The sequence below is a fragment of the Vicia villosa genome, linkage group LG1 (genome assembly GCF_029867415.1).
Source record: "Vicia villosa cultivar HV-30 ecotype Madison, WI linkage group LG1, Vvil1.0, whole genome shotgun sequence".
NCBI lineage: Eukaryota > Viridiplantae > Streptophyta > Magnoliopsida > Fabales > Fabaceae > Vicia > Vicia villosa.
Window position 1 is genome coordinate 151,301,135 of NC_081180.1, and position 72,089 is coordinate 151,373,223.

Here is a 72,089-nt window from a genome sequence, read left to right on the forward strand (position 1 = left end):
TGTATCTGGTTTGCATAAACTAGTGGGGGCGATTCAAAACCTAAAACTTAATGTGTCCAGATACGCATTAAAATTTATGCGTAATTATCATCGTGTCATATTCATCATTATGTTAAGTAATACACTATTAGTACTAGTACATATTGAGTGGGTTAATATATGCTCAAGACAGTAAATTAATAATTGAATCTAAGAGATATGCAGAGAGTCAATGCAGGGAATAAAGCTAGAGCATTGTCGGGGACCATACCCTGTCTTACTGTGGTATATGGATATATACTAATCATCTAATCTGTGAAGAGTGAATGAAGCGGTCATGTACGCCGCGTCCTGCATATGATGTGTACCAAATTAAGATTCCATAGCCATGCATTGCATCAACCGACAACTAACAAGAGAGAAAAGAATTAGTACGTTCATTATTTAACCACAAACTTATGCAGAGAACTTCCTTTAAAAAATTAATTTTTCTTTGATTCGACATACTTAGGACATTTCTCATTTTCTGCAGTACTTTTTAACACTAAAACCATCGGACTAGGATCCTCTCCCATGAAAAATTCACCGGAGGTCCAGTTTACATATCTATCCTTCAACTACATTTGAGTTTGATTGCCTATGTATCCACAGCATGTTTTTTAACATGTGAACCTAAAATCCATGAGTTGATGGAATAGAAAATTGTGTTATAGCTTTAGTTGTAAATTATGTTCTAATTACAATTGTGTTTGCCATATAAAGTTTAAGACTATCTGTAACTGCATTTGCAGCCTCATCCTTTGCATTTATCTGCATTTGCTGTAATAATATCAGTATACTCGCAACTACAAAATATAATTATGTTTTGATGTCCATGTGCGATTCATGTCAAAAGTTCTAAAGTATCTTAAAAAGAATTTATCAATTTATCTGTTTGCATTCAATTTGCATAAACTAGTGGGGGCGATTCAAACCTAAAATTTGACGTGTCTACATACGCATTAAAAATTATATGCAATTATCATGTGTCATATTCATCTTCTTCTTATTTAAGTATTTACAGCATTCCAACACAATATGTCATACTAACTTAAAAGGGAAAAGAAATTTTAGTAAAATAGATGCATATCGAAACATAGACGTCTTGCTTATGAAGTGCAATTTCAATAATAAGAATTTGAACATACAATTTTAGGAGTAAAATTTTAAATCTTAACAGAAATTTCAAGTCTATTATGTGCATGTAAGATAATATTGTATTATACAGAAATTTATTTTTTATCATTGGATCACTAAGTTCCACCATGTCTTACTTGAACTGATGATGAGATTTACTAATCCAATAGTAAAAACGAATTTGTAGAGGTGAGACTATGGTTGCCTTTATAAATAAATTATGGATAGAATTATATCAAGAAATAATATATTATTAGTACTAGTACATATTTAGTGGGTTAATATATGCTCAAGGCAGTAAATAAACTAATAATAATTGAATCCAAGAGATATGCAGAGAGTCGAAAACGAGAAGAGAACTAGATAATTGTAGGGGACCATTCTTTAGACTGCATACAAGATTCCACATATAAGAATCGCAACAAATATTCATTCTGTCTCTGTGTGGTAATATGGATATATACTAATCATCTACTAGTGAAGAGTGAATGAAGCGGCCACATACGCTGCGTCTCACATATGATGTGTATCATATTAGGACTCCATAGCCATGCATGCTGAACAGTGTCACACATTCTGTCACACGTGTTCCTCTCTCACCCTTTCCATCTTCCTATAAATCACCAAACCACAGCTACTCCACTTCACCACTTCACTCATTAATCTCTCATTAGTAGTTTATGATCACAATCACAATGTCCAAACCTGTTCTATCTTTGTTTTCACTTTCCTTGCTACTCTTTGCAAGTGCATGTTTTGCAACTCGCTCTGAGTTTGACAGACTCAACCAATGCCAGTTAGACAACATCAATGCATTGGAACCAGACCACCGTGTTGAGTCAGAAGCGGGTCTCACTGAGACATGGAATCCAAATCACCCTGAGCTAAGATGTGCCGGTGTGACTCTTATCAGACGCACCATCGACCCTAATGGACTCCACTTGCCATCTTTCTCACCCTCTCCACAGTTGATTTTCATCATCCAAGGAAAGGGTGTTCTTGGACTCACAGTTCCTGGTTGTCCTGAGACTTATGAACAGCCACGTTCATCACAATCTAGACAAGAATCCAGGAAGCAACAACGTGACAGTCACCAGAAGATTCGTCGCTTCAGCAAAGGTGATATCATTGCCATTCCATCGGGAATTCCTTATTGGACATATAACAACGGTGATGAACCTCTTGTTGCCATTAGTCTTCTCGACACTTCCAACATTGCAAACCAACTCGATTCAACCCCAAGAGTAAGTAATAGGGTAACTATACATTATATTGCCTGTTATAATTTGTTCTTACGGTATGCTCTTGTGATTAGAATTTTAAAATTTTCTGATGTATAATATGTTATACTCAATCAATATGTAAATATGTGTTTTTCAGGTATTTTACCTCGGCGGGAACCCAGAGGAGGAGTTCCCTGAAACAAAGGAACAACAAAAGGTACAACACATTTTACCTGTAGGACGTAGGGCTGGACAGCACCAAGAAGAAGAAAATGAAGGCAACAGCGTGCTGAGTGGCTTCAGCTCAGAGTTTTTAGCACAAACGTTCAACACTGAAGAGGATACAGCTAGGAGACTTCGATCTCCACGAGACAAAAGGAGTCAAATTGTGAGAGTTGAGGGTGGCCTCCGCATTATTAATCCCGAGGGACAGGAAGAAGACGAAAAAGAACAAAGTCACTCTCACAGAGAGGAGGAAGAAGAAGAAGAGGAGGAGAAACAAAGAAGGGAGGCAAGTAAGAATGGTTTGGAAGAAACTATCTGTAGTGCCAAACTTCGCGAGAACATTGCTCACCCTGCACGTGCCGACCTCTATAACCCACGCGCCGGTCGTATCCGCACTGCAAACAGTTTAACTCTCCCAATCCTCCGCTATTTACGCCTCAGTGCTGAATATGTTCGTCTCTACAGGGTATGCATAGTACTAACTAATTAATCAATGTGTATATTTCCAAGAGAAGATTATTGAAATTTAATGAACTAATGAATAACATGTATGTATATGCAGAATGGTATATATGCTCCACACTGGAACATAAATGCAAACAGTCTGCTCTACGTGATAAGAGGAGAAGGAAGAGTTAGGATTGTGAACTCCCAAGGAAACGCGGTGTTCGACAACAAGGTGAGAAAGGGACAGTTGGTGGTGGTACCACAAAACTATGTGGTGGCGGAACAAGCTGGAGAGGAAGAAGGATTAGAGTATGTGGTGTTCAAGACAAATGACAGAGCTGCTGTTAGCCACGTACAACAGGTGTTTAGGGCCACTCCTGCAGAGGTTCTTGCAAATGCTTTTGGCCTTCGTCAGCGAGAGGTGACCGAATTAAAGCGCAGTGGAAACCGCAGCCCTTTGGTTCAGCCTCAGTCTGAATCTCAATCTCATTGAGATCATGCTATGCATATTGCATAATGTAATGCAATAATGAGACTATGAGAGGGTCATCTAGTCTTTAATAATAATTTTGAATGTACTATAATGAAGAACTTCAGTTCTGATAATAAAATAATAAAGTATGGCCTTATTATCCCGATCTTAATCTAAATAACCGTTAATGACACCTAATTTTATTCACATTGCAAATGCCATAATAAAATGCATACACTGATATACTTTCTACCATTACTCATAGGTTTGTTAGAATCATATAAAACACACCTCTAGAAATCTGTATTTTTCCTTTGGATATTGATTAAATATCCACAGGAAACCGATTTCATGAAGAAAATCCTGATGTTTTTCATTTCCAGCAAATACCTTCAATGAGCCGAGTTGAAAAACTCCAAGTGGGACAACTGCTACAAGCCTACAACAGTCTGCAATGCAAACCTCTTTTCATAAAAAATATGGTTACAAAGAACATATATAATAATAATTTAATGTATCTTAAAAGAAATTTTTTCTTATAAATAGAACCATATGACTTACAAGAAGAATTCCAAATTGATGGCATCCTATAGCAGTTCATGACAGAACAGTTTAAGATTCGAACGAACCTCCCATTTGCACCTTCTTTGCTTTCTTTTGCATGGTAAAATCAACTACCAGTAGGAAATAGCATGTAGGTTTTTTAAGCCAAAATGAAATTTGATGATTCATCCACAATGTCTATACATTAATTCCCAAATAGTTACATATTAACATTCTTTAGCCATGCCTTCTTAACACTTGCTTGAGATTTCATGTATATTGATCTAAAACAATATTCATGAAAAAACAGAACAGAACCATTGTGAAATTCTTTTTCATTGATGCCTTCAATTTGTTTGTTCAAATTTCTCAACTAAGCGTCATTTGCATTGAGCAGACAAGAAGCATAATTTTATACTCTCCAATAGTTTCTATCTAGACGAGGATTACATTTTCCACTTTAGGGATTCTATTGATGCTTACATGGAATGGATGGGGAGCACCGGAGCACAGATCATGAGAGAAACTGGTGGAGAGGATCCAGATTCATGTTATATAAATTATCATAACCATTTCTAAATTTGGTTACGAAAAAATAAAAAATCAATTTTTTTAAGAATACAAAAAAAATTTAATTTTTTTTTTCGAAATAGTAAATATCAATATTTTTTTGGAAATATGAAAAGTCGATTTTTTTGGAAATACCGAAAATTTATTTTTATCGAAAAAATTGAGTTTTTTTGAAAATATGAAAAAAATCATTTTTTTAAAAATAAGATAAGTCGATATTTTTTGGAAATATGAAAAAAATCTGTTTTATTTCTAAATTCGTAAAAAAACTAGTACTTTTGGATATACGGAAAAATTGAATTTTTAAATAAATACGAAAATCGCATTTTATCGGAATAAACAAAATCAATTTTTTTCGAAAATCGAGTGTGTTTTGAAAAAAATGGAAAATCAATTGTTTTTCTTCAAAAAAAAAAACAATTTTTTTTTTCAAAATTTGAAAAATCATTTTTTTTTTAAAATAACCGTAAAAAATAATATTCAAATATAAAAAATTTATTTTGATGTTCAAAACCAGTTTTAAATTAAAATTTGGTTCTAAATTTTAGAACCGGTTATAAAATACGGTTATGAATAAACCTGTTTTATAATCGGTTATGTAAAAATATAACCATTTATATGGATTGGTTTATAAATACGGTTACAGTAAATGGTTATTAATTGCATATGGACTGGTTATATGAATTATCTGTCCATGAGCACCCCTAGCTGGGAGTAAGGATGTTTCTAGTATGATGTCTTACCTTAAGTCAAGTTACAAGAACAATCATTATTGAAGATTAAAGATAAACAAAATTAAAAGATAATACACACGACCAATCTTTGTTAAAGCAACTATAGTTTCGCCAATAATGTATACTTCTACGTCTATAGAACAATTATAGTTCCCTTTCTATATGTCTTATGAATTAGGATTTTAGTGTTACGAATCATATATATATATATATATATATATATATATATATATATATATATATATATATACACTAGGATTCAATTTGACTAAACTCTAATCCCTAGTTATCCATAATTATCTCAACAATACTCATAATAATCTCTACAATATGAATCATATTCAACAATTTCTTGGCAAATATCAAACTCTTATGAAGACTTCCTGCATGACAACTCATCTTGACAATTAGGGAGGTACACCTCGTGCTTAACACTGAGAAACATGTAACAATTCTAAGTAATGTCTGAACTTGTCACTGATGACTTACTTGGACGACATATCAGCTGCATTTTCTCAAGTATGAACCTTTTTAAATAATATCTATCCAGATGCAAGTAACTCTCTGGTCTTTTGAAATCTCACATCAATATGTTTGGTCCTGACATGATACACCTTATTGTCTGTCAAATAAATGAAACTCTGACTATCATAATGCAACCGAACTCCACCCTGCTCAACACCCAATTCTCTCACCAATCTTGTAAGTCATAAGGCTTCTTTAAGTTGCCTCCATGCACTATGCTTATGTTGTCAACATGGGCGCTACGGATTGAACCGATGATTTTCAACAAATAGGTTATTCTACTAAAGTAAAGACATATCTCGTTGTAGACCTATTATCATCCATATCACTAACATAATTTGAATCAACATATTCTACAAACAAAGGATCACCATGTTCACGGCTAAACATTGTCACAAATTCGAGCTTGATACCTTTCTCTGTTGCATTCTATACTATATATAATAGTATAAGTAATTACACGTAATTACAAATTATAATGATAAAATCAATTCCTAATTAACAAACATGATATCATAATTCATAGAATCCTTACCTGAAAATCCACTTGACTAATTCCATGAGGCATTCTTGATTTGGACATTATTAAGAGTTATATTATAATATTATACTACTATGGTTTAATATTAAGTATATGAACTTGATCTATTTTGTCTTTCTTTTATTACTCTTGTAACCTATTAATATAAATATGGGGGTTGCTATACATTTTAGTGTATCTAATTGATTATTCATATTCTTTCTTCTTTCTACATGATATATAAAGCCTACTAGGGTTCTTTGTAGTAAAAAGTTAAACAAATAATCGAACCGTACCAGCAACTTCAAAGAAGGGAGATTTAGCATGTTGTAGCAATGAAAAAAAATTGATGGCCGAATCATGGAAAAGTTTACAAATTAACAAAATCGTTGTTTTTAAACATTTTTTTGTGTGCAATATAAAACATTTTTTTTCAGCATAAGGGTTATAGTTTTGGGACAGACTGGATGTTTTTTGAGAGTTCATAGAAGATTGGTGGATTCAGAAACTGTTTGTGGCATTTTGGTGGTGTTCTACATTAATTTTGTGTATTTTTGTGAGCTTTTAAGTCGAAATCGTATGTGATGTTGTGTTGTTGGATAAACAATGTCGACGGAAATTAAAAATAACGTCGAAGGCTGTGACAAAATTGTAGGATTTTTTAAATTTATTTTTGGTAAATTTGATAATATGATTCACATTTATGCTCTTCTACAAGAGATTTTTTGCCCCCAACAGGATAAGCGTAAATTGATGGATTACTTTTTGGAGTTTAAGAAATATACTGAGGAGTTAATTCCTCTTTTAGTATGCACATTTGTCGAAGAGATATTAACTTAATAAAAGAAACTTTTTGCATTGAGTTGGCTTTCTGGTCATGATTCAGAGTATGAGTTGATTCAATCATTCCATTGTTAATTTTGTCCAATAAGCAAGTTGATAACCTTACTCATGTTTTCTCTCAGGTTACGCAGTCATCCTTTATGGAATCACGCCCTACTACTATAGACATAGATTTCTCTGACTGATCAACTTTAGCTGTGCAATCTGGAGGTCACGTTGGTTTTCATAATGAAGGTAGAGGTGGTCGTGGTGGCCGTGGTCGTCTAAGTGATTGTTGTTGATAATTCTAGCAAGTTGATGGACAATTTACTTGGAAGTGTACTAGCTTTGTTGTCGAAGTAATAAAAATAAATTCGTCTCCACATGAATTGCAAATTTAGAACAAGGTACGTTGGGCGATGTTAATAAAAACAGTAAACATAAGGGTTTTTAGGTTGTTTGGCCAAAAACGTAAGAGATAAGTTTTTATAACAATGATGATAAAGGTGGTCAAGTCTTATTGTAAGAATCCTCTATTTCTACTTGATTGATGAAACACGCGTTAATAGGCATGCAATAACTATAGAGTTACACAACAAACTAACTCTACCACTACACCAATCCCTTGGTGTGCAGCTCACTAGTCTAAGCGTCAATTCCCCGATCCCTTGGGCCAATTGTACCTCAAATCTAGGCAACAAGGTGCGTTAGTCCCAAAGTCACAATTTCTAATTATGATATCCCTAATCAATTAGTGAATTCAACAGTTAAATTCGTTCATATAAATAACTTGAAGAAAAGTATATGGGTGATAATTTTCTATTATATTATTATAAAGAAAAGAGTGCTCCTTTCATAAGAGAGAAAAATAAAAAATCAACTCCTTTATTTGAGGAATAATATAATGACTCATAATGACTCTTAAACAAGAAAATGAATAATATTAAATAAGAAATATTTCAACACCTCCCTCAAGTTGGTGCGTAGATGTCAATCATGCCCAACTTGCTGATCAAGTATTCAAATGTTGTTCTTCCCAAGCTTTTGGTCAATATATTAGCGGTCTGTTGATTGGAAGGGATAAATGGCAAGCAGAGAGTACCAAAGTCTATCTTTTCTTTGATGAAATGACGATTGATCTCAATATGTTTTGTACGATCATATTGAACCGGATTATGAGCTATGCTTTTAGCTGCCTTGTTGTCACAATACAATTTCAATGGAAGTTCTACCTCTATCTTCAGTTCTTTTAGGACTTTGAGAATCCACATACCTTCATAATTTCCTTGGGCCATTGCTCCAAACTACTCTTCAACACTACTTCTTGCAACTACTCCTTGTCTTTTGCTTCTCCAAGTCACTAGGTTCCCCCACACATATGTGCAATAACCTGAAGTTGATTTTCTATCAATAATGGACCCTGCCCAATGTGCATAAGTGAATATTTCTACATTTTTATCATTGGTCTTCTTGAAGAATAACCCTTTTCCAGGAGTTTCTTTTAAGTATCTCAAGATTTTGTGCACTGCTTCAAGGTGTTCTTCATATGGTGCATGCATGAATTGACTCACAACACTAACAGAGAAAGCAATGTCAGGACGAGTATGAGCCAAATATATTGATTTTCCAACCAACCTCTAATATCTTCCAGTGTCAACAGGTGTGTCCCCTTTTTCCCAAAGTTTGGCTCTTTGGTCCATCGGTGTGTCAACAGGCTTACAACCACTCATAACGGTCTGCTGTAGGAGATTAAGAACATATTTTCTCTGTGAAACAACAATTACTTTTTTTGACCTTGCTACTTCCATGCCAAGGAAATACTTGAGGGGACCCAAGTCTTTGATTTCAAAAAATGATGCTAAGTTTCTTTTTAATCTCTCCATTTCTATCTCATCATTACCTGTAAGAATAATATCATCAACATAGACTATCAAAACAATTATCATTCCATTTTGACTCAAATTTGTGAATAAAGTATGATCTGCTTGTCCTTGAGTATAATCCTGTTTCTTCACAGACTGAGTAAACTTTTCAAACCAAGCTCTCAAAGATTGTTTCAACCTGTACAAGGACTTCTTTAGTTTACACACCTGTGACCCAAAGGTTTCTTCGGAACCTGGAGGACAATCCATATATACTTCTTCTTCTAAATCACCATTGAGAAATGCATTTTTGACATCTAGCTGACGGAGAGGCCAGTCTAAATTAGCAGCAAGAGATAAGAGTATTCTGATTGTGTTAAGCTTTGCAACAGAAGCAAAGGTCTCTGAGTAATCTATGCCATAAATCTGAGTGAATCCTTTTGCAACCAATCGAGCTTTGTACCTTCCGATTAATCCATCAGAATTTTACTTTATTGTGAACACCCACTTACATCCCATAGTTATTTTACCTGCCGGCATAGTTGTGGCACTCCAAGTTTTATTCTTTTAAAGAGCTTTCATCTCCTCACTTTGGAATTTCTAGAGCCTTCTGTAAATTATTAGGAATTTTGACACTAGATAGATTAGAAGTAAATGCAACAAAAGAGGGAGACAAACTTGAATAAGATACAAAGTTAGACAAGAGGTTCCTAGTACATGGCCTAACTGGCTTCCTAAGGGCTATGTAAACATTAAGATCAGTATATTGTTTCCTAAGTTCTATGGGGACATCAAGGCCAGTATATAGAGAATTAGGATCAAGGAGAGATTTACCTGTCTGAGTCGGTTGACTTTCACCCAGTTCAGATTCTTGGCTAAGCTGAGGAATATGGTCTTCTACTACTTGATCATTGTTTCTTCTGGCATAAATTTTTCCTTTCCAAATTGGATTTCCTTCCTCAAATCTTTTCCTTGTTTTATTATAAGGATCTTTATCTGGTGCATTTTCATTAATTTCAGAAGAAACATTTGTTTGATCTTTGTTTTGATTTGTTGCCTCGGATTCTGATTTACCCTTACTCATGGAAGGAGTAGGTTCATCTAATTTTTTCAAGGAATTTTCTTTAGGTGCAGATGTACATGGAGCAGAATTATGTGATATATACACATCTTCTGAGATAATTAAGTTTTCAAATAATTCAGGAGAATCTTCATTTGTTTCCCCCCTGAAGATGATCATTACCAAAAAAAGTTTATTTTCAAAAAAAGTAACATTTGTTGTTACAAAAATTTTCTTTGTATTAGGATCAAAACATTTATAACCTTTTTGAGAAGATGAATACCCAATAAAAACATATTTGATTGCACGGGGTTCAAGTTTACCCAGATGCTTGTGTTCGTGAACAAAAGTTGTGCATCCAAATATTTTAAGTGGTAAATCAGATAGAACTGAAGCAATTGGAAAATATTTCAAGAAACTTTACAAGGAGTTTGAAATTTCAAAACACGGGATGACATACGGTTTATTAAATGTGCAGCTGTCAAGACAACTTCACCCCATAAATATTTAGGGACATTGGTAGAGAAAAGTAGTGTTCGGGCAACTTCAAGAAGGTGCCAATTTTTCCTCTTTGCAATCCCATTTTGTTGAGGTGAGTTAACACATGAACTTTGATGCACAACTCCATTTTCAAGAAAAAATTTCCAACAATTTTATTAAAAAAATCAGTAGCATTGTCAGTTCTAAACACTTGTATTTGGGTGTTATATTGTGTCTGCACTAATTCACAATTTTTTTGAATTATTTGACCTACCTCAAACCTTTCTTTCAACAAGTATACCCAACAAAGTCTAGTATGATCATCTGTGAAAGTGATAAACCATTTTTTGTTGGATAAAGTAGTTGTTCGATTAGGCCCCCAAACATCACTATGAATCATTGAAAAAGGTTTTGAAGGTTTATAAGATTGAATTAGAAAAGAACTTCGATGATGTTTAACAAACTCACAAACCTCACATTGAAGGGTGGAAATGTCTTGTTCAACAAAAAGTTTAGGAAACAATGAACTTAAATACTTAAAACTAGGGTGGCCTAACCTTAAATGCCACAATATAATTTCATCCTTATTATTTGAAACAAAAAAGATTTAACAGAAGAAATACTTATTGGTCCAAGTTGATGTATGGTTTTTGGTTCATCTTCCAAGTAGTAGAGTCCACCATTTTCCTTAGCAGTGTGAATCATCCTCCCTGAGATCAAATCCTGAAATACACAATGAGTCTCAAAGAACTAAGCTTGACAATTTTTATTTGTGGTTAGCTTACTGACAAATAATAAGTTGCAATACAAATTTGGGACATGTAACACATCTTGGATGGTTAGTAAGGGAGACAAAACAATAGAACCTTTTCATGCCACGGCTGAAAGAGAGCCATCAGCTATTTTAATTTTGGAATTTCCTGCACATGGTTTATATGAAGAAAATAAACTGGATTCATCGGTCACATGATTGATGGTTCCATAATCAATAATCCATGTCCGATTAGGAATGACACTAAGATGGGATGATTTTGGGAAGTTACCTTTCTGGGCTATGGAGCACGAAGGTGTTTGAGACTCGAGGAGTTTGTACATTTGGTTTAGCTGTTCCTTAGTGAATGGAAATGCATTTGAGGAGGACTCTGGCTCTTGATTAGAAGTTGCTTGAAGTGCACGACCCCTACCCTTCTTTTTCCAATTAGGAGGCCTTCCATAACCCAATCCACCGTTAAAATTGTTTTTTGTCATGAAACTAGACATTTATGGGATGGTAAATCCACTTCCTCTACTGGAATTGTTGTTGGTGTTGCTGGAATTGACATTGGCACCGCCGCGGCCAAAATTATTGTTGCCGCCGCCGCAACCTCCGGGAGGAGGTGGTGTTTGGATATGGTCCACCATAGTTTGGATCGGTCGGGTCGGATAAAAAATGGGTCGTCAGAGAAAGCTTTACAGTATCACCCTAGCCCTAGCAGAGCTCATGATACCATGAAGAAAAGTATATGGGTGATAATTTTCTGTTATATTATTATAAAGAAAAGAGTGCTCCTTTTATAGGAGAGAAAATACAAAATCAACTCCTTTATTTTAGGAGTAATATAATGACTCATAATGACTCTTAAACAAAAATAAATAAATAATATTAAATAAGAAATATTTCAACATAACCCTAGGGTCAGTAGTCACTATTTATCAAAATCAAATCGAGTGTTGTAACAAACAATATATAATGAGCACAACCAATAACTAAATAATAAGAAAGAGTAAAGACAATTACATTAACATCATCCGATCATATATCTCAATCAAATAAAAATAGGTTCATCTTCAAATACGACCTAACCTATACTCATGTTTGAATAAATCAATACCATAAGTCTAGATTCGAAGATCATAAAGAATCACTAAAGAAAAAGCTCTCCAATATATCTAATGGCCTCCAAAAGTAAATTATCACATAAGTAAATTGAGTAATGTTATTCTTACACCATATTTATACACCAATACTTACACCAAACACTGTTCATTGTATTTATACGATGAACAGTGTTTTTCAAAATAAAATAATAATATTTATAAAAAATATTCTTTATTTTTAAAATTACGGACTGTAACACCCTTCTAAACCCCACGGCAAATTAAATAAATATATCAGAGTAAAAACATAAACACAAGGGTGCCACAATTATTTAAAATAAATAAACCAACCACGGTCAAAGTCATGCTTCATTAGGAAACGGTTCACCAAAACATAATCATGTTTATCACAGCGAAATAAGAAACATCATCAAATACAACCAAATGGAAACACAATTCATCACCAAATAAAATAGAATAATCTCATAAAACTCTAAAACTATCGTTCCCCAGTGTTACAAGATCAGAGCATGACTTACACGACCCAACATAAACGGATAAACTCTACGAGTCATCCTCACCGAGCACTAATGCCGCTACTCCTCAATCTGAAAATGACAACATGTAAGGGTGAGTCTCATTCTCAATTAGTAAATATTATGCAATTCATAAGCAACAAGCATCATAATATACCGTTCACCCAATTATACATATTCAGATTCACATCTATTATTCATCAATTCGTACAATAATAGATTACAACACATAACACAGAAATCCATACAATCATGTTATGACAAAATGCATATGACACAACTGACACTATGCATGTGGTACCAATAAACCGTGGAATCAATCCACCTGAACGGTCTACGCCTCATCGAGATACGGCCCACCGACACAAATTCCGCACAATGGGAATTATGTCCACCATCGATCCAAACATCACTGGAATCCATCACCAAATGCATATGAATGAATGAAACACACATAACATACTTAAAAACATCACCGAATCACGATGAACAACTCATATCAACACCACGTCACCGAATAAGTATGTACATGTTTTCAATATCATTCAAATAGTCATGCATTCATCACAATCATAATAATAATCACAACCAATTCATCACCACATCAAATACATTGTCACACCTATCTCATATGCACACAATGTTCAATTCTCATCAAGTAATTAAATCGAGTTTTAAATAAATAAAGTCGTCCACTGCCCATATTCATCATTCATCATATAAAACATTTAATTACTCGCACAACGCCCAAAACGACACTAAGAAAGGATTCACGAATCAAAAGATACACCATTTTAAAGTTTTAGAAAAATCCCTGCACAACAAGGTTCGCTTAGCGACGCGAGGCAGAAGCGAATTCCTCCCGACCTCCACTCAGCAGACCTCTAGCGACGTTAGACAGAAGCTAACCAGGTCGGGTCCTCCGCTCAGCGGACCCCCCTCCGATTTTACCAATTCTCAGGTCTGCGGCAGATCCTGGGATTCTACCTATTTTCAGTCCAAAATCGAGTTTAAACAACATATACAGGCATACAATCATCATACATTCAATCATACACCACCAAACATCATTCAAACTCATTATTATCTAATAGATCACACAAATTGCATCAATTCAATCCAAACTATAACACCCTAACCTAACAATCCCAATATCTAATCGGACCAAACCATACATCAATCTACCTATCCCTTAAGACCGCATAAGAGATACTAAAAGGAAGAGTCCCCCCTTACTTCGATGGATGTTCTTGAAGGTTCCCTTCTTCCTCTTCTTCTTCTTCTTCTTCTCTCCTTTGCTCTTTCACGTGTTCTTCCTTTTTCTCTCCAAATGGCTCTTTTCTTATTTTATGAAAAATAAAATAAAATGAACTCAACTTAGTAAAAGGCTTAACCAAATAGCACCCTTCTTTTACTAACATTACGCCATAAGCCCAATAGCTCTTATTCCATAATTTTCTAGTTAAATCCAAATTAAAATACTAAAATTCCAATTATTTAATTTAAATCCAAATTAAATTAATAAACGGAAAATATGGGGTGTTACACGGACAACACTGTTCTAAAGAAGTGTTTAATTTTAAAGAAGTGTTGGCACATTCTAAAGGAGGATTTTATGAATTTCATTAATTACTTCTACACCGGAGGAAGAATTTCCAAAGCTATTGTCTCCTCGTTTTTGACTTTGGTGCCGAAATCTCAAAATCCGACCTCTTTGGATGATTATAGACCTATTTGCTTAGTGGGGTGTATGTATAAAGTTGTCTCGAAGATTTTAGCGGGAAGATTGAAATTTTACTTCACTCGATTATCTCTACTTGTCAAAGTGCTTTTGTTCCGGATCGTCACCTTCTTGATGGGTTGTTGGTGGCAAATGAGTTGGTGGATTTTGCTAAGAAAGAGGGACGTAGTTGTCTCTTTTTTAAAGTGGATTTCGAAAAGGCCTATGATAATGTTTCTTGGAATTTCCTAAGATACATGCTAAATAGGATGGGGTTCGGTCCAAAGTGGAAAAGGTGGATGGAAATGTTGATCTTTCAAAGTAGTATTTCGGTGTTAGTAAATGGAAGTCCGACAAAGGAGTTTGAGGTGGAGAAAGGTCTTAGACAAGGAGATCCTTTATCGCCTTTCCTCTTTGTTATTGTTGCCGAAGGTTTGGCGGGTCTTGTGAGGAAATCTAGTGAGATTGGTGAATTTAGTGGGATGGGTATTAATGGTAGTAGTACGGTGGATATTCTCCAATTCGCGGATGACACTTTAATGGCGGGGGAAGGCTCTTAGAGGCAAGTGTGGGCTATCAAAGTGGTTTTAAAAGCTTTTGAGTTGGCTTCGGGCTTAGGGATTAATTATCATAAGAGCAAATTGATTGGAATTAATATGACTAATAATTTTCTCGATGCCGCATCGTATGTTCTTTCAGGTAGAGTGGAAGAAAGTAAATTCTTGTTTCTTGGTATTGTTAATGGTTGTAATCCTAGGAGTTTCTCATCTTGGACTCATCTCTTGGCTAAGATGAAGAAACGACTATCGGGTTGGAAGAATCGCTTTCTCTCGTTGGGAGGAAGGATCACTCTTTTGAAATCCATTCTTGGTTCGCTTTCCATCTTTACTATGTCTTTTCACAAAATGTCGGTTTGTGTTGCAAAGGAATTTACTAGAATGCAAAGTAATTTTCTTTGGGGAGGAGTGATGGATGACAACAAAAGGAGGATTCATTGGGTTAGTTGGAAGGACGTGTGTCTACCTCTCGACAAGGGAGGGCTCGGTATTAAAAATATTTTGACGTTCAATTCGGCTCTTCTTAATAAGTGGAGGTGGAGGATCTTAGAAGGCCGAAATTCGGTGTGGTACAATATTTTGAAAGCTCGATATGGTGACATCTCTTTGAAGAGTTTTGGTGGAGGTATGTTTCCTTGTTTTTTACCATCTTCTTCTTCTTCTTCATCTTATTCTATTTGGTGGAAGGATCTTATGTCGTTAGGGAAGGAAGACTACACCGATCCTTTTGTGTCTTTTTGTCGTTTCAAGATTGGTAATGGCTTTTCAACACCGTTTTGGGAAGCGAGATGGTGCGATGAGGTCTCTTTGAAAGAAAAATTTTCGGTGTTATATTCGGTTTCTAGTTTGAAGATGGTGTCGGTGGCGAGTATGGGTGGTTGGGTTAACGGTTGTTGGAAGTGGGGTAATTGTGGAATAAATTCTCTTCATCTTTCCGAACCTTCTCTTAGTGTGGTTTTTGATTCTTTTCGTAATCACATTGAGGGTTTTGAAGTGGATTTAGAGAGGAAGGATGAGATTGGTTGGGATTTAACCGCGGATGGATCTTTTTCGGTGGCATCTTGTTATAATTTTTATGCGGAAAATTTTATTCCGTTGGGACCGCCTAATAGATTCGATAATGCTTTAGCCTTAATTTGGAAGATGGAGGTCCCTTACAAAATTAAGGCTTTTGGTTGGAGGCTTTTTCTTAATAGGCTCCCAACAAAGGATCAATTAGTTCATAGGAACATTGCTTTGTCTTTGGATAATACTTTTTGTGTTTTTTGTGGTATTAATCCGGAAAATAGAGAACATTCTTTTTTTGGTTGTAATTCGGTGGAGATAGTGTGGAGGGAGGTGGCGGTTTGGATTGGAAAGGAGGTGGGAGAGTTGGATGAAGATTGTTTTTCATGTTTCTCGGATTGGTCCCTTTTTTGTAAAAAAAAAAAAGGTGAAAGGAGGAAAAATAGGTGTAGTTTGGTTAGCAACCGTTTGGTTCCTTTGGCTAATTAGGAATGGTATTTGTTTTAGAAATGAAGTTTGGAATGTGAATAATACGGTATGAGGTATTAAATCTTTGGCTTGGAAGTGGAGCTTTATAGGGGATATTACTCATTCCATTTGTAGTTTTTACGAATTTAACAAAGATCCTTTGTTTTATCTTTCGTAATTCTAATTGATTTGTAATTTCCCCTTTTTTACGGATCTTGTCCGTTCTTGTGTAAAAAGGCTTTGAGAACCCTTAGTTCTCTTTATTAATATATCCTTGCTTACAAAAAAAAAACACTGTTCATGTACGGACGTGCATTATCCAACTTCATTACTGCATTAACCAAATGTTTACACTGCATTAACCAAGTTTGATGAAAGCTAAAAAATATTTTTAGTACCTGGATGTCGCATTAGCCAACTTCATTACCACATTACCCAAGTTTTTACCCTGCATTAACCAAGTTTGGTTGAACAGTACTTTACACTTTACAGTAGTCACCAAATTTGGTTAATGCAGTGTAAAAACCTGGTCAATGCAGTAATGAAGTTGGTTAATGCAACATCCAGGTGTTAAAAATAATTTTTAGCAGTTATCAAACTTGGCTAATGCAGTGTAAAAACTTGGTTAATGCAGTAATAAAGTTGGTTAATGCACGTTCGTACATGAACAGTGTTGTCCGTAATTTTAAAAATAAAAAATATTTTTTATAAATATTATTATTTTACTGTTCACCGTATAAATACGGTGAACAGTGTTTGCTGTAAGTATTGGTGTATAAATATGGTGTAAGAATAAATTACTCAAGTAAATTATCTCATTCAATAATCTTATATAGAATATTAAAGTTTATAAGAAAAACAACTTATTAATCACAACACACGATTCTTTTCTTTTTGCACCATTTACTAGAAAATTGATGTTACATAATTGAATTTGCCAAAAAAAATGGAACTTCATTTTTGCTATTATGAATGTTTTGACATACCATCTAAGAAACCAGCGGCAAAGCACGAGCCTGTATGCTATTAAAATGCAATGAAAAATGCTTGTAAGAAATCTCCATTAGCTGAAAGATGCATGCAGAAAAAGGTACTCCTAATTCTAATTCTAAAGAGAAGTTAAAGCCCCTCTAAAAATATTTTATTCTCTCATTTGTACCAATTTCTCAAATCAATACCCACCAACTATACAAAAGCTTATTTTCCTGAAAAATACATTCTCCTCACAGTCACACCCTAACTATACACTACATATTCATCAGTATCGAGTGATTGATGCTATGTGAAACATAAGTGTCTAGATGTGAAATTTAATATTCAGTTTACCTTTAAAAGTTATTTAGGTATAAACTCGTGCATGATACAGTTATTAATTCAAGAGAAAGTGACATCAGTAAATAAGTTATTTTTCAAGAAAAAGAGAATAATAAAAAGAATGACAAGTCTTTCTAAACCATATTAACAAGTAATACACAGTTCTGTTATTGCAGTAAAAAAATAGTATGGAGTGGATTAATATATGCTCAGGACAGTAAATTAATAATTGAATTATAGTGAGAGATATGCAGAGAAGAGAACTAGATAATTGTATGGGACCATCCCCTGCTACATTTATTTTGTCTCATTTCATTTTACTGCATACACGTCTCCACGTATAAGAATAGCAACAAATATACATTCTGTCTTACTGTGGTATTTGGATATATACTAATTATCTATCTCTGAAGAATGATTGAAGCGGTCACCTACGCCGCGTCCTTCATATGATGTGTACCTTATTAGGATTCCATAGCCATGCATGCTGAACAATGTCACACACTTTTTGTCACACGTGTTCCTCTCTTACTCTCTCCCTCTTCCTATAAATCACCACACCACAGCTTCTCCACTTCACCACTTCACTACTTCACTCACAAATCTTTCATTAGTAGTTTATGATCACAGTCACAATGTCCAAACCTTTTCTATCTTTGTTTTCATTTTCCTTGCTACTCTTTGCAAGCGCATGTTTTGCAACTCGCTCTGAGTTTGACAGGCTCAACCAATGCCAGCTAGATAGTATCAATGCATTGGAACCAGACCACCGTGTTGAGTCCGAAGCTGGTCTCACTGAGACATGGAATCCAAATCACCCTGAGCTAAGATGTGCCGGTGTGACTCTTATCAGACGCACCATCGACCCTAATGGACTCCACTTGCCGTCCTTCTCACCCTCTCCACAGATGATTTTCATCATCCAAGGAAAGGGTGTTATTGGACTTACAATTCCTGGTTGTCCCGAGACTTATGAAGAACCACGTTCATCACAAACTAGACAAGAATCTAGACAGCAACAACGAGACAGTCACCAGAAGATTCGCCGATTCAGAAAAGGTGACATCATTGCCATTCCATCAGGAATTCCTTATTGGACATATAACCATGGCGATGAACCTCTTGTTGCCGTTAGTCTTCTCGACACTTCCAACATTGCAAACCAGCTCGATTCAACCCCCAGAGTAAGTAATACTGTAACTATACATTATATTGTCTGTTATAAAGTGTCCTTATGGTATGCTCTTGTGATTAGAACTTTAAATTTTTATGATGTATAATATGTTACACTCAATCAACTCCCATGTAAATATGTGTTTTTCAGGTATTTTACCTCGGTGGGAACCCAGAGGTAGAGTTCCCTGAATCACAGGAAGAACAACAAGAGAGACAACAACAAAGACCCGGTTTACCAGTTGGACGTAGGGCTGGAAAACACCAACAAGAAGAAAATGAAGGTAACAGCGTGCTGAGTGGCTTCAGCTCCGAGTTTTTAGCACAAACATTCAACACCGAGGAGGATACAGCTAAGAGACTTCGATCTCCAAGAGACAAAAGGAGTCAAATTGTGAGAGTTGAGGGAGGTCTCCGCATTATTAACCCTGAGGGGCAGGAAGAAGATGAAGAAAGAGAACAAAGTCATTCTCACAGAGAGGAGGAAGAAGAATATGAATCCCCTAGTCGAGAAGAAGAACAAGAATCAAGACGACACAAACATAGTAAAGAAGAAGGGGAGGAAGAAGATGAATCCCGCAGTCATGAGAGTCGTAGATGGTGGAGAAAAGAGAGTAAAGAAGAGAAACACGGATCACATGAACAAAGAGAAGATGAACAAGAAGAGGAGAAGGAGGAGATACGAAGAAGTGAGGGTGGAAAGAATGGTTTGGAAGAAACTATCTGTAGTGTCAAAATTCGCGAGAACATTGCTCACCCTGCCCGTGCTGACCTCTATAACCCACGTGCCGGCCGTATCAGCACTGCGAACAGTTTGACCCTTCCAATCCTCCGCAATTTACGCCTCAGTGCTGAATATGTCCGTCTTTACAGGGTATGTATAGCGCTAACTATTTAACTATGTGTATATTTCCATAAGAAGATTATTGAAATAAATGAAATATTATGAACTAATCACTAACATGTATGTATGTATATGCAGAATGGTATATATGCTCCACACTGGAACATAAACGCGAACAGTCTGCTATACGTGATAAGGGGAGAAGGAAGAGTTAGGATTGTGAACTCCCAAGGAAACGCGGTGTTCGACAACAAGGTGAGAAAGGGACAGTTGGTAGTGGTACCACAAAACTTTGTGGTGGCGGAACAAGCTGGGGAGGATGAAGGACTTGAGTATGTTGTGTTCAAGACAAATGACAGAGCTGCTGTTAACCACGTTCAACAGGTGTTTAGGGCCACTCCTGCAGAGGTTCTTGCAAATGCTTTTGGTCTTCGTCAACGCCAAGTCACCGAGTTAAAGCTCAGTGGAAACCGTAGCCCTCTGGTTCACCCTCAGTCGGAATCTCAATCTCATTAAGATGATGCTATGCATAATGCAATGCAAAAATGAGAGGGTCGCCATGTCTTTAATAATAATGATAAAATAAGTTTTGAATGTACTGTAATGAAGAACTTCAGTTCCGATAATAAAATAATAAAGTATGGCCTTATTATCCATAATAAAATGCATACACTTTTTTACTATTGCTTATATGTTTGTTTGAATCATGTGAGATATTGGATCGAACTCTAGTATTGTCGAAGGGTAGCTTCTTGGTTCGACAGTTCGACAGAGTTAAGCATGAAGTCGAAGGATTGTTCACATGCTGGTGTCGAAGTGTGCATGCTGTAGTCAAAGATGGGTTTAGCATGCAGATGTCGAAGATGCTAGGGTTGTTAGCATGTTAAATTAGGTTTTAGTGTTTAAACCCTAATTTGTTAAGTTAGCTTGTTTATTAAGTTGGCTTGTGTAATGGGCCTTGCTGAAAAAGCCAATTAGTTAGTATGTTAGGTTTTATTATAAATAGCATACTAGTCTCTCATCATTGCTAAGCTGCAAATCCTAATTTAGGGTGAGAGAGGTTATTTGTTATTCTTGTAAACTTGTAATCTTGTTTTAAGAGAAAGTAAAAGAATAGCAGTTATAACCAATTTTTGTGTTCCTCTTCTTCCTTGTTTTATACTTTGTTCTTGGCATTGAATTCACAACAAATTGGTGCTGTGAGCGTGGAGAAGATGCCTTCAACAAAGTATGAGATTGAAAAGTTCACCGGAGTGAATGATTTCGGTCTGTGGCGCTTGAAGATGAAAGCCCTACTGGTTCAGCAGGGTTGTTTGGAAGCGTTGAAGGGAGAGACAGCCATGAATGCAGAATTGACGGCAGCGGAGAAGACGAATATGATCGAGAAAGCACACAGCGCAATTTTGTTGAGCCTTGGTGATAAGGTTCTCCGGCAGGTATCAAAGGAGACAACGGCATCAGGGTTATGGGTGAAACTTGAAAGTTTGTATATGACCAAATCGCTGGTAAATCGACTCTACCTGAAGCAAGCTTTGTATTCATTCAAGATGATTGAAGACAAAGTATTGGCTGAGCAGTTGGATATGTTCAACAAGCTGATTCTTGATCTTGAAAATATTGATGTGAAGATCGATGATGAAGATCAAGCGCTGTTACTATTGTGTTCTTTGCCTCGATCACATGCTCACTTCAAAGAAACTCTCTTGTATGGAAGGGAGTCCCTGACGTTTGAAGAAGTTCAATCAGCCTTGTACTCTAAGGACTTGAATGAACGAAAGGAGCATAAACCTTCGACTGTTGGCGAAGGTTTGGCCGTTAAAGGAAAACTCTTACGAAAGGATGGTAAGTTCGACAAGAAGAAAGGCAAAAGCCAGTCGAAGACTTACAGTGGCGAAGCATCTGGCATTCGATGCTACCATTGTAAGAAGGAGGGTCACACAAGAAAGGCGTGCCCTGAACGCTTGAAATATCATGGAGGTAAGGATAATGGCAACGCTGCCATTGTTCAAGATGATTTCGAATCATCTGATGTTCTTGTGGTTTCAAGCAGTGACTCTAAGAAGGAGTGGATTATGGATTCAGGTTGCACTTGGCACATGACTCCAAACAAAGACTTGTTCGAGGAATTATGTGATCAAGATGGTGGATCAGTATTGCTGGGAAACAACAAGGCTTGCAAAATTGCAGGTGTTGGATCTGTGAGATTCAAGCTCCATGATGAGTCAATAAGGTTGTTGACTGAAGTCAGGTATGTTCCTGATTTGAAGAGAAATCTGCTTTCTCTTGGTGAATTCGACAAGAAAGGATATGTTTTCCAAGGAGAGAAAAGTATCCTAAGAGTCATGAAGGGTTCGAAGGAAGTCTTGAGAGGCGTGAAGAAACAAGGCTTGTATACCCTTGAGGCTGAAGTTGTAAGTGGTTCGACAAATGTTGCATCCACGAAACCTTTGTCGAAAACAGAAATCTGGCACATGAGATTGGGCCATGTCAGTGAAAGGGGTCTGGTCGAATTAGGGAAACAAAATCTGCTTGGTGGAGACAAAGTCGAAAAGCTGAAGTTTTGTGAACCCTGTGTACTTGGAAAATCTTGCAGAGTGAAGTTCAACAAAGGCAAACAAAGAACACATGGATCCCTTGATTACATCCATGCTGATCTTTGGGGGCCTGCAAGGTGTCCATCACATTCAGGAGCAAGGTATTTTCTATCCATAGTAGATGATTATTCCAGAAAATTATGGGTATTCATCCAGAAGACTAAGGATGAAACTTTTGAGAATTTCAAAAGTTGGAAGACTCTGGTTGAAAATCAGACTGGCAGAAAGGTCAAGAGGTTGAGAACCGACAATGGCCTTGAATTTTGCAATGAGGCATTCGACAGTTTTTGTGCTGCCTCTGGTATTGCAAGGCATAGAACTACTGCAGGTACTCCACAGCAAAATGGTTTGGCTGAAAGGTTTAATCGAACTATTTTGGAGAGAGTCAGATGCATGTTGACTAGTGCGGGGTTAACAAAGGTGTTCTGGGCTGAGGCTGTTTCGACAGCAACATATCTGATAAACAGATGTCCTTCGACAGCGTTAGATATGAAGACACCTGAAGAAGTTTGGTCGGGACATCCACCAGATCTCGACAAACTGAGAGTATTTGGCTGCGTAGCCTATGCTCACATTAGGCAAGACAAGGTCGAACCTAGAGCTCTGAAATGCATGTTCATGGGATACCCTGAAGGAGTCAAAGCTTATAGGCTATGGTGCCTAGAGCCAGGTCACAGGAGGTGTATCACCAGTCGAGATGTAGTTTTCAATGAAGCTGAAATGGCTTTTAAGAAAACTGATGATGTTGGTCGAAGTACAGAAACATCTGACGAAGAGCTGGAACAGGTAGAGATTCCTGTTGAGGTGGAGCATGTTGATGCTGAATTGCATATCCCAGATGAAGTCGAAGAAGAAGCAGAAGATGCTGAAGTTGAGGAAACTGACGATAACTACCTATTGTCGAGAGATAGGTCGAGAAGAGTCATCAAGCCACCTCAGAGACTTGGATATGCAGATCTTATAGCTTATGCCTTAATCTCTGCAAGTGAGGTTCTAGACGAAGAACCTAGAGACTATAAGGAAGTTATGAGGAGTCGAAATAAGACTGAATGGATGAAGGCCATGGATGATGAGATGAAATCTCTTCATGATAATCATACTTGGGAACTGATCAAGAAACCTGTTGGGGGAAGGTTAGTCAGCTGTAAATGGATTTTCAAAGTTAAGGAAGGAATTGAAGGAGTGACGTCGAAAAGATACAAGGCAAGGTTAGTTGCAAGGGGTTTCACTCAGAAAGAAGGTGTCGACTTCAATGATGTGTTTTCTCCTGTTGTGAAGCATAGGTCCATTCGAATGTTACTTGCCATGGTGGCACAGTTCGATCTTGAACTGGAACAGATGGATGTGAAGACTGCGTTCTTGTATGGTGATCTAGATGAAACGATCCTGATGAGGCAACCTGAAGGGTATGTCGAAAAGGGGAAGGAAGATTATGTGTGCAAGTTAAAGAGATCTTTGTATGGGCTGAAACAATCTCCTCGACAGTGGAATAGGAGATTCGACAAGTTTATGGCACGCATAAGTTTCATTAGAAGCCAGTTCGACCACTGCGTTTACTTCAGATTTCGACCTGGTAATTCATTTGTTATTTTGTTGCTTTATGTGGATGATATTCTCATAGCAAGCAACAATGTTGAAGATGTGATGAGGGTCAAGGCTGAACTCAATAAGGAGTTCGATATGAAGGATCTGGGAGCTGCTTCCAGGATTCTTGGAATTGACATTCGAAGAGATAGAAAGAAGTCGAAGTTATGTCTATCTCAAGAGGAATATCTACGGAAGATTCTTGAAAAGTTTGGTATGTCGAATTCGAAGCCAGTTGTGACTCCAACAAACCCTCAATTCAAGCTGAGTATTGATCAGTGTCCCAGTACTGATGTCGAAAGAGCCTATATGAATAGCATCCCATATGCTAATATAGTTGGTTCTTTGATGTATGCTATGGTCTGTACTAGACCCAACATAGCATACGCAGTAAGTCTTGTAAGCAGGTACATGGCGAATCCTGGAAAGGCTCACTGGCAAGCATTGAAGTGGATTCTAAGGTATATAAATGGATCTCTAAACAGAGTCTTAATTTATGGTGGAGCCTTGGGTGAAGATAGTAAAGCAGCAATAGAAGGATATGTCGACTCTGATTATGCAGGTTGTATGGATTCTAGAAAGTCTATTTCTGGATATGTTTTCACTATGTTTGGTACAACAATTAGTTGGAAAGCAACTCTTCAGAAGGTTGTTGCTCTATCAACCACTGAAGCGGAATATATTGCTCTCACTGAAGCTGTGAAAGAAGCATTGTGGCTTGAAGGTTTTGCGAAGGAGCTGAAACTTCAAGGTCGAGGTATCACTGTTAAATGTGATAGTCAAAGTGCAATACACCTGTCAAAGAATTCAGCCTATCATGAGCGAACTAAGCACATTGATGTGAGGCTGCATTTCGTCAGAGGAGTAATCGAGCGTGGAGAAGTCCAAGTGCTGAAGGTTTCGACTGAAGACAATGCTGCTGATATGATCACCAAGACATTGCCGAGTTGCAAGTTTTTCCACTGTATGCAGTTGATAAAGCTGCGTGAAGAAAGCTAGTCTGTTCCTTGACGTTGTAGAGTTAGGTCCAAGGTGGAGATTTGTGAGATATTGGATCGAACTCTAGTATTGTCGAAGGGTAGCTTCTTGGTTCGACAGAGTTAAGCATGAAGTCGAAGGATTGTTCACATGCTGGTGTCGAAGTGTGCATGTTGTAGTCAAAGATGGGTTTAGCATGCAGATGTCGAAGATGCTAGGGTTGTTAGCATGTTAAATTAGGTTTTAGTGTTTAAACCCTAATTTGTTAAGTTAGCTTGTTTATTAAGTTGGCTTGTGTAATGGGCCTTGCTGAAAAAGCCCATTAGTTAGTATGTTAGGTTTTATTATAAATAGCATACTAGTCTCTCATCATTGCTAAGCTGCAAATCCTAATTTAGGGTGAGAGAGGTTATTTGTTATTCTTGTAAACTTGTAATCTTGTTTTAAGAGAAAGTAAAAGAATAGCAGTTATAACCAATTTTTGTGTTCCTCTTCTTCCTTGTTTTATACTTTGTTCTTGGCATTGAATTCACAACAAATCATATAAAAAATACAACTAGAAATCTGCATTTTTCCTTCGGCTTTTGATTCACTATCCTTATGAAACCAATTTCATGAAGAAAATCGTGACGTTTTTCATTCCCAGAAAATACCTTCAATTTCAATGAGCCGAGTTGAGAAACTACAAGCTTACAACAGTCTGCAATGCAAAACTCTGCATAAAAGTTTCCTTATCTACCTTTACTTGCGAGATTTCGTTTCTCTGTTTTCTTCTTAAAACTACATTTGATTGCCTATATATCCACCACATGTTTGTTAACATGTGAACCCCAAAGCAATGAGTGCATAGAGTAGAAACTTTTATATTACAGCTATAGTTGTCTAGCTCAAGTGTTCAACTGCAACTAGTTTAAGTCATAAACTCCAAGGAGTATAGTTCTAAATTATGGTCTGCAGTTGCAATTGTATCCACATTCCACCATATAATATTTAAGAGGTATCTGTAATTGTGGACACATCCACACCGCCTGCGTTTGTTGTGATAATACGAATATAACTACAACTGCAGTTTAAAACTGTGACAAATTAACTAGTAGTTTTGCATTAGTTGGAGACAAATGTGAAATATGCATAATTGCTTGCATTATTCTTCTGAGTGATCTTCAATTCAACTCGGTGTTATATTACATATCCTTCTAAATGTAAGGAGACACTCACTTAAAAGGAATATTACAGGTCCAGCAGGCATCTTACAACATCTTTATTTTAGTTCTGTTTTATTTTTAATCGAAACTCTTCTTCACAATGGTGTACACACTCGGGTATGTATCAAACTATCAGTATCCTAAAGTTACTATTATTGACACCTCATGCATTTCTTGAACTGTTGCTCAAGCCTATTGGTCTATAGTTAAATATGTGAGGCCCATGCGAAAGTGTAATGATAAATACAATATAAGAATACTGTACATGTACTCATAAGTCATAGTTAAATTTCTGTCGAAATCATCTCTAAATAATTTTTTACTTAGTGCATGAGAGTAAGTAATTAAAATACCTTTATTCAGTAAAATATCATTATGCTTGATGTAAGCGTGTAATTCAAAACAAAGTTTCTAAAGTATCTTGAAAGATTCGCCAATTTATCCATTTGCATAACATAAAGTTTAGTGTGCTAAAACACGCTTCAAATTTTTTTTGCCTAGAAGAAAGACAACTCTATGTAAATTATGTCAGGAACTAGTACAGTAGTGGTACATATTGAGTGTAGGAGGCCAAATGTAAAAGTTTATAAAGTAGTAAAGATGTAGGAATCGAGTGAAACATCTCAAGACAGTAAATTAATAATTGAATTAAAGAGATAAATGCATAGAATTAACGCAGAGAAGAAAACTAGAGAAGTGCAGGGGACCATCCATATATGTTTAGCTGCACACATGATTCCATATATAAGAATACCAACAGACATTCATTATGTCTATTTGTGGAATACAGATATATATTAATTATCGAGCTGTGAAGAATGAATGAAGCGGTCACCAGCGCCGCGTCCCACATATGATGTGTATCAAATTAGGACTCTATAGCCATGCATACTGAAGAATGTCATACACATTCTGTCACACATGTTACTTTCTCACCCTTCCCCTCTTCCTATAAATCACCATAACACAGCTGCTTCACTTCACCAATTCATTCACCAACCCCTTATTAGTAGTTTATGATCACAGTCACAATGTCCAAACCTTTTCTATCATTGCTTACCTTTTCTTTGTTGCTCTTTACTAGCGCATGTTTAGCAACTCGCTCTGAGTATGACAGACTCAACCAATGCCAGTTAGACAACATCAATGCATTGGAACCAGACCACCGTGTTGAGTCAGAAGCTGGTCTCACTGAAACATGGAATCCAAATCACCCTGAGCTAAGATGTGCCGGTGTGACTCTTATCAGACGCACCATCGACCCTAATGGACTCCACTTGCCATCTTTCTCACCCTCTCCACAGTTGATTTTCATCATCCAAGGAAAGGGTGTTCTTGGACTTACATTTCCTGGTTGTCCCGAGACGTATGAAGAGCCACGTTCATCACAATCTAGACAAGAATCCAGGCAGCAACAACCTGACAGTCACCAGAAGATTCGCCGATTCAGAAAAGGTGATATCATTGCCATTCCATCAGGAATTCCATATTGGACATATAACCATGGCGATGAACCTCTTGTTGCCATTAGTCTTCTCGACACTTCCAACATTGCAAACCAGCTCGATTCAACCCCAAGAGTAAGTAATACTAATATAATCATACCCTACATTATCTTTTATGAATTGTACTTGCATAATTTATTATTGTGATGTCCATGCAAATACTTCTAAACGTTTGTATCATAGAATATTTTATACTAAATTAATCACATGTTTTTTTTATAAGCAACTGATATTAATAAGGAGTATGATGGATACTCCAACCGTCAACAACAAAGCGGAAAACTCCTACTTCTCAAAACAATTGAGAGGAAGGATATTCCATATGTGAAAATTACAATTATCCGAAAGAACATAGAAAGATTGAAGCCAAGTCCAAGATAAATAAACTACTCCTGTCATGCACTCGGTGAAGCTATACGCCTCATTTCTAAAAATGATCGCGTTTCGCCTAATCCAAATGCACCATATCGTAGCAAGCCAAATGACCGCTACCGTAGTCCTCTTAGCTTTAATCTTCACCTTATGAGAAGACCCAAAAAAACCCACAAACTCCTCCAATGATAAACCATCTAACGGACCAATCCAGTTAAACACTTTACACCATATTTTAGCGACAGTAGTGCAGCCCCCTAAAAGATGCTGTAAATTCTCGTTCTCCGAAAGACAAAACACACACCGTTGATCTCCCCCTTCCAACACAATTCCCCTTTTTAATAATTGATCCTTCGTTGCTATTCTATTGTGAAAAATTCTCCACCCGAAAAAAAGAATTTTTGGAGGCACTTTAACTTTCCATAGAAGATCAACATTAGTAACAATAGATGGGTGAATAGGCGGACCTGTAAGCTTTGCTAAAAAAATGTTATAGCATGATTTGACCGTGAAAATACCTTCGGGGTTGCCTCTCCAAGAGTAGCTGTCCATCTCTCCTTCATAGGGTTGAAATTCACTTAACAGGTCGCAGAATTCCAGCCACTGGTGGGCTAAATCGCTGCTGTTATGGAACAGGACAGCAGCAGAATTCCAACGCCATCTTCCTTCTGTGAACTGTCCAGCATCCGCGACTGAAATTGCATCATCCCGAACGTTTGCATATAGCTCCGGAAAGACAATATGCAACGGCTGGTTGCCGACCCAGGTGCAATACCAGAATGGCAACGTCTTACCATTTCCAGCCTTGCATAAAAATTCACCTGTAAAATTATGGTGCAAGAGAGAAATATAATTATCGGAAATAAGAATGTCTCTCCACCAAATTGAGTCTCGATTGTGGACTACCGAGATATCTCCGATGAGGACTTTTAACTTAATGTTGCCATATCTTGCAACAAGAATGCTACGCCATACCGCTTCATTATCCACCAAAATCCTCCACTTCCATTTAGATAGCAAAGCCAAATTCATAACCTCAACGTTCTTTACGCCCAACCCTCCTTCTTCCCGCGGTTTGCATACGTTGTCCCAACACACCCAATGTATCGGTCTCTTTGTGTCGCTCCCATTCCATAAAAACTTTGATTGAATTGCCCGAATTTGTTTAATGATTTTTGAAGGTGCTTTATAAAAGGAGAGGGAGTATATAGGAATGGCGTTTAAGATGGAATTAATAAGGCACACGCGTCCCGCTATATTGAGGTTAACTCCCTTCCAAACGGCCAACCGACTCTTTAACATCGAAATCAAATCCCTCCACATTGATAACTTCCGCGGACTATCTCCCACTTTCACACCAAGGAATTTGAAAGGAAGCTTATCAATTTTGCAAGATAAAAAAATTGACGCCGCTTCGAGAAAATCCACATTGACGTTAACTCCATAAATATTACTTTTGTTGAAATTTACCCGCAAGCCCGACATTAGCTCAAAACCCCTTAATATGGCTTTTATGCTCCACAAATCCGCGGTGTCTCCATCCGTTAGAATAACAGTGTCATCCGCAAATTGTAATAAATTCACACGCTCTTCTTCATTGATTTTGAACCCCTTAAAGTCTCCATTTACCATTGCCTTTCTCATTAAAGCCGTTAGGACCTCCATAACTAAGACAAATAGAAAAGGAGAAAGTGGGTCTCCTTGGCGGAGTCCTTTCTCGATCAAGAAATCCTTGGTGGTACTACCGTTAATTAAAACGGACATGCTACTAGTAAAAATACAACACTCCATCCATCTCAACCATCTTGTGCCAAAGCCCATCTTAATTAGCACGTACCTTAGAAACTTCCAACTCACCCTATCATAGGCTTTCTCAAAGTCAACCTTCAAAACAACACAACTTCTATTATTTCTCTTAGCTAAATCCATCACCTCACTCAAAACCAACACACCATCCGATATGTTTCTACCCGGAACGAAGGCCGTTTGGTTAGAAGAGACAAGCTTTCCAATCACACTTCTCAATCTTCCCGCCATCAATTTTGTAAGAATCTTATACAAACTTCCCACTAAACATATTGGTCTCTATTCGGTCAAGGATTGGGGATTCTTGACTTTAGGAATTAGAGCAATGAAAGATGAAGTGCAACCTTTCGTGAGCCTAGCCTTATCATGAAAGTCCTCCACAAATTTGATAACGTCCAATTTTACCGTTTCCCAAAAGAATTTGAAAAACTCAAGCGTAAAACCATCCGGACCGGGGCTTTTACTACCATCACAATCCCAAACCGCTTCTTTAATCTCCTCTACCGAAAAAGGTCTTTCCAACCACTCACAATCAACGTCTTCCAACCTATCCAAATCCAAACCTTCCGGGACAGCCCTCCTTAAATCGGTTTCTTTGAAGAAACTTTCGAAATGATTTTTGACCTCCATTTTAACCTCCTTCACTCCTTCCACCCTACCCTCCACCCCGTCCAACACCGTAATGGAATTCCTCTTAAGTCGCTCCTTGATAGAATTAAAGAAGAACCGGGAATTCTTGTCACCGTCCTTCAACCAAAGTTGTCTAGACTTTAGTCTCAATATGCTATCTTTCATAAGAAGTCCTTTCCAAAATTCACTAGAAGCCTCCTTCCTTGCTTCCACAATCGTGTCATTAAGACTACCAAAATTATCCACCAAAGCAAGGTCTAAGTCGTTTATCTTTTCCACCTCTCCATTGATTTTTAGATCAATCCACCCAAAAACCTCATGGTTCCACACTCTAATCCGGGCCTTCAAAAGTTTTAGCTTTTCGAATAAAATGAAATCTCCTCTCCCATCTATCTTCAACTTTGCCCATTCCTTGCAAATGAAGTCCTTAAAGTCATCATGTTTAAGCCACGCATTGTTTAATCTAAAAGGTTTTGGTCCCCAATCGATGCTACCACAATTAAGACGAATAGGAGTGTGATCCGATAAGTCTCTAACCCCAATCCTTTGGTCTATAACACCCCAATCATCAATCAACTTAAATGTTAACAAAAAGCGGTCAAGTCTACTCATCGCATTCCCATTATCTTTGAACCACGTGAACTTACCTCCCACACACGGAATATCAACCAAATCCATCCTTCCAATGAAATTTTTAAAATCTTCCATGCCTCTCCGATTGTAGTTGTCTCCAACTCCCAATCTTTCTTGACTACTCACGATTTCATTGAAATCGCCTCCTACACACCACTCCTCATTCACATATTTTAGCCTCCTTTCAACCAAACAATTCCACACTCCTCTTCTTAAGGTCAAGTTACATGGTGCATAAATATTAACCAAATTGATGTATAAGCCTTCCCGGAGAATATTAATTCCAACATACCCTTGTCCTCTAAAAGTGTAGTTAACCGTCATAGAACCTCTTTTCCAAAGAATAGCCATTCCTCCTGCCGTTCCTTCTGAGTTACTGACTGTCCATTCAACCTCTCCTCCTCCCCAAAAAGAATTGGCTATGCTATCATTGAAGCTGACTAATTTTGTTTCTTGGATGAAACATACCTCCACTTTACTAGATTGTAGTAAAAAACTAACTCTCTTTCGCTTGGATAAACATCCCCCTCCCCTTATATTATAGGATATGATATTCATAATAACGGTCTCTTAATCGCCTTCGATCCCTTCAGATTCAAATTTTGTCCCAACTTATCCCTCTTTTCCATGCCTTCAACCAAATTGATTGAAGAGCTATCATCAATACCGCTGACCACCCCTAACCTAGCAATAGAATTCCAAATTTTCCTACTCACATCCGAATTCGAAGGATACTGAATCCTATTATTACACCTAACCATTTCAGAATCAGAGTGGGATAGACAAGGAAGCTTACCATAAGAATTATTTTCTTCTTCTTACTCCTTCTGTGTTCCTGTCGTCGAATTCAGGGGCGAACAGTTTGATTTTCTAGGAGCTATACAAGCAAAGTATGAAGGCACGGAGGACACCTTCTCACCCAGGTTCTGCAAACTTTTCACATGTCTCTTTTTAATTTTGTGGATGTAAATATGTGTTTATAGGTATTTTACCTTGGTGGGAATCCAGAGGTAGAGTTCCCTGAAACACAGGAGCAACAAGAAAGCCATCAACAAAGATACAGTTTACCCGTAAGGCGTCGAGGTGGACAGCACCAACTAGAAGAGGAATCTGAAGAACAAAACGAAGGTAACAGCGTCCTTAGTGGCTTCAGTTCAGAGTTTTTAGCAGAGACATTCAACACTGATGAGGATACAGCTAAGAGACTTCGTTCTCCACGTGACAAAAGGAGTCAAATCGTGAGAGTTGAGGGCGGTCTCCGCATTATCAATCCCGAGGAACAGGAAGAAGAAGAGGAGGAACAGAGAAGTGAGCAAGGAAATAATGGTCTGGAAGAAACTATCTGTAGTGCCAAGATTCGTGAGAATATTGCTCACCCTGCACGTGCAGACCTCTATAACCCACATGCAGGACGTATCAGCATCGCAAACAGTTTAACCCTTCCAATCCTTCGCCATTTACGCCTAAGTGCCGAATATGTTCGTCTTTACAGGGTATGTATAGTACTTACTATTCAATCAATGTGTATATTTCCATGAGAAGATTGTTTAAATAAATGGTTTTTTTATAAAATATCAACATCATGCATGTATGTATATGCAGAATGGTATATATGCTCCACACTGGAACATAAATGCAAACAGTCTGCTGTACGTGATAAGGGGAGAAGGAAGAGTTAGGATTGTGAACTCCCAAGGAGACGCGGTGTTTGACAACAAGGTGAGAAAGGGACAGTTGGTGGTGGTACCACAAAATTTTGTTGTGGCGGAACAAGCTGGGGAGGAAGAAGGATTAGAGTATGTGGTGTTCAAGACAAATGACAGAGCTGCTGTTTGCCACGTACAACAGGTGTTTAGGGCCACTCCTGCAGAGGTTCTGGCAAATGCTTTTGGTCTTCGTCAACGCCAAGTCACCGAGTTAAAGGTCAGTGGAAACCGTGTCCCTCTAGTTCACCCTCAGTCTCAATCTCAATCTCATTGAGATTATGCTGTGCAATACCATAATGAGATGGCCATCTGGTCTTGAATAATAAAGTATGGCCTTATTACTCTGATCTTCTCTGAGTTTGTATGCATGTATAGGGGGGAATAATGCTAGTTTTGTACACCTTCCAAATGCTATAATAAAATGCATACACTTTTAAAAGTTTCTCCTTCATTATCCTCTTCGTTAGTAGTTAGTAATAATGATGAATTGTCTTAATATAATATAAGCTTTTTTATTACAACATCGTAACAGTAAATCTTAAAAATCTACAAATAAATACTGGACTCTGTTGATTCAATAAAGAATTTCTATGTTGATAAATACTGAATTCAAACACTCAAAATCTATCAAAAGTCTTCACACACTGTCAGTAGTGTATTTTAAAATGATTGTTGTATTTTATGTATTTTTTAATCATTATATATTTTTTCCCCTCATTATAGTTAATGTTCTTGTTTTAAATATAATATAAAAAATATGATTTTTTAGATTTTATAATCAAAATCATTAAACAGAAAGCATGTAGCACAACTACCAAGTGGTATTGCTCAAATTTCTTTCATTTTACATATGTAAATTTCATGAAAAATACAAAAATTCTAATCTATTGAAAGCAGTAGATTTCTTTCACTAAGAAATTCATAACCAAAAGCTATGGAATACTAGTGACTACAAGCCCAAAAAGCAACATAAGCCATGGATTTTCAACGACAGAGACGCCTGAAGTGTCGCCTGAAGTTCTTCATATTAGCAGTCTCAGCAGCCTCAATACCAGCAGCGCCTGTACAATAGCTATTATGCATTGTCTGCATGCAGCACTTATAGCCCCATTGGTGATTGTTCCACCATGAGCCCCAAACAGTTGCGTGATTGTTTATCAAAATATCTTCTTCATACTTGCTCCTTGGAAACGCATCCTTCTGTTTAAAAACATCAATAAATAATTAAAACTACTAAGAAAGATCTCAAGATTAACGAATTGAATAGAAACCGTAAAGCAGTTTAATGTCCAGATTAGAACCAATAATGACATTGTCTAGAGTTCAAAGGTAAAAGCTACATCATCTATAAGCATTGAATGAACAAATAAAGATATGCAAAAGGAAGCTGAAAATTCAGATTTAATATGTATCTTACCTGTCCCTTAATAATTCTACCAGCACGATCATACTCAACTTGCCTCTCACTTTGACCTAGCAAAAGTTCTCTTGGAAGTTGGTCCCAATCAGCTGCATTTCCATACTTCTCCAAAATGGTTTCCTTCATTTGAGACTTCAGTTTCTCTTTCATGACCTTAAAATTCTTATAAAGAAATTCAGCTTGGGACGGAGCTGCTTGAATGTGAACATCTTGCCCCTTATCAAATGCTTCAAGTGTATGCATGTTTAATTCCTTGTATTCCAAAGCTTGGCCACTATTCCTATATTGGTTATCACCCTATTACACAAAATGAGATTTAATACAAATACAAGCACAACAAGCATATGAAAGGAAAGTAAATTATAATTATTATATAAATTTTGATTATTGAGATAGATTACCTCATAGAACTTCTCATTTGGATAGGCATCTGGAAGAGGATCTTCACGCATGGACCTAGTCTTTGGATCATAGTGCGCAGAATTGACATCAAGATTCCAGAGATATTTAGCTGTGTCCTCTCGAAGACGCAAGTTCCTGAAAATAAGGGCATTTTAGTTCCATTTCATCAATGAACATGATTAAAATGTAACATAATATCTAGTCTATCAGTATTGTGCTGGTGAGAAAATCACCTAACAGTTCCTGTACTCCCACCGCCTGTAGTACACACACGCTTCTCAACTTTGGCAAAGTCCATTTGTTTGCTCTCATCAACCTTGGCTTCATCAACCTTTGCCTCATCAACACTTAGATCATTTTTCTCATACCTTTTCATGACAAGATGTGAATAATATTCCGCATTATACCCATCCCATCTGTCCCGTTTTCCATCGTAAGTAAGCTCAGAGGTTTCTCTCTTTTTATCGGAGGCAATATCACTGCTTGTCCCAATATCACTGCTTGTCCCAACATCACCGCTTGCCCTTTTTGCTCCAACCTTCCGTGGTCTTTCCAAACATGACTTAGCATCATGTGTCATAGCTCCACAACTATATAAAATAAACAAATTCAAAATTACTTATGCTTGTAATTCTAATATAAATGGAAATACAATCATTATCAGAATTAGAACAAGCACAGACTAAAAAAAAAACTTCCCCCCCTACATGAAGAATTAAAACTTCATTAAACTAGCACTAAACTATTTAATTCATTTAGGCTATGTTTGGGAGATTGGAGGGGAGAGGAGGGAAAGGCTTCCAAAAACAAAATTTTAAAAAAATATAGAAAAATATTTGACATTTTTTGAAAAAATGATTTTGTTTAAAATGATAAAAGAGTCATTATCATTACTAAATTTTTAATTTTCAGAATACTATAACAACCTAAAAGATATTAGGAAAATTTATGTAAGTCTTTCAAAACCCTCCAAAACCCTCCTTCAATACAAATTTTGAGTTCCCCCATTTTATGGGGTATTTGGTGTTATGAATAAACTCAAACCCTCCAAAACCCTCCTACCCAAAATCTTTTTATCCTTTTCACCCAATTCTTCCTATTTTCCAAAGCCCTCCCCTCCCTTCTCCTCCAAACTCCCAAACATAGCCTAAAAGAACAAAAGGAATCCACTAGTGATGGAAATAGATATTGCACTCACTTTTGGCAGGCATTTTTCCTATTCTTGTCTGTCTGGGAAGTCTTGCAACCTCTATCATCACATTTAGTGTGATTGGAGACTGATTTCCTTTTCTTTTGATGACTTAAACTCTACAAAAGTATCACAATGCAAGTTGATTTTTAATTAGAAACATGTTAGCAAAAACAGTTAGTTGTCAAAAATTTTAGAAAATGATATGACGCAGACACAAAAACCGGACACACGACACTAATAATTTATAAAAATAAATAAATTAAACGTAATCACAAGTGTCGGTGTCGTGTTGGAATATGTAATGAGTACTTACGGGTGTATTATGAGTATTAATATACCAAGGTACAATTGCTATACAGTGGGGAATATGGGGGTTGATTTCTTTGCCATTTTCATCTACTTCAGCAGGAACATGCCCTGCCTTGCGGGCTTCCTCCAACTCGATTTTTTTCCGGTTATCATGCATTGTCATGAATGTGTCTGCAATTTACCAGTAAAAGAAGCAAGGTTATATATACTACTCACTACTCAGTTTACTCATCACAAATATAAGAATTTGAATCAAATCATAAATGTTCCGGTTTTGGTTGATAGAAACCCTAATTGATCATGAAAAAAAGGAGTCGATTGAATAAAGTGGAATTTGGAATGGATTAGAGGAATAGTACATTAAGATTGGAAACTAACGTAGCCATTGATAACAATGAAAATTGAAAGAAGAATAAGAAGAAGAAAAGTGGTACCTGAAGCGGTGATGATGTTTGAACAGAGGAGTATAGTGGTTGAGGGAGGGAAAGATTCAGATTAGGATTCTAAATTCGAGCGAATAATAGGTTAACATCTATGCCTATATATTTATGTAGGCTGTTTGCCCGGGTTTTTTGCAGTTACTTTTAACGGTTATTAAGATATGGAGAATCAAACCATAATATGTGGATAGATTTTTAATAAAATCATAATTTGGCTTATTCATTTGGTTTATTATTTTTTCCCAAAATTGATTTTTCTAATAATTTAACAAATAATTTAATTCACTTTATTTTTTTTTGGGGTTTAAAAAAAATGGAGAATTTATTATATAAAAAAGAACCACGCACTTGAAGCCCTAATAAATAGGCGAAATCGGTTCGAATGCAAATTAGGGTGGGGCTCTTTTTCTGGAACAAGAGAGTAACTTATCCAGAAAAGATATTGCAAGGCAGACGGTTATTATAATAGAGGTGTCTTTATTCCATAAAGTTGTGAGGCTCGTTAAAGCAGACACAGACAGAAAGATAAGTAGTTGTTCGTTCGAGAATAAGGTTGCTCCCCGTTGACAGAGGGAAAGGTCGCAGAATGAATAGAGTACAAGCTATATGAATAACCCAACACATACAAGTTTTTCTTTAAGCAAGTTTTATTAAAAAGAGAATAAAAATTTTCGAACCCGATTACAAAAGCACCGAGAACCTACTCCGAGAAAAAAAAATTATACACCAATGAAAGGGTTTTTACTAAACTCATAAAAGTTATAAGGAAATTTCTTTATGCAACCATATAGGATGGAAAACACCCCTAATATTTCCAAAATACCCTTCGGATATGCATATCCGAAGGCACCCCTATCACATTTTCATTGATTTTGGATATTCATATCCGAAAACATCATGAATCAGTTTCGGATATGCATATCTAAAATATGCTCTAAGTGATTTTTTGTTTAAAACAATGATATCATTCTTTTAAAAGCTCCTATTATTTGACAAAATGTAACGAAAAATATAAAATACGCAAACTAAAACAAAATACTGATATCAAAAGATAGCAGTGAGCTATCGGCGGATAACGGTGTCAGGAACAACCTCAAATGGAGACCTCGGTATCATCTGCACACGTCTAAACTGTCTCATGCACCGCTCCGGCAGACACCTGACTATGGTGTTGGCCCCATATGTCAACCATCCAGAATATAATGTGATGCGGTTGAATGAGACTACATCACCGTAATCACTGAAGGGCGTCCATTGGATGTCATTGTAAGCAGTACGATCGAGGTATATACTATATGGCCCCACTTTCTTATTCCCCCTCTGGAGGACATATCGTGCAGCTTGGGCATGGCGTCAATGTAAGCGGGATCAGGATCGTAGTCGTGGATGCGGTGGAAGTAAGAGATGATCTAACTCTGAAACACAAATACGATAATATGTTAAAAAGAAATGTAATATAATCACGGTGAGGAGTGTGCAAGAGTCAGTCAACTGTCTGGTCCTCCAGTTGGAGGCTTCATTCAACTTTTGGTATAAGGTGAACCTCAGTTACCTCCTCCCAGAAAACCTCCTCCTCCTGACTAACCTCACAAGAGGAAGATGCACGAGACAACCAACTCCTCAGTGCAGATGATGATCCTTCAGCCGTCTCATCCATTTGGACTTGCACTAGGACTCGAACCCGTTCCGTAGTCACTCCTTACTGCATGACTCTCTCGCACCGAGCCAATACTGTTTGTGTCTGCCTCCCCCGTCTAAGTCGTGCGGTCGGTACCTGATTATCTGTCATTTTCCTGAAAATAATATTTCGTAAGAGTATGAAGAAAACAAAATTGAAAATTAAAAAAAAAACAAGTCAGACCAAATTTCGGAAGTGCATATTCGAAACTGGTCTGAGATGATTTCGGCAATGCACTTCTGAAATTACATGCGAACAATCATTTTTGCAGACTACCATTTCTTGCCCTAACTCATTCAAAATCCAATTTTTACCATATAAACACTATCATGACCTATGATAACTTCAACCTACAACATTTTTCTACTATCTTACAACCCTAATAACATTTCCAAGCTAGAGTGTAAAGTTGTGGAAACTTACAATTTGTTGAAGCTTTGAGTCGATGTTGAATGGAGGTTTAAACCCTTTATCAATGCTTGGAAGGAGTTGTAAAGTAACAATGCCTTGAATACAACTTGGAAGAAATGGGTTGGAAGATGAAAAAAAAATTGTTTTGATGTTTTGAAGAGAATGAACATAAGGGGGTGTCTGTTTGGGTTTTGTGGAAAAACGAAATAATTTTCCGATATGCATCTCCGAAGTATAGGTGTCTTCGGATATGCATATCCGAAATATAAGGGTATTTTGGATTTTTCACTGCGGGTTTGTAAGAAGGTGCATGGATGTAAAAAGAAATTGCCAAGTTATAATTGGTATGTGTAATATTTCCGATATAAGACCACCTCCAATCAAAGCTTTGATGTTCCAAACGACATCCACGACGTTCTAATCTTTCTCTTTAAAGATTATGTCATTCCTAAGAATCCAAAAGCTCCAAATTGATGTCAACCAAATACAACCTTCTTTTCCTTTTTTAACTCTCTCGAGTTTACAAAAACGAATCCACCTAAAAAACAATCTAAAAGACTAACCACTTCAAAATCTACAAAATCAATCCAACCGACCACTTCCTTCCAAACCAACCCGGTAATATGACAAAATTGAGTACACTTGATTCACATAAGTTAACTAGGTGTCAATAGTAACAAAGTTTAATTTAATTAAGTCTGTATGTTATTTGATCTCGTATGGCTCAAAATGTTTTAATGAAAGGCTTAAACCTAATAAGATAATGGTTTTCAACTGCGTTTATATTAAAAATTATCCTTTTGATTTAGGGTGTGTTTGGTTCAAATGAAGGGGAGGAATGGAGGGATTTTAATGGAGGGATGGGAATGGAAGGGGGTGGAAGGTGAGGGTTTTTTTTAATCAGATAAGGGTTTGGTTTAGGAGACGATGGGAGGAGTTTTATTAATAATTTACATTTTTATCCTTATTATCTTATATAAGTGATACGATATTCAAATGTAAAAAAATCATACATATTTTTTGGTAAAAAAATATCTAATATTAAGTGACTAAAAAGTTATAATTTATCACATAAGGTTAAAAATTAAGTACACTTGATTTAGATTATAACTCTCCGAAACAAATTTAATTATATGTTGATACAAATTTTTAAGTTATGATAAATCATCTAACAAAACAAATATATATAAAATAACTTATTATTTAAATTAATAATTTAAATTTTTTAATAAAATGAATGAAAAAATGTATGACTTAAAATTTGATATAAAAGAAAATATGATAGGATAAATAAAAGAAATTAGAAAAAAATAAACATAAATAAATATAAAAACCTATAAAAAGTGTAATGATTATGTTTTTTATTAATTACGAAAATACGACAATAATTTGAAGGTAGAGAACAATTATAATTAGTTGATGGAAGCAATCGAAAAAAATCACATTAAAAAAAAAACAATAACATGAAAAAAATAAATAATTTTTAAATACTAAAATTAAACTAAGGATATTTTAGTAAATATAATAAATTTTTATATATGAAATCTTATATTCCCTCCTCCCCCTCCAAATCCCCTCAATTCGAAGGATCGCAAAAATTGTAATTTGGAGGGATTTTGCTCCCCCTCCCTCCCCTATCCTCCATCTACCCTGAACCAAACACATCCTTAGAGAAGAGAATGAGTGGTACATGCAAACACGCTGATGCTGAAGTCGGGGAAAATAAGGTACAAAAAGTTTGTTTTTAGGTTTTAGAGAGTGTACACCTTGATTACTATGTTTTCCCCTTCTTATAGGCTAATTTTATGGTTTATGGAATCTAGAACCCAGGACATGTGTTATCACATTATTCGTTATGTCATTTAATGCCGCCTATTTAATAACACCGGGTTACTGGCTACATTTTTAGGGTATAACTTACCATGTTATTGATGCCTTATGTATCTTCCTTCTTAAGTCACCTTCATTTGTCATAATGGGCCGATGTTATTTTAATCTCAGCTCAGGTAGGAAGAGTTGCTCCCCTAAAGCCTAGCTCGTTGGAGCTAAGGTGTGGCTTGTGATTCCATTATAAGAGGGTATTAAATGGGTGACGGTTTTAGTGAATATTTCATCCAGCTTTAACCCATTTTATCATTTGGTCCTTTGATATTCACACGCCTCTTAGTCTTAAAATAATGCGACTTCTTGGTATTTGTTATCCTAATCGTATGTCATGTGTCAATCTGTAGCATATAGTGTGATGGTCTATTATTAACCCTAATATGATGCTTTTTATGGGAATTGTCATTGTCATGGTTATTTTGACGATGATATATATTAATGTCATGTTCTTTGTTTACTAGTTGACTTTCGGCCCTTTACTCATTGCTCTTATAGATTATGGAAATATGTATCTTGTCTTCTTTATTAAACTACTTTCTCTTAAGATATTGTGCTTCTATAGGTGTTATTTCTCTTTTTTTGAAGTATTCTTCTTTGTCTCCAACCGCCTCACCATTCTACGCTGGTGAATTTGTGTCATTCATTGTTCATTTATATTGATGGGGTTTTGTGACATAGTGTGACGGCATCTTTGCGTTAGTTATGGGTGCTTTATATGTTGTCCTCAATTTATCGTAAGAGAATGTAGTGAACAAACAGAGTTTCTTTCCTCACATCTTATTCTTATTTCTGGGCCCTTAGGTATGATGGTTCATGTTATCACATACCTCTATAAACCTAATATTGATGAAGACAAACATAACTCATACTCTTGGGTAAATGAAATATACTTTGGAACTCCTTTAATGCATTATGATTCGACAAAATCGAAAAACTATGAAGATTTTACTTAACAAAAAGGTCCTCGTAATGCGTGGACAATTAAAATATAAGTTTTCACATATAGAATATCTCAAGATTTCTCTCAACCTTCCTTCCCTATGTTTGATATAATCTTTAAAAAATATAGGTTTCTTTCTTTCGTTTACTACCTTCAAGCAAGAGATTATTTATTACTTGGTTCTTCCGCCTTTGCAGTTACATCCTAAATGTTGAGCCTTCATTTAAGCTTCTCAGTATATATTTAGATATTTGGACCAAGAAGCTTCTCTAAGGGTATTTTACCACATTTTTTCTATTTTTTAAAGGTTCAGCTTCTCCCTGTAGTTTAGTCCACTTCAAACAATCTCCAAATGATTGAGGTTTTCACTTAGTCCTTAAAAATTTTAAGTTTCGTTACATGATGGTTGAGACTTTTATTATTAAATCCTAGTCAACTATATGCAGTTGTGATGGGGAGGGTTTTGTTGTAGTCTATAAACCTGAAATTCCCAGATGCCAGAGTTAGGACATATTTAGTCATGTGAAATCCAACCTTTCCTTCAAATTATTAGATCTTTCCTAAGAAGAGAATAAGGGTTTGGCCACCTTCCAACATTTTGTTAATGAGTTTTATCATAGTCCTTATATGACCATAAATCTAAATCATATAAGATGAGAAGCATGTGTGTTGACACACGATCCATAGTCTTAGCCGTTGATTCAGATGATGCTAAAAGTTTGTAAGGTGTGTCTAACGATCTTTTTTTCTATTTCACTGCTATAAAAAGTGAGGTAACTAAGCGAAATACATTTTACCTCGGGTAAAGAAGCAATGTAACGAAGAGCGTCGTGAAAAGTAACGACTTAACACCTCAATTTTTAAAAGACGGAGGGGTAAATTTATTTGTGCATGGGTTTGAACCCCCATCATCTGCATTTGTATTAGTTACAAAACTAGCGCCTCATATATCTCGGTCTATCAATAAAATCGAGGGGTAAGTTAGATTGTTTTTAAAATTAGAACTCGTTACCAGTGTTTTTGATAATCAATCATGAGTTTAATGAAGCTAGTGAGATTAACTTAAAAAATATCCAAAGCAATTTGTGCAAATAATTTGTATGAAAACACATGCGTGTAACAAATGATACTAGTAGCAATGTGATTCTGTGAGAAAGATAGAGTTTCTTGATTGACCAAGAAATAATTTAACAAAAGGAAGAGAAGAGAAAAGAAGAAAAAGAAAATAATAGGATTGGTTAAAACCGTTATTATATACTTTCTCATTAGGGTTTATGATTATAAGTATTACAGAATAACAACCAACTTCAACCTGAACCTCTCTCAACAACCTGAGAGATCAACCTATTTATAGACTACTAGCTATTTATGTTATGTATGATGATATAACATGTACATACATGATATACATAGCTAACTTATACACTAAACTAACTTAAACAACAAACTAACTTATATAACTGCATACTAAAACAAGTTTCTAGTATAACACGCACATCTTCGACTACTGCATTGAGGGATATAGCTAGGGTGTGACTGTGAGGGGAATGATATCAGAGCTTATTAGGATTGAGAAAAGTTTGTCTCCGTTTTTTGACGTCTTTGGTGTGCAATCTAAAACACACTTTTCGGAGGCAGATGGTTTGTAATTTTGAGACAAAGTTGGGCAGTAGATGGTTCTGAAAGTGCTCATCCCATGCGCCTTAAGCTAATCTCATAAAACTAAAATGAACAATTGTTCTAAACTTGCATAGCCTTTGGGAAATCTGTGAGAGTGCATAAGATGGTTTCATTAGCAGCACCACGTTTAAAATAAGAGATATCTGTTGACATGTGATGAGTGACCCATGTATAATTTGTATGTAACTTCTCATGCATTACGATCCAAATAAAATGAAAAATATATTCAAGTAACTTGAGGTTCTAACTCTAAAACCAAAACATTGTCTAATTATGAGGTGGATTGGAGACCAAAGTTAACCGATAATAAGCTGATTTGGTAGAATAAGTACCTGATACAGAAGGTTCCCAAATAAGAATATCACTTGAGTCGTCATTAGTAAAGACACTAGTCATCTCCATTTTTATGTCCTGAGGAAGATGGGTGGAGATGATGTCAAAATTTCAAGTATTATAACTGCAGACATCCATGATTTGTAGGTGTGTATCTTACTCATCCATTGAAAGAATTTTGTAACAAACTCTTCTATTTAAACTCATTTAACTCAACTAACACATATCAATTGAGCTACATCACCCATCTCGAAATCTCTTTTTGACAAGAGTCATTCGCACCACCACTTTGTTAAAAGAAGACATCTGCATTTAATAGACTTTGCTATATAATCACCATAAAAGTGAAAGTCATAATATAGTCGAAAGTAAGCTTTTTGAGACTGAAACAAAATTTTAATTACAAGAAGCAATGTTCGTTTTTAACAAATATTATTTGTAATAACAAGAAAATAATAGTAAGAATAGGTCTATCATTGTAGAAGCCAATATCCCAAAATTCTATCATTATGGTTGACTCACTATAAACCAAACTAACTTTTTAAAAAAAATTATTCAGCTAATCATCTCAATAACTGAACGTATTAAGAAAAATTTGCCGGATCAATATTTTTGTGTCACACCAGTTGGTAGTGGAAGGTCAGCACATTGTTGCTCTTTATTTTGAAGAGCTATATGAATATTTTCCAATTCCATTCATATATGAAATGACACATCTGTGAAGAAAGATTGAGAAATTGAAATAAGGACTCTTCAAAGAAAACCCAAAACAATTTTATGATATGCATGTGAGGAAAATCAAAGGGAAGATAAGAGCAAGAAAAAGGAGAGAAAGAAACGAGTATAAATGGTAGTCACTACCCTGATCCGGATCATCAAATTGAAGCCCAGTGCAGTTTCAATAATATATGATACTGTTCACATATGGTTTCAAGTTTCAATCAAATTTAGCCTAATGAAACAATAGAAAACATAAATTTCTAGAAGTTGGTAATCAAACTTAGTTTTGAACAGGTTTATAATAACAGATCATAACAAGTATAATGAAACAATCATTTACCCTGCCAACAAAAATTTGCATAAGGCAGAGAGTTCAATTCAGTACAAAATCCACATCTAAAACTAGACATATATACATGAAATGAGGAATTGCATAGAACCAATAGCCTGTCCGATGCAGGTTTTTCCAGGCTCTTATATTCCAAAAGGTTTAACAGAAAGTTGCATCGGCATGTTCAATCACATTGTCATGTCAGGATCATCTTCGTAATCAAAATCTTGTTCACTTGATACCCTTGCTCTCTTCGCATCTCTTGGCGCACCCCTTCCTTTCTTCGGTTTACCCCTATGGTGACATGACAAATTTTTAGATTACGCAGCATACATTCTTTACATGTTTCAATAAATAAAGCAATTATTTAATTCTAAGACATTAAGACGGAGACACGTTAGTTGAGTGCTTACTGTCCATTTGCATAAATTGTCCCGCCTTTCGAACGACCCGGACCAAAATCTGATCTCCCATCTGAGATAAACAGAAATACATTATATAATTAGTAGACAAAAGAAAAAACATGCAAGAAAAATCATTGAAATGTTGCTAATAGGATCTCACCATCTCGTCCAGCCGCGAGCTCTTCTGCCTACGATAAAAAGATGAAGATCATCTCAGAATTCAGAAATAACCTTGCTGAGATAAGATGCCACACTTGATATATGGATTACGACTAAACATAATTGACAAGAAAAGGTTTAAAAGGATGAATCATTTTATGGGATCAAGTACACAGAACAAGAGTCTAGGAGGAAATTATAAACTGCAGTTATTGTCTTATATTCGGAAAAAAATAAGCCTCATGGTTGGACATAATTTATTACTTGGTGCTCACTAGTCGACATTATTTATTTTTATCTATTTATGGTTGGAAGCCTATCACTGAAAATTAGAAACACACCGCTGGCGAAGACACTGAAGATAATGAAAAGAGCCTATCTTCAGGCTGAAACTTTCTAGACCGCTTCAAGCTGCCAAGAAAAAAAAAATTAACAATGTCATATAAACAATGAATAACAAAATGGCGTGTCATCTAGCTAAGGTGAATCGATGCATGCAATCCATATATTACTATTTCTTTTAACATGGAATCAGACGTATTCAAATGCAACTCTATGAACTGCCTTTGCTTCTCAGTATTTCAAACAATTATATTCCCCATCTAAAACCTTAGTAAGATTCAATTACAAGTACATCTAGCCATATTCCAGCACAGTATCACCATGTTAAAGCCTGTGATTTAGCTTTTCCCGACCATAAACTAATCAAAATTATGGATGACCTGGCCAGATATCTAATAAATATGATCCGTGATTAGGTATAACAAACCAGATGCCTGATAAATATGATTTGTGATCCAGTATAACAGATCATACAAGCATGACATTACTCTTCCTAGTTACCTTAGAATAATCAGAATTCAAAACTACATATCTGAACAGAAAATATTGATGGTAGTTTGAGCATGAAAATTCTTGGAAAGAAGAAAACTATCAATGATTCAGTCCAAAAGAAAGAGAGCTAAAGAGATTCGTACAATGCAGTGTTCTTTGATGAAGATAGGAATCCTTCAAATCCCTTTAATACATTGCCACACTGTCCAGGATCCTGTAAATAACTTGTCTCCATATCATAAACCTGTGTCAAGGACAAAACATTGCTATAAATCATAAAGAATATTCTTCTCAAGATCTCAATTTTTTTCCAATATCAAGCTAGTCAACTTAAGCATGGAAATGGAATTTGAGCATAACATATATAGCACCCGAAATTCATCACTGCATACCCTAATCAACAAGAAACCTCAGAAATCAATGTATAATAATGTAAAATCATGAGGCCAAAGAAGAATAAATTCCCAATACAGTCCAGAGGTGTTTCATGAGCATGATATTGCTGAGCAAGCTTTGAAGTACCAACACCTCTGGAAAAAAGTGTGTCAATGTCGGTGCCGACTGACAGAGACATTTGTGATTATGTTCAATTTATGTATTCAAAATATTAACTAAGCAAGTGAAGGGCCCAACTTAAGGTTAGCTAATAGTTTTCTCAATTATCCTATTGCATTGGCAAATGAATTAGGGTAAAATTAAAACAATAAATCAGAGTAAGTCTACATGATAAGTTCCCAAAATATTTAGGAAAAAAATCAATCCTTTATACATTAGTCAAAGATAGTTTCAGCTAGTTTTGAAGCAATGAACAAAACCCAGATGCGAATATAGAAAAAGCTACCTGCTTTTCAATACTGCGAAGCTCTTCGTGAAGTTTGGCTCTCTTACTAAGCAAAGAAGCCAACATAGCTGACGGATTCACCGTACCCTTTTGCCCTAAAACAACATCATCAAAGGTTATGAATTGCAGCACCATTTTGGATTAAATTTTAAATTAATAAATAAAATTACAAAACTATTGAGTTGTAAGGTGACGATAATTAAGCGTTATAACCTTCGGATTCCATTTTTGCTGAACGATTTATTAGAGGATTCGATAAAAGAAAACCCTAAATCCCCAATTTTATTCCAGTTTCTCTCTTTGTTTGTTTCACGCGCATTCGATTTCGATTTTCCCCAATCAAAACTGCGTCGTTTTGATGTCGCACAGAACACACGTGTTTCTAGTATTAATTTTTTTTTTTTTAAATTTCTAGTTTTAATATATATTAATTTTGGTCCCTATGTTTTTTTTTTTAAGGTTTTGATCCTCTTATTTTAAAATTTGGAATTTTAGTTCAAATATTTTAGTTTTTTTTTTTTTATTTTGGTCCCTCAAATTCTAACTAATTTTAAATGAAGTAACGTTCACATTGATGATGTGTCAGTGTCAGTTCAGCGGTGAAATATTTAAAAAAAATTAACTTTATTTAAGATTTATGTTGAACATGTCATCAATGTGAGTTCTATTTCATTAAAAATTATCTTCAAATTTACAAAGAAACCAAAATTCTAAAAAAATAAAATTGAAAAGGCTAAAATTCCTTATTTTAAAATACGAGACCAAAATCAAAAAAACATAATAATAGGGAATCAAAATTAAAATTAAGTTGTATATATTATGTGTCTAATTGTTTTATATTGTGTATCAAATTTAAAAGAGTATTATATTTGTAAAAGTATTAAACTGTAAATTGTAAATAGGTTTTTGAGTGTTCTTTAGTCATTTTAATTCATAAATCTCTTTTGTTTATGATTTTGAATTTGAATTTGAATTTGATTTTTAATCTTCAAATGTCTTCTTAAATAAGTAATCTAACATAAAATTAAAATAAAAGATACTGCTTGGATGTGTAATTGTAAATTTTAAACAAATCAAATAATTAAATTAAAATTCATTTATTTTTAAGTTCTTTTGTATTAAACTATTATAGTCTATTTTATAAATTTTAAAATTTTCAGGTTAAAATTAAAATTTGACAAAATATAGACCAAGTTACAATTTTATAGGGATTAATTTGTAGATTTTAAAAAATATTAATGATTAATTTGAATATTTTTTTTGAAAATTTTGTAAAATATAGAGACCAACTTATAAATTTTAAGATAATAACAATATTTAATTTAACATTTATAAATTTTTATTTATTAATTTTATGTTTTATCTCAAAATTATTAAATTAATTTGGATAAAATATTTTTTAAATTTTAATCTTTTTAACATTTCTTTTTAATTTTTATTTAAACAATAAATTTTGTCTCAATCATTTTAAATTGACTCAATACATTATATTTCTTCGTTAAATAGAGCATCCAAACACATTCTTAATAATGTTATTTTACTAAGTCAAATTTTATTACTTTGGATGGACGTAGAGGCGTTAATGGCAGCTTGTAGGCGATACTTGACCACCCGCATCTAGAGCTGTCAATTTAAAGGACTAGGGCCTAAATTTTAAGGCCCTCAAAATATGAGGGGCCTAAATTTTAAAAAATAAATGAGCCCCAAAATAAGTAGGGCCTCTAAAGTGAAGGCCCTTAAATTTTAAATAAGGCCCAAGGCCCCTAAATTTTCTACAAAATATTTTTTATAATATAAAACTGTCTTTTTTATTTTCATAAGAAAATTGACTTTTTTTTATTTTTGAAAAAACTCGGATTTTTTTTCCAAAAAAATACACATTTTTTTATTTTCGACAAAAAATCAAATTTTTTTTAAAAAAATTGAAAATTTTTTTTCTTTTCGAAAAATAATTGATTTTTTTAAAAAAATCGACATTTTTTTCTTTTCGACAAAAAATTGATTTTTTTTCTTAAAAACACGACTTTCTATATTTCCGACCAAAATTCATTTTTTTTAAGAAAAGCTATTGATTTTGATTTTTGATGTTTTTGTTTGGTAGTTAAAAACAGATCTCAATTATTTCTGGATAATATGTTAAAACTTCAATGAATCAGTTTAAGATTGGTTTAGATCAAACTCACTCATGTAATAGAACTGATTAAAATATATTGCAGTTTATAGCCGTAACCTTTTGTTTTTATGTTTAAACCAATTTTTTTTTGGTGAAATGGTGTTAACGTCTCAAACTCTTGTTCCTATTTATGTTTTAATAATTCATATGCTTTGAATATTTTTGTTCCTCCAATTTCTGTTACTTTAAAATTGTGCAATATGAACATTAAAAAAGGCATTGATTTTAATTTTGAAGTTTTTGCTCCATGGCATTCTGTTTTTAAAAATGTAGATTTTCTTAAAAACACGACTTTTTATATTTTCGACAAAAAAAACAGTTATTTTTCCGAAAAAGTAAACCTTTTACTTTTTCGACGAAAAATCAATTTTTTTTCAAAAAAATCGACTATTTATGTTTTTCGAAAAAAAATCGGTTTTTTATCAGAAAAATCTACTTTTTGTATTTTTGACAAAAAATCGGTTTATTTTTTAAAAAGTCGACTTTTTATATTTTCGACAAAAAATCGGTTTGTTTTTTAAAAAGTTGACGTTTTATATTTTCGACAAAAAATGGGTTTTTTTTTGAAAAACTCGATTTTTTATATTTTCGACAAAAAATCGGTTTGTTTTTGAAAAAGTCGACTTTTTATATTTTCGACAAAAAATCGGTTTGTTTTTGAAAAAGTCGACTTTTTATATTTTCGACAAAAAATCGGTTTGTTTTTGAAAAAGTCGACGTTTTAAATTTTCGACAAAAAATCTATTTTTTTCTGAATAAATTGACTTTTTGTATTTTCGACAAAAAATCAGTTTGTTTTTGAAAAAGTCGATTTTTTACAAAAAAATCAGTTTGTTTTTGAAAAAGTCGACTTTTTATATTTTCGATAAAAGTTCAGTTTTTTACCCGAAAAATCTTAAATTTTAATTAAAAAAGCAAATCGACTTTTCTTATTTTCAAAAAGTGCATCTTTTTATATTTTTAGAATACATTCTTTTTTCCGACAAAAAAATCATTTTTTTACGGAAAAGCTGACTTTCCATATTTTTGAAAAAAACGATTATTTTAATGTTCTAAAAAAATAAAATGAGTTTTTAATTTTTTTTAAATTATTTTTATTTTTCAAAATAAAATTAATTTTTAATTATTTAATTTCTAACAAATTATAATTTGGGCCCTTTATTTAGGGCCCTATTAAACATCAAAGTATGAGGGGGCTTAAAAATATGGGGCCAAAAAAATTTCTTTTAGTAAGGGGTCTAAAAAAAGAGGGCCATATAGGGGCCTAATTTTTAGGGCTTTGTCATTTAGGGCTTTTTTGACTCCTCTACCCGCATCTCATCAATCAGACTACTCGCAGTGTTATATGGTGTCAATGGCGCTCTGGTGGCCAACCTTCGACTGGCTTGTGGCGGCAAACCGCCACATATGGCTGTGTTCGTTGCTCCAGTTTGTTAATTTTGAATAAAAAAATGACAATACTTTGTGAGTTGCTGTAATAGTTGATAAAATATAAAATTGCAACACTTAATGTGAAGTGTCGCTGAAAGGGTGTGTTTAATCGAAAATCACAACCTTGTGAAAGAACATTACTTAGTCTATAAATAGACCATTTCAAATTTAAAAAATCACATATCATTAATCTATCATCTTCATTGTATATTTTAAAATTTCATATTCTTACACTCGAGCTTTTATCTTAATACAAACTTAAATATAAGTTGAATTATTTTAAATATTTTTGCACATTGACTTGTGACATTTTTAAAATATTTAAAATACTATTAAAAAAGTGATTACATGCACGATTCAAATCAGAATCCATTTAACTTACAAAGTTTATCTAACAAACTACAATGGCTAACTTACCTCCTCATAGATTTCCATATTGAATCAAAATTTTCATTTCATGAACAAAGCAAACATGTAGAACTAGATTGCTATCTAGTTCGAGAGAAGCATAAGCAGGGCTTCTTTCACCTCTTACCTTTACCTTATGCACAACATTTGGCAGACTTGCTAACAAAGCTTCTTGATCCCCTTTCCTTTTATAATTTTGTTTCCAAGATAGTATTAAACACTATTTATCCTCATATTGTGGGACCTATTAGATATTACTTAAATGAGCTATAACCTTGTTACTATTGTTCAGTATTATTTTGGTTATAAAAACATATATAATTTAAATCTTCAAACAACCATTGTTATAGAATGTTTCTTAAAGACAAACTTTATACAATTAGATTCTTTCCTATCTTCTCTCTCTTGTTGATTACAACACAATGATATATAGAAAACCAACAAAGGGAATGAAAAAGAAAGAATGAATAGTGACCAATGCCAAAAACTTACTAAGTCACAAAAGAATTAACTAACATGAATCAAAAGTAATGAACAAAACTCAACAAACTAAAAAGTACTCAAGCTAAGAAGTTGGTCTAGATATTCAGAACCCAAATCTTCCAACACCAAAACATTTTCTGAAACAACATTTTTCATTTCCCTTTCTACCCTTTTGGTCTTCTTGGAATTATTTGCTTTAGACTTTCTTTTCATAGTGTGTTTCTTCTTTAGTGCCAAAACAGGAGAAGAACCATCTTTCTCCCAACACTTGTTCACCATGTCTTTCAATGATTCTCTCACAACTTGTTCAGGAAAATTCAACACTGCCATTGAACCTCTTGTTGATAAAGCTGCTTGATCATAAGCTAATGCAGCTTCTTCAGCAGTATCAAATGTTCCAATCCAAACTCGAACCCCGTTTCGCGTTGAATCTCTTATTTCGGCTGCGAATTTCCCCCACGGTCTTCTCCTAACTCCTCTATATGGCCTCTTAGGTGATGATAGTGATGATGATTGTGCTACATGAGTTGAATTGGATGAAACTTCTTGTGATTCTGTACTTGCTTGAGAACCTGAAGTGTTGGAAATGGAATTAGAATTGGAATTGGATGAAATTTCTTGTGTGATTTGATCATTGAAGTTCAATGGAATGGTGAGGTTATTGTTTGTGATGTCTTCATTGAAAATGAAGAAATCTTCCCATGAAAAAGGTTCTGAAAATGAAGAGTTAAGGTTTTGGTATTGGAAGAATGAAGAATCAAAATCCATGTCTTGTGTGAACAAAAAAGAAGACATTGAATTTAAGGTTTTTTTTGTTGTTAATGTTTATTTTGGTAACTACTTTGTGAGTGGTTTGAAAAGATTTGGAGTGTTTGGTCTCTATATATACTCATTGAAAAAATGAAACATAACGACCAAAGAGATAAACAAAAAAGGAAAATTAAATTAGTTAATAAAGTGATGTGGATAGATTTTGGTCAAGGGGGAGTGTATTTGGATATCTAATTATTTTATTAGTATTGAATTATTATTAGTTTAGTACACTATTAATTAAAGGGTGAAAAATGTATTGATAGTTAGAAAATGGGCACGTGAAGTCAAAGGAAGATTAAAGAAACGTGGGCAACTCCAACTTAACTTTTAGAAGTTTCGGAAACAACTTGTTGGTGATTCATTGTGTTTGCACCAATGCTACTCACTCTTTCTTTTTTTTAATGGACTTTTTTTTATAAAAGAAAATTAGGCTTGAATTCTAATTTTGTTTCTCCCTATTTTATTTAAAATAAATTTTTAGTGTACTCACTATAAAACTCAATTTTTCAATCCTTTATAAAAAATATTTTGGAATTATTTTTACTTTATTTATGAGATGACTTTGCATGACATTGATATGACAAAGTTGATTGGAATACAAATAATTCACTTGCTATATGAATTAATTTTATTTTTTTTGACAAAAAAATGAAGATTATATCAAAAGCAAAGAACAAGAATACAAGGGAAACATACCGAAACCCATTAAAAAGAGAATTTTAGTTTAGGGTATCATGATTGTCTGATAGATTTCATTAAGGATACTTAACATATAAATTAAATATATGAATAATTATTTTTGTATAACTTACAAAATTAATTTATTAATTATATTTTTGAAGATGTTGCTTTGGTTTGGAAGAGGTTAGTTATGATTTAGATGAGGTTTTTTTTGGGATGGTAGTAAAGAGGAAGCTGAGGACGTCTGGGTTTTGTGGTCGAAAGTTTACAAGCCAAAGTGCCAGGATGGATTAGGTTGGAGATCTCCGTCCGACCAATTTTGTGTTGGTTGGTAAATGGTGTTAATGGATGTTGCATTGTAACAATTTTTGGGTTGATATTCTTTCAGCTAAATAAATATCTCAAATGATCTTATCTTTATGTGGGAGAATGATGGTTAGTTTAGACCTAAAAGCTAGTTTAATTGGTTTTTTGATGGTCTGTCGAGAAAGGTTAGGGATGTCATGCACACTTGGGATGACGTCTCACTAGGTTATGTTTTGCTGCGCCTTCATTTTCATAGGCCTTACTATATTTCGTTGCAATATAAAAGGGTCATGAGTAGTATGGGTCATTGGGATGATGGGTTTTGGTTTTGGTTTAGAAAAGTTTGGTCTTGTCTAAGATTATTGTCTTCTCCTGATAGTTAATTTTAGGATAGATTTTCCACGAGGGAAAACTATTTAAACGATAGATTATTGTCTACTAAGATTTTTCTTATATGTTCGTCACTTATGAGTTAGTGATGTTCATGCATTTGTTGTCTAGGCTCTACTAGATAAACTCTCATGTGTTCATCACTAGCGAGATAGTGATGTTTTTGTAGTATATAATTTTTAGGTAGTTGGGTTAGGAGTTGGTTATAGTCTGAAAGTTAGGAAGTTAGGTTGTTTGCTCAAGGTTTTTAGATCATTAGAAACTAGGTCTAAAGTTATAGTAGGTTTGACCTTAGTTTAGTATTCCTGAGTGTCGAGTATATGAAAATTCCAAAATAATGTTATTTTCCCAAGTGTGATAGTGATCGTGGAGGATTTAGTGGATAAAATTATATTTACATATTAGAAATGATTTAATGGAAAGACCTCATGTTTTTTCTTCACTTTCTTTGAATGACCGACTAAACTATTTATGTGTATGAGTCGATAGTTGCTTCTAGATGTGTCTTTCATTTTTCAGAATAATAATTTTGTGTACCATAGTTGTTTCTTTAGTTATTCTCTTTTTGACATTATTCATGACTAACTATTTTTAAACATGAATTATTACTATAGAGTTTCTTTCAAGGAGTTCTCTTTTTTTTCCTTCTTTTTTTTTCACTTTTACATTATAATTGTTTTAATATATATATATATATATATATATATATATATATATATATATATATATATATATATATATATATATAATTATTTCCATTATAAAAAAACATATTCATTATCTACCCTAAAATATATTCAATTTTGTATTAAAATTCTAAAAATTTGCATTTAACTTTTCACTAAAAAAAAGAGTGATTTTTTTATCTGCGAGTCAATTTGCTAGTTCTTCTATAAGAGTAAAATTTTAAACTCAACTATCTAAATTTGTTTGTTTTTCGACTGTTAGAACACTAATCGGGGGTGTTCGAGGAGCATACTATGAGGCCATTCTTTGAGCAACACACATTTATAGGAGACACACCACTTCTCCACCTAAAACCTTAAGGTGATGGGTGAGTGAGTTCTCCCACTTATATATGCTCAAGTCACCATATACATTTCCAATGTGGGACTATTTTCCCCACACTCACACTTGTAATTCTTAACACTCCCCCTCAAGTGTGAGTCTTTACCACAATGCCCCCCCCCCCCTCAAGTGGAAGCTCTCTCTTCCACACACTTGTACCGCCGTTTAACACTCTTCAATGGGACACTTTACCCACATGCGGGACTCTTACCCTTTGCCTATGTGGGGTACTTTCGATACAAACAAGCCGGTCCCTTTCTCGAAACCAAGGGCTCATGATACCAAGTGTAAGAACACCAATCGGGGGTACCCGATGAGCATACTATGGGGTCATTCCTTGAGCAACACGCATTTGTGGGAGACACTAATTTTCCACCTAAAACCTTAAGGTGATAGGTGAGTGGGTTCTCCCACTTATATATGCTCAAGTCACCATATACATTTAGAATGTGGGACTATTTTTCCCACACTCACACTTGTAATTCTTAATATCGACATGCTTAAACAGCCAAACCCAAATACAACGAGTTTACTCATTTTACTATCCTTAAATTATATAGTTTAAAATTTTAGGAAAATATGAATAGTAAGTTATAGCATAATTTTACAATAAAAATAACATCTCCAATAAATATAATAAAATAAACGAATTTCAGAGAAGAACCTTGTAATTTAAGTACCAAGTTCAAATACATTTATTTAAAATAGAAGTTCAGTTAATAAAAAGTTGACTCACATATTAAGAAGTTGGGAGTTTAACTCTCGTTGTCGATGTTTAAATCTCTTTGTTGATAGATTTGTAAAAATCTCTATAAATAGTTTTGAGGCCTACTATGACCCTAGTGGATCTGTAGAGTCCAACTCATATAAATTTTATATGAAAAAATATATATAATTAATTATTTATTATTTTATTAGATTTACTTTATATCGATGATAAATAATTAAAATAGTTATTCACATATTAATAAGGTAAAATATTCTTTTTGGTCCCTTATATTAACCTCGGGGTTCATTTTGGTCCCTTAACTTCAAAAAGTGTCATATTGGTCCCTTAACTCTTCAAAAGGTGTCATTTTAGTCCTTTTTGTCATATTAGCGACGAAAATAGCGATCGATTTTTGAGTTTTTCCGTCGCTAATGTGACAAAAAAACTAAAATGACACCTTTTGAAGAGTTAAGTGACCAATATGACACTTTTTAAAGTTAATGGACCAAAATGAACCCCGAGGTTAACATAAGGGACCAAAAAGGATATTTTGTCTATTAATAACTATTACACATTAAAATAAAAAAAATAAAAAAAATCGTTTTATTAAGAGAATTCATTATCTTTTAAAAATAATTAACATACTGATTATATAATTAATTACTTATAATTGGTTGTTAAATAAATCATATGTTTGTAATATTTTTTATGCATAGCTTTATTTATTTGTTTTTTTTAATAAATAATTTGTATCGATTCGAACTTATGACGTTGAGAAAAATACACTCTAAAAACCCAAACATTTTTACGTTAGACCACACACGCACACAAATTCGGTTTATTTTAATGTCCTCCAGTCATGTCAAAAACTTGTGTTTGAATAATATTATTTCGATTAAATTAAAACACAAACAAAACACTATTCTGTCTGCGTATGTGTCTCTATCAATGAGTCACTCTCTAGTTTTGTCTTTGCTTTCCTTTTCTGTTATACACTCGAGAGGGAGTGAATACACTAGTGAGTGAGAGAGAGTGGCCACTGATTGGTACAGCAACCCACTTGATAAACTCAAAATATACCAATTTTAATTTTAGGTAGAATTCAGAGTCTTATTAAAAAAAATTGGAGGTTGATATGTAGAGTTTTTGGAACACCCAATAAGTAATGATCGATTCAGAAATTTTTATTCATATAAATAACATTTTTAAGGGAAATTTTATCTCAATAACCAAGTTTTCAATCTTTAATATTAAATTAATCAATTTTTTCTTATAATTTTTAATATATCAATGCACTACTACAAATTTGAAATTTAATAGCCCTAATTTAATAGCGCTTTTTTCAAAAGTGCTATCAAAATTTTCAAACAGAGACTTATGATAGCGCTTTTTTGTAAAACGCTATTATAGGACGAGATTTAAAAAAATGCCACCAGCCACTAGCACTTGTACGTGGAATTTTAGCAAAAGGAGTACTTCGATGATAGCGCTTATCCAAAAGCGCTATTATATTGCTTTCTATTCGCGCAAAAAAAAAAACACGCAGGATGATGGTCGCGTGTTCGATCCAAGCTCACCAAATTTATCTATTTAATGTAACTAAAAAAGTTCTAATTAATATTTATTTTTTCTTTTAAAAAAAAAAGACTCGCTAACCTTTTTTCCTGCGTTGTATTTCAACTCTCACCTGCTCACCCTCACCGAACTCTCACCTGCTCACCCTCACCCTCCATTCTTTTCTCCAAAAATAGGATTTTAATTTAAATCGTGGCATCTCTTAAAATTTCTCTGTGAAACCCTAGATATCACAAAGGACCTTTATGCCGCCACAATCGAACACCATGGAAGTCGATAAACACGTTCTCAAAAACTTTCACATCACAGCCCTAAAACGCATTTTCCTTCAATCTTCTTTTGATCGGTGGTAATTCTTTCTATCTCTCTCAAATTCCACTTGAAAATATTTTTTGAAATTCACACATTTTCTCTAATTAGGGATTTTCTATAAAGGGAAAAGAAGCATGAGGTTGACCCATGAACGACTTTGAAGGATCTCATTCTCACAAGGCCTCCATGTCGGCGTCCACCACAAATTAATCATTGTCATCGTCATTTGCATTTCTCAGTGGGTGATTCTTCTTCTACTAATTTCTTTTGCTTTATTAATTTTCATTTGAGATTTTTTAGGTTTCATTAGATTTTCGTCTTTTTGAGGTTTACCGCACAATCCGACATGCATATATTCCTTTGAGTAAGTTTTTGAAAACAATTTGAATTCATAACACATTTTAGAATTTAGATTATATTTCTTTCATATTATTTATTACTTTACTAATTTAGATTCTAACATATAATCCTACAAGTTTCATGCTCTACACTAGTAGTTTTAGGCATTACAGAGTGTTCTACACTAGTAGTTTTAGGCATTACAGAGTGTTGAGAGTGTCAATAGACAAACCTCACCACATGTGCTATCTTTGGGGTTGAGTTAGTACAAATCCCAAATTTTTAGAGACAATTGATCGGGCTACAGGTTCATTTGGAGGAGAATTTGAGGTCCAATCCCATATGAACAAACTATTACTATGATAGAACCTGAATAAATTCAACTTCTATGAGATTGCTAAGCATGCGTCGCTTATGGGATAGCCTCGGCAAGACTGCTTAGAAGGTTTAGAGAGACTAATTAAAGCACTCAACACAATTTAAAAATTATTCATGATAACAGGCAATGGAGGGTACTTTAATTGCTCTTGTTCTTTGAATGAATATTTGGTTTGTTGGCTCTTACAGTTAAAAGTTAGAATATAAAAGAGGAAGAAAAAGACTTGATGAATTTATTTTATTTTATTTTAATGTTGTCTCTAGATGGGTCAGTTGGATTAAGGGTGTACTTTTTCCTTTTTATAGATGGACTCCTCCTGCATGACAAATAACCAGAAGTCTAGAACATGACAGAATCTGACTCTACACATGCTGCTAGAAGGAACATGGTACTTTCTACTGTTGTATTTTTAGTCAGGAGGATATATACATTTCAATATCGTCTCTTTTTATCAAAACAATTTTTTAATTTTCCTTGTTTTGATGAGTATTACAGCATGTAGAACCTGAAAGAACACTAATTGATGCACAGACGGATGAGTTTGAGAACATTCTACATTCTTTAACATTAGAGAGAAGTCAGATAAAGGTGATTACGTGGTTTTCTTTGGATAACACCAATGCAGCTAGCGAGGTACTACTCTCACCGTGTTCATCCATTATTATAACTCTCTTCACTAAAATTGATATATTTGGTTTTTTGTTAGTAAAAATTATCTTTAACTTGCTTATCCGTTTTAGCCCAAATACTTAATCTGTTCATGCTTACTTTGTTCATCTGTCAGTGTGAAGTTGGCGTGGGAGACTAAGGATTGTTTCATTTCAAGTTTTATGTTTTATAGAAACATGGAGTGATGGTAAGCCAAACTTTTAATACAACCATCGTTAGAGAAAGAATTGCATAACTTCTTGATGTTGCTAAATATTACTTAGATCAGGTATGTTGCTGCCATTTCATATTTTTTTTTCTTCTCTACAAGTATTTGATATGGTTTTGTCTTGTATATTTTACTTGTGGATATGAGCTATTAATATTATTGATATTACAACTAAAAAGTGGCCATTTATTATTAATTCTCAATGAACAAACTTCTTTTGAACAGACTTTGATTTTGTACTGGCTTGTTCTATCATGATCGCAGCCCATTTAATTAATTTGGAAAAATAAGTAAAATTTACAATATATGATGGCAACCCATTTAATTAATTTGGAAATTTTTAGTTTTATTACATAATACCATGTGTATATGAATTTAGAGATCAAGTGTCTCTCATGAGTCATGAAGCTTTAGCATAGTGTCAAAATATTTAGCATGTGCCATGTCCATGCAAATTATAAAAAGTTTCATGAAATTTTAGCATAGTGTCAGAATATTTGCTTGAATATTTAGCACGTCAAGTGACTCTCTCATAAAACTTAGTGATCAAGTGACTCTCTCATGAAGCTTTAATATAGTTTTATTACATGATATTATTTGTATATGAATTTAGTAATCAAGTGACTCTCTAATATTATTCTATAATTTGACACAGTGAGGCAGAATTTGGTATGTCTTGGTGTGCTGGTTTGGAGGCTCATTCTATAATTCTTATTTTTGGCTTTCTTGTTTCAAGTTGAGGTACATATTATGGACAAATTATTGTTCAACAATGTGACTATAAGTTTTCCATCTCAATATCTTTGATATAATAGTACATATATAAATTTACTTTCCATCTTTTAAAGAAATCATATCTTGATATTAGCTTATCATGAAAAATATCTATTTAATTATGTACTTTTTAAATGTTGATGATTTCAAATGATCTCTCTCTTCAGGTAATTCCTAAACAGCCAAGTGACTGATTTGGTTCCACCAAGGTTTTTCGTGTGTATTTCAGTTTTGGTGGCTCTTAGCACTGGGTGTCTCAATACAATAAGCATGTAAACTGATTTGGTTGTAACAAGGTTTTTCGTGTGTATTTCAATTTTGGTGGCTCTTGGTACTGTGTGTGTAGAGAGCATGGTGCATGTACACATTGGCGTCGTAGGATTCCTACAATTAAAGAAAATGTTTGCAGGTGTTATGCTGTGTTTTTTCTTTAAATTTTCTAGTAGCTTGTAAAGAATAACTTATGGTTCTCGACCATGATTGATTCTTGTAAATAATAGAAATAAATGTAATTAAAATTTTAATTGACACAAATTGATTTTACTATGTATTTTTTTGTTATTTGGGCTATTATATTTGTATTTTAGAATAATAGATTATTATTTTTGCAACGATATTCAGATTATTAAAAAACTGCAAGGGAATTTAATAGCGCTTTTCTGGAAAGTGCTATTAAAGTTAAGATGTAAAAAATAGGCAATGATAGCGCTTTTTTGAAAAATGCTATTAAATTGCTCACTTATAATAGCGCTTAAAAGCGCTATCATAGCTACCAGACTTATAATAGCAGGGGATTTAATAGCACTTAAAAGCGCTATTAAAACCTCATAAAAGCGCTATTATATGTGTTTTTTGGTGTAGTGATGTTTCAATAAAAAAATGGAGGTTTAGATATTATTGGCGTATTTTGATATAGATATATTTAAAGAGGAACATCTATTTTTTATTTAATGTTTTCAGTTATTTATAATTTTTTTTCAAATCTGATGTTACATGTGTTAGAAGTGATTCATATTTAGAAGTTGTTAGAATCAGAAGCTTCTGACATGTTAGTCAAAATTAGCAGTTAGTGAGACTGTTAGTTAGAAGCTTTTTTAAAATTGTTTTTAGTTGTTAGACTAGCTTAACATATTTTTGGTTGTACCAACGTGACAGTTTAATTGTTGTGTATTTAAACAAGTTTGTTATAGTGAAATCATAACTGAATTTTCACAATTGAGAGTTTGTTATATTTCCTCTCTTCTCTCCCTTCTTCCATCTTCATCTTCATATTCAACCTTGTGCACCAACAATTGATATTAGAGTCTGGTTTGATTCACAAGGAAACACGAGTGTACATGAGACGTGTGTGATTGATTTCGTTTCTTAAATTCACATTGAATTCACGGTTGAAATCGTAACAGAATTGCATTTCTTATTTTTGTGGGATCGAGAAACACGAGTGTTAGTTTCAGTGCACAAGAACGAAGATGAACGACGAAAATATCTTGAATACAGAGCTTCCAGTGTTTAATGATCAAGACGTTCTTGATCTCCTCACCGACAGTTACGTTACGGTTGCAGCATATGGGACCGAGAAACAGAGAAACACGCAGAGAGATACGAGGAAGAAAGATCAGAAGGCGTTGTTCTACATCCATCAGTGTATGGATGCAAATGTTTTTGAGAAAATCACTGATTCAACGACAATGAAGGTTGCGTGGGGCATACTGGCACAGAGCTTCAATGATGATGTATCAGTGAAGAAGGTGAAGCTTCAGTCTCTACTTAAGCAGTGTGAGAATCTCAACATGAAGGACAATGAGAAGGTACCAGATTATATCTCTAGAGTGACTTTGATCATAAATGAGATAAAATCTTGTGGAGAAACTCTTTCCGAATAAGTAATTACCGAGAATGTATTGGGATCTCTTACTCTTAAATTTGATTACATTGTTTCCGTAATTGAACAGTCTAAAGATCTCACCACCATGATAATTGAAGAGCTACATAATTGTCTAAAGGCACAAGAGTTGCGTCTGACTGAGAGAACCTCTAAAAGAAAGGTAGAGAAGGCTTTGAAGGCGTCTTCTGGTAAGAAGAGTCAGAAGAAGTCTTGGTCAGAAGCCAAGAAGAGACATGGTGGTGGGGTTCAAAAGTCAGAAGCCTTTTACTCTGATGAGAAGAAACATCATAATGGAAAGGAGAAATTTGACAAGAGAAAGGTTCAGTGTTACAACTGTAATAGGTTTGGTCACTTTGTTAAGGACTGTTGGTCAAATAAGTAAAGGAAATCAGAATAAGCAAACATAGCCAGAGGAGATTATGATGATAAACTTGCACTATTAATGGCTTATGAATCTGATAATGGATATTTGGTAGACTGGTGGTATATGGATAATGGCTTCTCAAATTACTAAATCGGAAACAAACAATGGCCGATTAATTTTGACTCTAGAAAGTGGACAAAGATCAGATGTGATGATGATAAATACCTTAATGTTGAAGGTATAGGAAATGTCAAAGTCAAAGTGAATAATGGTAAAATGGTTATGATCAAGGATGTTTGGTATGTTCCTGGTATGAAGAGCAATGTGATAAGTGTAAGCCAACTCATTGAGAAAGATTTCTCAGTTACCATGAAGTACAATCTCTTGAAGTTGTATGATTCTGATCAGAAGCTGATTATGCAATATGAGCAGTGAAGCAAAAGAACATTCAAGGTGAATGTGGAGGCAGCTGAAACTAAATGTCTTAGTGTAGAAGGTGTTGAAGGTAACAGTGAGTTGTGTTATAAGACATCAGGGCATCTAAACTTCAAAAGCTTAGGGCATCTGAGTTCTAAGAATTTGATACATGATATTCCTAATATTGTGAAGCCTGAGAAGTCAAGTGAGATATGCATGAAAGGCAAGCAACCTAGATTTACATTTTCATTAGAAGTGGCTCCAAGAGAAAAACATGCTCTAGAAGTAGTGTATTTTGATGTATGTGGACCATTTGAAGTACCTTCACTTGGAGGAAACAAGTATTTTCTATCGTTTGTAGATGAGTTCACAAGGATGACATGGGTATCACTGATCAAGTTTTAGCATGAAGTGTTTGTTGAGTTTCAGAAGTTCAAGGTGATGGCTGAAAAATAGAGTGGTCAGAAGCTGAAAATTCTCAAAACTGATTGTGGATGTGAGTACAAGTCTATAGAGATTCAAGAAGTCCTGTAAGGAGAGTGGAATTGAGCTTGATGTTACTACTCCATACATTCCTTAACACAATGGTCTTAATGAAAGAAGAAATAGAACTGTGCTTGATATGTCAAAGAGCATGCTGAAAGAGAAGAAGCTTCATCACACCTTGTGAGGTGAAGCTATTTCTAGTGCATCATATATGCTCAACAAGTGTCCGACAAAAAAGCTGAAGGAAACTATTCCGTTTGAGAAGTAGACTGAAGATAAGCAAATTTTAAGTCATTTCGGGGTATTTTGTTCAGTTTAGTACAAACATGTTCCAAGTACTATTAGAAAGAAGTTGGATGATTGAAGCAAAGTAATGTTGTTGATTGGGTACTATAACACATGTGCTTATAAGCTTTATTGTCCATTCACTAATAAAGTTTAAATTAGTAAAGATGTCATTATGGAGGAATCATAAGTGTAGGATTGGAGCAAGTCTCAATCCAGTTCTGGTGCAGCGTTGACACGTAACTTTTGAAAGGAGAATTTACCTCTAAAGGGGATTCTTCCTATGAAGATGAGTCAGAGTTTGAAGGTGACTCTGAAGCTGAAGGAGACTCTAAAGGTGAGTTTGAGTCTGAAGGTGAATTTGATTCTGATCCAGATTCGGATGAAAATCCATACTCTGATGATAATCCAACCTCTGAAGGTGGTCATGCTTATAAAGGTGGTCCAACTTCTGAAGGTAGTCTAGTATCTGATATTGTTCCAACATCTGAATAAGATTTTGAATAAGTTCAAAGGCCCTATAGAATCATACAAATACCAAGAAGATTCACAGAGTTTGATATATTACAAGATACTCAGATAAACTCTGAAGGAAAAGCCATTCGGTGTGCCATGTTAGTAGACTATGAACTAGTTAGTACTAAAGAAGCGCTCAAGAAGAAAGTGTGTCTGAAAGCCATGAAAGAAGAACTTGAGGCTATAGAAAGAAACAAGACTTGGGAGTTGACAGGGATTCCAAAGGAGAAGAAAGCCATCAGTGTCAGATGGGTTTTCAAGGTAAAGCTGAATCCAGATGGATCAATTTGACAAACACAAAGCAAGATTAGTAGCAATAGAATTTCTACTGAAATTTGGTTTAGACTACTTTGAAGTGTTTGCGCCTATAGCTAGACACGAAACAATCATATTGGTGATTGTTATAGCTGCAATTAGGAATTGGCCTTTGATGCATTTAGATGTGAAATATGCATTTCTGAATGGTCCTTTACAAGAGGAAGACTATGTGTTGCAAAAAAGAATCAGGAAGGGATGGTGTACTAGTTGCATAAAGCCTTGTATGGACTGAAACAAATATGTAGAGCTTGGAATCTAAAAATTGATTCATTTTCAAGCTTCAAGGATTTAGGAAATGTGAGATGGAGTATGGGGTTTATGTTCAATATACTTATGAAGGTAATATGATCCTGGTTTCTCTTTATGTTAATCACATATTGCTAATAGGTAGTTGTTCCGATGAGATGGTCAAGTTCAAGAAGATGCTAATGAATGAGTTTGAGACGACTAATCTAGGAAACATGGTATATTTTCTAGGGATGGAGATTCTGTACTATAAGAAGGGTATAATTTTGCATCAGTTGAAGTATGAATTTGAACTTCTAAATAGATTTGAGCTAACAAATTGCAAGACTGCAACTGCACCTGCCGAGATGAACCACCTGCTCGATTCTCATGTTGTGGGTGATGATTTAGGTGCTACAATTTTTAAACAGATGGTTGGCTCATTGAGATATCTCTGTAACATCAGACCTGACATCTGCTACACAGTTGGAATAGTGAGTGAATTTATGAACAAACCAAGGTGGTCACATTACCAAGCTGATGTCAAGATACTAAGGTATATTAAGGGGGCTCTGAAGTATGGAGTTTTATTCCCATCTGGTGTTAAATCTGACTCAGAGGTGATATGCTATTCAGACTCTGATTGATGTGGAGACAAAATTGACAAAAGAAGTACTTATGGATATTTTTTCAAGTATCTGGGAGGTCATATTTCTTGGTGCCATCTGCTACGCAGTTGGAATAGTGACTAGATTTATGAACAAACCAAGGTGGTCACGTTACCAAGTTGATGTCAGGATACTAAGGTATATTAAGGGGACTTTGAAGTATGGAGTTTTATTCCCATTTGGTGTTAAATCTGACTCGGAGATGATATGCTATTCAGACTCTGATTGATGTGTAAACAAAATTGACAAAAGAAGTACTTATGGATATTTTTTTCAAGTATTTAGGAGGTTCTATTGTTAGAACATAGTTTGGTTCTAATCATATTTTAGTGTTTTAATGATAACAAGCAAATAAATTTTGTATAAGCAAACATGGTACTCTAATTATATGTTTCTGATTTCAGAACATGTACCAGTACCAGCACAATCAGAACTTGACAAATATGCAAAGCTGGATAAACGCAAGAGATACTCAAGTCTTAAGGAAACTTCTGATACTGCACCAAACCGCTGCGAACACATCTATAACAGAAGCTGAAATGCAAGGCTGAACAGAAGATCACGAAGACTGATTCAAAATAATTCCGTTAAAGACATAATCATTAGTAAAACTGCTGTAACACTCCAAAGCGCAATTCCCAAGGTTGATTGAAGAAGCTATCCACATGCAAATACTTGGAGAAAACAAAAGCTAAGATAACACACAAACCATTTAATGCTGCGTACAAGAGTTGAAGTTAAATGGCAAAAATCTTGAAGCTATATATATTCATGATCTTTTGAATCAAACAACAACAATCACACACGAGAACATCATTACTTTGAAAAATCATCAAGTGTGAAGAAAACTCTCTGAAGCAAAACTCTCGTATTCATATTCTGAGTTCATAACTTTGTACTTAATCTTGTGAAATATCACAGTGGTGATTACAACTTTTTATAAGAAACCCTATACACTGTCATCAAAAGTTACATAGTAATTGAGTCCTTGAGAGATCGGTTGGGTCAGAAGTCTCAAGAAGTCTATGACTAGTTGAGTCTTAGAAGTTAGTTAGTCACAAACAGTTGGTTTGTGCAAGATTGGTAGTCACCAGCAGTTTGGCTCGTGCATTATACTGTGAGTCACGAAGATTGGTTGTGTAAGTGTAATCAGGTTCTAATTATAATGGATTAAGTCCTTGTTGAGAGAGGAAAATCACCTGAGGAGGGTGAAATGGAGGTAGCCTTATTCAGAAGGTGAACCAGGATAAAAATAATTGTGTTCTGTCTATCATCGTTTAAAAAGATTCATTTATTCAACCCCCACTTCTAAGTGTTTTCTCAACCTTCACCTATTTCTTGGTGCCATCTACTAAACAGTTGGAATAGTGAGTAGATTTATGAACAAACCAAGGTGGTCACGTTACCAAGTTGATGTCAGGATACTAAGGTATATTAAGGGGACTCTAAAGTATGAAGTTTTAATCCCATCCGATGTTAAATCTGACTGAAAGTTGATATGCTATTCAGACTCTGATTGATGTGGAGACAAAATTGACAAAAGAAGTACTTATGGATATTTTTTCAAGTATCTGGGAGGTCCTATTTCTTGGTGCTCTAAGAAACAACCTGTGGTTGCCTTGTCAACTTGTGAATCTTAGCACATTGCAGGTGCTTGTCTACGTGTTAAGTTGTGTGGCTTATGAACTTATTGCAGGATCTGAAGATCAAGGTGAGCATGTCTGCGAGGTTGATGATTGACAACAAATTAGCTATAAGCCTTGTCAAAAATCCAATGTTGCATGGAAGGAGCAAGCACATTGACACAAAGTATCATTTTTTGAGGAATTAGATTCATAATTGAGTGCTAGAAGTTGTGCACTGTAGTACTCAAAAGCAACTTGCAGATGTTCTGACTAAAATTATAAAGACTGGACACTTTATCCACTTGAGGGATGTAATTGGTGTTATAGAGTTTAATAAGTTGAATATGAATTAAGGGATGTTGTTAGAAGTAATTCATATTTAGAAGTTGTTATTAGAGTCAGAAGCTTCTAAGGCTTTTATTCATAAGCAGTAGTTAATAAGGCTATTAGTTAGAAGTTTTTATAGAAGTTGTTCATACCGATTAGTCTAGCTTAGCCTACTTTTGGTTGTGCCTACGTGACAGTTTAATTTTTGTGTATTTAAACAAGTCTGTTACAGTGAAATCATAACTGAATTTTCACAATTGAGAGTTTATACGTTTTCTTTCTTCTCTCTCTTCTTCCATCTTCAACCTTGTGCACCAACAACCTTCATATTTACTTGCAAGTTTATAATTTTTGATAAAATTAACTGTTAAATTAAATTATAAATATGAAATGATATAAAAAATTTTTGTAATACTTTTAATAATTTAAAATTAACATAATAAAATAAAAATGAAAAAAAAATTAAATTGTAAACTATTTGAATCAATTGATACAAAAAGTTATACATCATTAAAAATAAACTATAAATTTGCTAAAAAATAATGAATAAAATACCTAGTATAAGTTATAGTTTCAAAAACATCGATGTTATTCTTACACTAACTCCCACACCAAATATTTACACTGTATGCATTGTATGCATTGTTTACCGTATTTATACGATAAACATTATTTTTTTAAATAAAAAATATATTTATGGATAATGACCTTGAATATAATATTCACGTGAACATTGCCCATGAAAATTAATTTTAATGGTAAAATAAAATTGATTAATAAAATATAAAAAATTAATTAATAAAATGATGAAATTAGTTAATAAATGCTTTGATATTAAAAATAATTTAATAATAAAATAAATTGATTAATGAAAAATAAAAAGTTAGTTAATGAAATGATAACGTTGATAAGTAAACGTTGAATATTAAAAAAATAATTTTTAGTAATAAAACAAACTTGATTAATAACAAATAAAATATTAGTTAATAAAGTTATGAATTTAATTAATAAACATTTAAATATTAAAAACAATTTTTTGTAGTAAAATAAAATTGATTAATAAAATATAAAATATTAATTAATAAAATTATGAAATTGTTTAATAAGACAATTTTATATCGATATCTTTTAATTAAAATAAAAAAAGTTATTTATTTTTTTAAATTATTTATTTTATACTATTTCACTGTTTATCATCCATTAAAAAATTGTATAAAAGTATCATTTCCCTTTCAAAGATGGCCTTGGCAAAAAAACAGTCTAGGTATATATCACAACTTTTGATACTTTATTAATTTTTTTTTTTCTTTTTTGTTCTCCTGCTCCTCCCATGTCTTATTTTGTCTCTTGGCTATTGTTCTCTGATATTTGTCCCCACGTCTACATATTTTTATGTGTAGAGTTTAACAATTAACATAAAAATAAATTGATTGGTTCAGAAATATTTTCCCGTTACCTGTTACATCAGCCGCCAGTATGATCCCACCTACTTAAAGGGACATGACATGGTAAAAGATTTCAAAACCCAAATTCACATTATAAATCAAAATCAAGAGTATAAACGAGTATCGAATCCACAATATGAAATTAGAGAATATTTCGATCCATCTTATTAGAGGTATTAGGCAGTTTTGACATAAAAAATTATTCGAATGATAAGAGAAAAAAATGTACGGTTCAGTTTGGTTCGATTGACTTTTAGAAATAAAACCAAACTAAACCAAGTCAAATCAATGCGATAAAAAATTTATTGAGTCATACATATACATATAGATGACAACATAACTTTGTAATTAATCATTTATGCGTTATCAAATAACAACAAAATTTATTATATTTTGATAACAACTTTCCGTTTAATATACAAAATAATATTAAATAAAAGTGAAATAAAAAACATAAAATAGTAACATAAAACAATATCAAAAATATTATAATGAAATAGAAAAAAAGAGGAGATGAAAAAAAAACAATAGAAGAGAAGAGAGATTAGATAAGACGAGGAACATTAAAAACATAATTGTAATATAATGCGGTTTGGTTCGGTTTGTAAAATACAAACCGCAAACCGAATCGAAGTGCACGGTTTATTAAAAAATGGCTCAACCAAATACGTTTTTTTTACAGTTTCGATTTGGTTTGGCTCGGTTTTGCAGTTCTCTATGGGCCGGTTTCACTACAACGAGGAAGGGCTTTTAAAGCGCTTTTTTTGGCCTTTAACAGCGCTTTAAAGCGCTGCCAAAGCCAGCGCTGGCATAGGCTACGAAAGCGCTTTTAAAAGCGCTCTGGTAGGCCCCCCTATAAGAGCGCTTTTCTGGAAAAAGCGCTCTTGTAGGCCCCCCTTTAAGAGCGCTTTTCAGGTAAAAGCGCTCTGGTAGGCCCCCCTTTAAGTGCGCTTTTTCCAGAAAAGCGCTGTGATAGGCCCACCTGTGAGAGAAAAAATTAAAAAAAAAGCGCAACATACTAAAGCGCTTTTATAAAAGCGCTCTTATAGGGTGGGCTTTAAGAGCGCTTTTTCCAGAAAAAGCGCTCTTATAGCCCCCCCTATAAGAGCGCTTTTACAAAAGCGCTTTAGTATGTTGTTTTTTTTTTTTTTTGCTTTTTTAGTAATCTTTGGCAGCGCTTTTAAAAAGAAGCGCTTTAGTATGTGGTCCTTTAAGAGCGCTTTTTTAAAAAGCGCTTTAGTAGCTAAATGAGGTATTTTAATGTGCAGCCTGTAATTTAATCCTCCCAGTCGACCTGTAATATTTTCGACCTGTAATATGTTTTCAGCCTGTAATATTTTCGACCTGTAATTTATTTTCGACTATATTATTTCAGCCATCAGTAAGACAATATATATATATATACTAATATAATACCATTATAATATCCAATATTATATATATACATCATTACAACATCAATAATATTATAGTACTTCAATTCGACACAAATCCTACATGAAAAAGCGCTTAATATAAAAATGACACAAATCCTCTTTTATTTCTTCCAACTTAAGTCTCGGGTATCCAGTGGCACGGAATTCGTCAAGGTACTACAAAACAAAAACAAAATATGAATGATACATTTAGTTAAATGTAATAAATTATATGAAATTATCTTAAGTTATAAATTCATACCGTGATCGGAATCTCTAATTGATTTGCCTGAAGGATTTCTTTCATAAACCTCAATACAAAGTATCCGCAATCGTAACTGTTTTTCTGTTGCGGGCACTACATAGAAAAACAAATAAGATTCTATAGTTGTGCATTGTTTTATCAAGTAGCATAAATATATTATAAGCAACATTGTGAAAAATAATGTACCTGCACTTGGATCCAAGTAATGTTGCTAGATTTAGTTCGGGATACCTGTGCGTCCCGTTGACTTCGGAACACTTGTATTGATCTAATTAACAAATATATAAAAGCATATGTTTAGATCAATCCCACAAATAAGTAAATATATATATATATATATAAATATACACGAATATATATTTAGAACGATCCCACTTACAAATCAACGATGTCCTTCATGGCCGGATAATTGGTCCATTCACCATTTACCGAATTCAGATAATACACGACTTCCCTTATAGGGTTGATAGCAAGCAGCAACCAGTGTGCTCTATAAATAAAAACAATAGGTTATATGAAAATTTTGCTATACACAAAAGAAACAGAGATTAGATGAACAAAGAATGAGAAACTAACCCTACTGGTCGAGTATTATACGCCCAAAGATGCAGACATTCTGTATTGCCGGTGGACATGAATCTATCTACTAAGCACTGTCTAACTGATTCCGGTTCCGAATCAATTGCCATTCCGCTGCAGTGGGCGGAAGACACGAAACGGAATCTGTTAGACAACGGAGTCCCGCGCAACACTCTGTCATACAACAACCTTAAATAAAAACATAATAAACATTAGATTATTTTCATTGAAATGTGTAAATAAATTATATTGTGGGACTAATTAAATAATATATCGGATGAGGGAATATTACCGAATGTATGAGTGCATGTTATTGACGCCTAGTTGATCATGCTTAAAAATCTCCTCCAAGTCATCAAGTGTAATAAGTGACTTGAATTCAATACCGAAGACACTCTCATCCATAACGATTTCACGTGCAGCACCATCTGTCAAATCGGACATATCAACCATTGTTGCGAGCGTCGACCGGTACCGAGGCACAAAAGCACCGCCTTTTTTTCCCGCTGGCTTCGGAGGACCAGTGGGTGGTACGGTACGAACTTGCTGCGTCACTTGTTGTGACTCTCGAGCGGATGCCTAAAAATCATATAAGTTATGTAAAATATAAAATCATGCAGATTTAGATTCAGATTAATTATTAACACTTTAAATGTACCTCTTTTAGTGATGCAACGGACTCCTCCTCCTGTAAAATCCCTTTACCCTTAACTGTGGGTTTTATAGGAGCAGTCTAAAATTAAAATGTAAAAAATAATTAATAAACGGTTTAGAATTGACATTCGAAAACTAAATGATTCATAATCGTTTTCAATATACCTCATCACTAATGGTAATGAGCTCCGAGGGCCATGCAACAAATGATCCTATTGCATCTCGCAGCAATGTCGTCTCTGAGACCATGTCAGGTACCGGTAGCATCGCATCATGATCTACTACAACATCCACCGATACTTTCAGGTGTCCATCCGGGAGCGGTCTATGGTGAAGTAAATCTCCCAAAGTGTTGTGCACTTTTCCCTTGCCAACTAGTCGATAACTCGGTTCCGATAAGTATAGTTGGCAAGATGAAATGCCCTAAACCAATAGTAAATATAAAGTCATTATCATTAATAAAATAGAACAATTTAAAAGGAAAAAAAATTATAATTACCTCGGGAAATTTCCTTTGATAGTTGATACTAGCCTTATCACTAGTTTCTTTCACCGATGAAGTGTTGCACTTTTCTCTCATATACGCCTCTTTATCTCTTTGCAATTCAGAGACTTGTGCTTGCAATTCCGCCAACTTTTGCAACACTTCTTCATTTGAAGGATTTCTTCTCCTAGGACTCTTGTAAAAAGAGGTTGGAGTCACACCATGACCCTTACCCCTCACCCGACCGGGATACTCAGGAGCATCTAGTGCTCTACTAAGTATGCTCCCCTCACCGGTGGATGCCGATTGC

General features: G+C 34.5%; 5 protein-coding genes and 1 long non-coding RNA gene across 10 annotated transcripts; 3 read left to right on the forward strand and 3 right to left on the reverse strand.

Moving 5' to 3' along the window:
- Positions 1-1,783: 1,783 nt before the first annotated feature.
- LOC131644465 (legumin J-like) lies at positions 1,784-20,688 on the forward strand. 3 transcript variants are annotated; one of them, XM_058914978.1, is made up of 3 exons: positions 1,784-2,399; positions 2,536-3,069; positions 3,166-3,688. In XM_058914978.1, the coding sequence occupies exons 1-3, from the start codon at positions 1,836-1,838 to the stop codon at positions 3,541-3,543; spliced, it is 1,476 nt and encodes a 491-aa protein (XP_058770961.1). In that variant the 5' UTR covers positions 1,784-1,835; the 3' UTR covers positions 3,544-3,688. The 3 variants fall into 3 exon arrangements, with proteins under 3 accessions (XP_058770961.1, XP_058770960.1, XP_058770959.1); XM_058914977.1 differs by lacking the exons at positions 2,536-3,069; positions 3,166-3,688 and adding exons at positions 19,420-20,142; positions 20,251-20,688 and having other exon boundaries at positions 1,787-2,399; XM_058914976.1 differs by lacking the exons at positions 1,784-2,399; positions 2,536-3,069; positions 3,166-3,688 and adding exons at positions 18,665-19,279; positions 19,420-20,142; positions 20,251-20,688.
- Positions 20,689-27,446: 6,758 nt separating this feature from the next.
- Positions 27,447-33,576, forward strand: LOC131644466 (legumin type B). The gene is made up of 3 exons (XM_058914979.1): positions 27,447-28,053; positions 32,403-32,912; positions 33,022-33,576. The coding sequence occupies exons 1-3, from the start codon at positions 27,490-27,492 to the stop codon at positions 33,397-33,399; spliced, it is 1,452 nt and encodes a 483-aa protein (XP_058770962.1). The 5' UTR covers positions 27,447-27,489; the 3' UTR covers positions 33,400-33,576.
- Positions 33,577-33,935: 359 nt separating this feature from the next.
- On the reverse strand, positions 33,936-37,024 carry LOC131644467 (pre-mRNA-splicing factor SLU7-A-like). Its single transcript, XM_058914980.1, has 7 exons — positions 36,883-37,024; positions 36,453-36,619; positions 36,146-36,255; positions 35,181-35,537; positions 34,947-35,082; positions 34,543-34,842; positions 33,936-34,325 (listed from the first exon to the last, which is right to left on the reverse strand). Exons 2-7 carry the CDS (start codon positions 36,609-36,611, stop codon positions 34,110-34,112), a joined length of 1,278 nt encoding a protein of 425 aa, XP_058770963.1. The 5' UTR covers positions 36,612-36,619; positions 36,883-37,024; the 3' UTR covers positions 33,936-34,109.
- Positions 37,025-44,791: 7,767 nt separating this feature from the next.
- On the reverse strand, positions 44,792-47,455 carry LOC131619043 (uncharacterized). Its single transcript, XM_058890188.1, has 7 exons — positions 47,317-47,455; positions 47,104-47,198; positions 46,406-46,506; positions 45,770-45,839; positions 45,430-45,457; positions 45,279-45,339; positions 44,792-45,159 (listed from the first exon to the last, which is right to left on the reverse strand). Exons 1-7 carry the CDS (start codon positions 47,327-47,329, stop codon positions 45,054-45,056), a joined length of 474 nt encoding a protein of 157 aa, XP_058746171.1. The 5' UTR covers positions 47,330-47,455; the 3' UTR covers positions 44,792-45,053.
- Positions 47,456-51,301: 3,846 nt separating this feature from the next.
- LOC131619051 (ethylene-response factor C3-like) lies at positions 51,302-52,443 on the reverse strand. The gene has a single exon (XM_058890196.1). It carries the CDS (start codon positions 52,391-52,393, stop codon positions 51,665-51,667), a length of 729 nt encoding a protein of 242 aa, XP_058746179.1. The 5' UTR covers positions 52,394-52,443; the 3' UTR covers positions 51,302-51,664.
- Positions 52,444-57,246: 4,803 nt separating this feature from the next.
- Positions 57,247-60,382, forward strand: LOC131619059 (uncharacterized). 3 transcript variants are annotated; one of them, XR_009288926.1, is made up of 7 exons: positions 57,247-57,489; positions 57,561-57,690; positions 58,476-58,558; positions 58,666-58,803; positions 58,955-59,107; positions 59,703-59,788; positions 59,989-60,382. It is a non-coding gene; the product is annotated as an uncharacterized LOC131619059 (long non-coding RNA). The 3 variants fall into 3 exon arrangements; XR_009288927.1 differs by having other exon boundaries at positions 57,576-57,690; XR_009288928.1 differs by lacking the exons at positions 58,955-59,107; positions 59,703-59,788.
- Positions 60,383-72,089: the final 11,707 nt, after the last annotated feature.

Excerpts from the sequence above, each read along its gene's own strand:
- LOC131644465 (XM_058914977.1), top strand. The coding sequence starts at position 1,836 with ATGATCACAATCACAATGTCCAAACCTGTTCTATCTTTGTTTTCACTT. Across the intron at positions 2,400-19,419 it reads AACTCGATTCAACCCCAAGA|GTATTTTACCTCGGTGGGAA; the intron begins GTAAGTAATAGG and ends TGTGTTTTTCAG. Across the intron at positions 20,143-20,250 it reads AATATGTCCGTCTTTACAGG|AATGGTATATATGCTCCACA; the intron begins GTATGTATAGCG and ends ATGTATATGCAG.
- LOC131644466 (XM_058914979.1), top strand. The coding sequence starts at position 27,490 with ATGATCACAGTCACAATGTCCAAACCTTTTCTATCATTGCTTACCTTT. Across the intron at positions 28,054-32,402 it reads AGCTCGATTCAACCCCAAGA|GTATTTTACCTTGGTGGGAA; the intron begins GTAAGTAATACT and ends ATGTGTTTATAG. Across the intron at positions 32,913-33,021 it reads AATATGTTCGTCTTTACAGG|AATGGTATATATGCTCCACA; the intron begins GTATGTATAGTA and ends ATGTATATGCAG.
- LOC131644467 (XM_058914980.1), bottom strand. The coding sequence starts at position 36,611 with ATGACAATGCATGATAACCGGAAAAAAATCGAGTTGGAGGAAGCCCGC. Across the intron at positions 36,256-36,452 it reads TTAATACTCATAATACACCC|AGTTTAAGTCATCAAAAGAA; the intron begins GTAAGTACTCAT and ends ATACTTTTGTAG. Across the intron at positions 34,843-34,946 it reads CAAATGAGAAGTTCTATGAG|GGTGATAACCAATATAGGAA; the intron begins GTAATCTATCTC and ends TTTGTGTAATAG.
- LOC131619043 (XM_058890188.1), bottom strand. Across the intron at positions 45,458-45,769 it reads CTTCAGTGTCTTCGCCAGCG|GCAGAAGAGCTCGCGGCTGG; the intron begins GTGTGTTTCTAA and ends TTTTTATCGTAG. Across the intron at positions 45,340-45,429 it reads GCTCGCGGCTGGACGAGATG|ATGGGAGATCAGATTTTGGT; the intron begins GTGAGATCCTAT and ends TGTTTATCTCAG.
- LOC131619051 (XM_058890196.1), bottom strand. The coding sequence starts at position 52,393 with ATGTCTTCTTTTTTGTTCACACAAGACATGGATTTTGATTCTTCATTC.